The 60,948-nt window shown below is 39.0% G+C and overlaps 1 protein-coding gene and 1 non-coding gene across 2 annotated transcripts; one reads left to right on the forward strand and one right to left on the reverse strand.

Moving 5' to 3' along the window:
• Positions 1-10,257: 10,257 nt before the first annotated feature.
• SNX3 (sorting nexin 3) lies at positions 10,258-60,457 on the reverse strand. The gene is made up of 4 exons (XM_045499205.1): positions 59,335-60,457; positions 21,832-21,927; positions 12,422-12,546; positions 10,258-11,022 (listed from the first exon to the last, which is right to left on the reverse strand). Exons 1-4 carry the CDS (start codon positions 59,494-59,496, stop codon positions 10,917-10,919), a joined length of 489 nt encoding a protein of 162 aa, XP_045355161.1. The 5' UTR covers positions 59,497-60,457; the 3' UTR covers positions 10,258-10,916.
• On the forward strand, positions 54,455-54,561 carry LOC123610110. Its single transcript, XR_006718114.1, has one exon. It is a non-coding gene; the product is annotated as a U6 spliceosomal RNA (small nuclear RNA).
• Positions 60,458-60,948: the final 491 nt, after the last annotated feature.

Consider the following 60,948-nt stretch of genomic DNA (forward strand, 5'->3'; position numbering starts at 1 on the left):
AGGGCTCTGGACAAGTCCCTCTCTGTGTCTGAAAAATAAGAGGCTTGGGTTGGATTGCTTCTGAGATTCCTTACAGCTCTAACATCCTAGACTCTATAAGTCTATTTATTTTATTTATTTATTTTTTATGTTTGTTTATGTCTGAGAGAGGGAGAGAGAATATGAGCAGGGGAGGGGCAGAGAGAGAGGGGGCTAGAGGATCCGAAGGGCTCTGTGCTGAGAGTGGAGAGCCCGATGTGGTGCTCAAATTCATGAACTGGGAAATCATGACCCGAGTCAAAGCCAGACGCTCAACCGACTGAGCCACCCAGATGCCCCCCAGTGCTGGTTTCTTAGTGTTGCGAAATATACCCTGGTCATATGAGATGTCAACTGGGTGAGGGGGTACTTGGGAACTCTTTTTTTTTTTTTTTTTAATGTTTATTTATTTTGAGACAGAGAGAGAGCATGAACGGGGGAGGGGCAGAGATAGAGGGAGACACAGAACCGGAAGCAGGCTCCAGGCTCTGAGCCATCAGCCCAGAGCCCGACGCGGGGCTCGAACTCATGGAATGTGAGATCGTGACCTGAGCTGAAGTCGGACGCTTAACCGACTGAGCCACCCAGGCGCCCCACATGGGAACTCTTTGTATTATCTTTATAGCTTTTCTGTAGAATTAATTAATTAATTAATTAATTAACTTAAGAGAGGGATGTAGGGAGGGAGAGAGGGAGTGCATGAACTGGGGAAGAGGGGCAGAGGGACAGAGAGAATCTTAAGCAGGCTCCATGCTCAGCGCGGAGCCCCACGAGGGGCTCAGTCCCACAACCCTGAGATCATGACCTGAGCTGAATCGAGAGTTGGATGCTCAACTGAGCCACCCAGGCGCCTCTCAATTATTTCAAAATAAAAAGTGTTTTGTTTTGGAGCACACAGTGACATGTTGTCCTCTCGCCTCTGTCCTTGGGCCACCCAGTCTGTTCCTCCCCAGCCAGGGGACCAGTGTTACCTGTTTCTTACATAATCTTTCAGAGATACTCAACTAATAATCAGAGAAGTATCCATATTGTATAAATATCCTTTCTCAAAACCAAAAGTGTGTCTGTGAGATACAGTCCTCAAAGCGAATTGCGGGGCTTCTAGTTTTGTTATTGCCAAATTGCCTTCCCTGGAAGTTGTGCCAACAGTTCCTCCTCCCAGCGGGCAAGATATATGTATGAGCACCTGCCGTTTCACCCTCACAGACTTGTCTGCGAGACCAGTTCACCTCAGTCTTATCCGACTGCCAGCTCCCGAAGTGCTCATGAGCAAACGTCTGCAGAATGCTGTCACAGAACGGTGGGTCCATTCTGAAGCACACAGCCCAGGCAAGTGGGGGGTGGCCGCAGTGGCCGGCCGGGCGCAGCCAGACTGTGACGAGGGGCAGCCCAATGATTAACATTCCTGACGTCAATTACCACTGTCCTCAGGAGAAGACGTTCACAGAAGGGCATTGTCTTGGCTCCCCAGCACACAAAGGGTCAAGCCTCACAAATTTGCTCATAGCGGGGGGAAGAAAAACCCCACAGGTCAAAATGTTCAGATTACAGGTTCAGGAAAATCCCTTTACAGAAAGAAGACAGCAAATCCCCAGTTCACTTGAAAGGACAAAACTTTCTTCACCTCAGAGATTCTCCAATGAATAAACCGGTTAAACATGGTTTGGATTTACTGAACATGAAAACAACTGGATTAAAGTATAATCTAGCTAGAAAGGAAAGGAAATGTACCCAGAACGCTAAGTAAGGACAAAGCTGCAGTGTTTATATGTACGAAGCATGGACGGACATTCCAGTTTTATAACCAAGTTTTCCTAAATGTTTAACTTTCCTTTAGATCCAGATAACGAGTCTCTTGTTTGCATAGGCCTCTCTGATAACAACACGAGTATCAAGGCAACTGTATGAGCGCTAGGAGCATCGATGCCCAGGAGGCCACAGGCCCTGGCACACCAGAGTCTGGAGGCACCGGCTATCATGGCAGGTGTTCAGCGTGGGCCTGGCCTGCCAGCAGCCCATACAGTGCACACTGGGGTCAGCATCGCACAGGCACAGTTTCCGTAATTAGAAAGACCCGGGTTTGTATCCCAGTTTCACTTTTTACTGACTGTGTGACCTTAGGTAAACAACTTATACTGTCTCAGTTCTTCTCTTAGTAAAATGAGAATACCCACTCAATAGGCTGTTTTGAGAATTAAATGAGATAATACATGGGAAAAGCCCAGGCTGAAACTGAAGAACCCAACAGATAGGAGGCTGGTTGTCTTCCAATCTTGGGCCACGTTCAGATCTTACTCTGTGACAGGAGGCTTCAGAATCTGTTATATCATGGGCTCCTAACCCTTTTTGTACCAAAGATCCTGACTCAGATGTTTATAAAAGTATAAGATGAAACACACATGACTCCAAAGAAAGCCAGTTTGTTGAATACACGTAAAGTGTTTTTTAAAACTTGTGTTAAAATAATACACAGGCCTTTCTTTAACACGTTAAATAAGAGTCCACGGTAGGTCTAATAATGACAATCATTTTAAAGTAGTGATCAGTGGGGCGCCTGGGTGGCTCAGCCAGTTGAGCGTCCGACTTTGGCTCAGGTCACGATCTCGTGGCTTGTGAGTTTGAGCCCCATGTCGGGTTCTGTGCTGACAGCTCAGAGCCTGGAGCCTGCTTTGGATTCTGTGTCTCCCTTTCCCTCTGCCCCTCCCCCACTCATGCTCTGTCTCTCTCTCTCTCAAAAATAAACATTAAAAAAATAATAAAGTAGTGATCAGTGTATTTCAAGATCTGCAACAACAAATATGACATTCATACTTGCATCTTTTTAAAGTTTATTTATTTTGAGAGAGAAAGCACAAGCAGGTGAGGGGCAGAGAGAAGGAAAGACAGAATCCCAAGCAGGCTCCACACCATGAACACAGAGCCCAATGTGGGGTTGTTGAATCCATGAACTGCGAAATCATGACCTGAGCAGAGATCAAGAGTCAGATGCTTAACCAACTGAGCCACCCAGGCGCCCCCATACTTGCATTTTAAAATTGGTGACAATCACAAGTTCTGCTTATACCACTACTATGGTTTGCTCTTAACTTTCATAATGGAAGAAATCCTAAATTCCAGTGAGAGAATATGAAGTATAAAGATGCAACTTTTTTCCCCATCCAGATTCAGACTCTAGATTAAACAATATCACCACCTCTGGCCTCAAGATTACTGATAAAAAGCATTTAAAAACTGTCAAGTCAGGGGCTCCTTGCTGGTTCAGTCAGAAGAGCCTGAGATTCTTGATCCCTTTACTCTTTCACTCTGGCTTCTCTCAAGATATTCTGTTGGTCTTTCATTTTCTGCAGTTAGAAAATGATATGCCTACATGTTGTTTTGTTTTGAATTTGTCCCACATGATATCTATCCTCTCAGCTTCCTGGACCTGTGGTTCAGTGTCTCTAATTTTTGGAAGATTCTCAGCCATGATTATTTCGGCATTTCTTTGCTCCGTTCTCTTTCCCTTCTGGCATTCCACTTACACCTTATGAAAGTATCCCACGGTTTTTGCAAGTTCTGCTGGTGGTTTTTTAGTTTTTTCTTTGCATTTGTTTGAGAGGTTTCTTTTCTTTTTAATTTTAGAGAGAGTGCACACAAGCAGGGGAGAGGGAGAGGGCGAGAGAGAGAATCTCAAGCAGGCTCCACACTCAGCATGGAGCCCAATGAGGGGCTCAATCCCCCAACTGTGAGATCATGACCTTAGTCAAAAGAGTTGGATGCTCAACTGACTGAGCTACCCAGATGCCCCAATTTGAGAACTTTCTATTGTCAGATTCGCGGATTCCTCCTAAACTGGTAAACCTACTAAGGAGCTCATGGAAGGTGTTCTTCATTTCTATTACAGTGACTTCGATTTCTAGCACTTCCTTTTGATTCTTAATTTCCATTTCTCTGATTATATTACCCTTGTGTTCTTACATGTTGTCTTTTCCTATTAAAACCTTTAACATTAATCACGGTTATTTTAAATTCCTTGCTTGATAACTCCAAAATCTGTGTCCTTCCTGACTCTGGTTGTGATGACTGCTTTCTCTCTTCAGACTTCTTCTTGCCTTTTGGCATGCCTTGTAATTTTTTGTTGAAAGCCAGACCATTTTGTATTGGGTAACAGAAAGTGAGGTAAATAGGCGTCTATGAAGATTTATGGTAATCTGGCTAGGGAGTGAATGTGTTCAGTGTTTGCTGTAGTTACAGTGCCACAGGATTCAAATTCCTCTAGTGTCTGCTTTTGTCTCTTAACTTTGGATTCCCCTCATTACTCCTCTGCAGTCTGTCTCGAATCTCTTTTTAAAAATGTTTTTGAAGTTTACTTAGAGAGGGAGAAAGAGAAGGGGAGGGGCAGAGAGAGAGGAAGAGAGAGAGAATCCCAAGCAGGATCTGTGCTGTCTGCCCAGAGCCTGACATAGGGCTCAAACTCATGAACCGTGAGATCATGACCTAGGCCGAAACCAAGAGTCAGACGCTTAACCGCCTGAGCCACCCAGGTGCCCCTGTCTTGCATCTTTCAGCTGGAATCCACTGTGACTCTACTGGGGCCCTGCGGGTATGGGGGTAAAGAAGCGGGTTTGTGTGCATTCTATTATGTCCAGATCAAATCTCTGTGTTTTGGTGGGCCTGTGACCTCTACAAGTATTTCTGCAGTGGTATAGCCTTGTCCCTCTGCCCCTTCCTCCCTTCTCTGGCTACAGCATTCCCAGTCTGTTTCCTTGAGGTCTTGACCCTTGTTGACTGTATATATTTTCCCTCTTAGGTGAGATAGCAAGGCTGGAGGGGCTGGTGTGAGAAGAATGCCCTTCCCCCAACTGGGATAGGGCTCTGGCAAAGTCTTTTACCCTGGAGAGTGGGCCTTTGTAATAAAGAAGGTTCTGGATGTATTTCACAATGATTACTCATCTCTCCCTGCCAGAGCCATATGGGGATCTCCCTTGATCTTCACTGTGGGTATCTGGGGGTAAAAAGCCCAAGAACATACGCACTTCCTCTAACACTGCAGTCTCCAGGAATTTCTTACTCTCAGGCTAGACCACACTCAACCTCTGGCAATGCATTATTACTGTGTAAGCGTTCCTACCAGTTTATGGCTCCAGCACTTTCTGTTGCAGGAAAAGATTTTGACTATCAATTCTCGATGAGCCCCTCTCTCCAGACTTTGGGGTGATGGTTTGTTTGCCCTGCAATCTCAATTCTCTGATGGGTAGGTCCAGGAAAAGACACGGATTTTCAGCTTGTCCAGCTTTTATTTGTTGTAAGGACAAGAGTGCCAACTTTTAAGCTCTGTACATGTCAGAGCCAAAACTGGAAGTCCCCTTTATTCTGAACAGCCATTCCCTTCCCTCCATCTGAACTCCCGTGTCCCTTCTTGCCTTCACATTTGCTGTACCTTTCTCTGGCTATGCTAGCTGAGTCTTTTCATGATGATGTCAAAACAAGACTGAGTTTCTTGAGAGAAGAGGCCATGGTTAACCTCTTGCCTATGTTCATATTTTGTACATGTGAAACGTCTAGTGCTGCTGTTTGACTTTATTGGATCCCTTCCATTTATGGCCTTTATTCTAACATTCTAACAGTACAAATCATCTGGTGAGATGTTACCCAGTGTCCTCTAAACTTCCTTTTGTGCTTTTAATTTTTATTTATTTTTGAGAGAGAGACAGCGTGTGAGCAGGGGAGGAGCAGAGGGAGAGGGAGACACAGAATCTGAAGCAGGCTCCAGGCCCCCAGCTGTTAGCACAGAGCCCTCGAACTCATGAACTGTGGGATCATGACCCGAGCCGAAGTTGGATGCTCAACCGACTGAGCGACCCAGGCGCCCCCCCTTTTGTGCTTTTAAATGAATCATTGTCATCTCTGAATCAAGGTCTTCTTTTCTTAGCAAGGTTGGAATAATGCAAATTTCACTTATTGTAAATCGAGATTTGCAAAAGTAACTTCTCAAGATCTGAGAAGTCCTTACTCTTTTTTCCTTTTCATTTTTTTTGTTTTTATTTAAATTCCAGTTAGTTAGGGGCTCCTGGCAGGCTTAGTCAGTAGAGCTTGTGACTCTTAATTTCAGGGTTGTGAATTCAAGCCCCAGGTTGGGTGTGGAGCCCCACATTAAAAAATAAAGAGGGGCCACCTGGGTGGCTCAGTCGGTTAAGTGTAGGACTTTGGCTCAGGTCATGGATCCCACTGCTTACAAGTTTGAGCCGCCTTCGGGTTCTGTCCTGACATCTCAGAGACTGGAGCCTGCTTCAGATTCTGTGTCTCCCTCTCTCTCTGCCCCTCCCCCCACCACTGTTTCTTTCTGAAATATAAACATTAAAATTAAAAAAAAAAAAAAAAAAAAAAACAGATAAATTCCGGTTAGCTAACATACAGTGTAACACTAGTTTTAGGTATACAATACAGTCATCCCACAGTTCCAAAAAACACCCACTGCTCATCACAAATTCCCTCCTTAATCCCCATCACCTATTTAACCCATTCCCCCACCCAGCTCCCCTCTGGTAACTATCAGTTTGTTCTCTACAGTTAAGAGTCTGTTTCTTGGTTTGCCTTTCTTTTTCCCCCTTTGCTTGTTTTGCTTTTTACACTCCACATGAGTGAAATCATAGATTTGTCTTTCTCTTGATTTCCTGACTCCGTTTTGTAATGACTTAAGTAGCTAGGTTAAGATCAAATCTGACCAAATCCTAGGAAAAGGGCCTTCTGGCTAAATGTCCAAACCTAGCTGTTGCAGAATTATCTAGGAAGCTTTAAAAAAAATTCTTGGACTCAGTCTTAGGGAGTAATTGTGGTATACAGCTAAGTGTAGAAAAATAAGATACCTCTGATCAGCGAGCTATTCATGTCCAAAAGTGCTTTTTTTACCCACACTTAATCTAACTAAAAAAACAAACAAAACTGATCCATTCATTCATTCATGTTCGGCCTAGAGGACACAGGAAATGTTATAAAAAATTCACTCTTAATTCGCTAAATTTATTGCGCACCAGGTAAGGGCTGGTTACCAAGTCACAGGCCCTGTCCAAAAGAAGGAACTGTGCTCATGCATGGCTTTGAGAGTCAGACATCCATACAACCTACATCCAGAGCCATCACATCCTGGGTAACTGTGAGCATGTCACTTAAGCTTGCAGGGCCTCAGTCTTCTCATCTATAAGGGAGAATATCACTTACTTCATAGGGTTCTGTGACAGAGATCACAAAGTGTTGAGGAAGACTTACACTCCATCCTCCTAAAGCAGTTTCTAGCTCATTTCCAGTCCAAACACTTGCACACTGAAATAATCACAGCTAGTACTCACTGAGCAGTTAACCTGTATGCCAGGCAGTGTTATGCTATCAGTCCAGCCACATGTCAAATTTTAACTGTGAAGGCCTGGAGGACAGCAGCCTCCTCCTTGATTGGCTGTACTTATCCTCACTCCACTAACCAAAATAGACAAAGCAAGCTGAAACAACAGGACGAGGACTTTTTTTTTTTTTTTTTAAAGATTTTAAGTAACCTCTACCCCCAACATGGGGCTCAAACTCCTAACCCTGATATCTAGAGTCACATGCTCTACCGACTGAGTCAGCCAGGTGCCCCAGGACAAGGACTTTTAATCTAGAGGTGACCATAACAAGAGGGCTGAGCTTGAAAGCCACAGGATGTAATAAAAAGATGTGCCCCTCACCACCCCCACCCCACATCCTCCCTTCAGAGGTCATCATCACAACCAAGGGTCATGATGGCAGAACCTCCAAGAAGGAAGCCAAATACCAGACAAACCTATCTACGAACTGCCATGGATTTAATGGTGCCATTTGCTGCTACTACTAATGTATTGATCACTATCACTGCCATCAAATAATTAAGTCTTTATATGTCCCAGATACTGTTGTTCTGTGGAGTTTACACTTAGTCCTCAAAAACTCTAAGTTACTAAAGGTACCACTGATGCTCACCTTTTACAACTAACAGCCAAGATAAGGCAATTACTTACTGAGAGGACACAGCCTGAGACTCTTGTAACAGAACTTACTGCCAAATTAACTTCTACTTTTAGGAGACCCTTATGGGCTTCCAGAACCTCCTCCTATATGGTTAGAGTTAATTGCAACTACATTTTACTTCACAGGATTAAAGGTGTCCTTTTAAAATGGACCATGGTTTTAATTCTCTAAGGGACAACAGTGAGAAGTGCCTGCCCACATTAGGCAAAAACATATCACCTGAAATAAGCAACATTTCACCTAACTTGAAACTTTCAACTTTTTTTTTTTTTTTTTTTTTTTTTTGAGGGAGAGTGGGAGAGGGGCAGAGAGAAAGGGGATCAGAGGATCTGAAGCAGGCCATGTGCTGACAACAGCAAGTCCGAAGTGGGGCTCAAATTCACAAACTGTGAAAACATGTCCTGAGCCAAAGTTGGATGCTTAGCCGATTGAGCCACCCAGGTGCCCCAAAACCTTCAACTTTCTTTAAAAAACAAAAACAAAAAACTTTAATTAATGTTTATTTTTGAGAAAGAGAGAGTGAGTGTGAGTGGGGGAGGGGCAGATAGAGAGGGAGACAGAATTCTAAGCAGGCTCCAGGCTCCAAGCTGTCAGCACAGAGCCCGACATGGAGCTTGAATTCATGAACCTTGAGATCATAACCTGAGCCAAAGTCAGACGCTTAACTGATTGAGCTATAGAGCGCCCCCAAATCTTCAAATTTCTAAGGATTATACCTACCCTAATGCAATTGTAGAGGTTAAAAGTAAGCAGGCCAGGGGCACCTGGGTGGCTCAGTCGGTTAAGCATCCAATTTCGGCTCAAGTCAGGATCTCACCATTTGTGAGTTCAAGTCCCCTATCAGGCTCTGTGCCGACAGCTTGGAGCCTGGAGCCTGCTCTGGATTCTGTGTCTCCCCCTCTCTATGCCCCTCCCCCACTTGCACTCTCTCTCTCAAAAACAAATAAACATTAAAAAAAAAAAAGTAAGCAGGCCAGTACAACCCATCCTAAGCCACATTATTCCTTTGTCTATAAATGATCAAAATCAAAAGAATTCCAGTAAGCAGAAACGTCCACACTACTGAGGTTTTTCTGTTGTAGGAGGCAGTCCTGTGCGCTGTGGGAGGTTTAACAGCATGTCTAACTTCTGCCCACTAGATTCCAATAGCATTCCCCAGTTCTGACAACCAAAAATGTCTCGAGATATTGCCAAATTGCCCTGGGGGCAAACTCATCTCTGTTTGAGAAACACTGCTTGAGAGGAACTGATTCAGAGCTACCATGACTCTGTTCTGCATACCAAAAACCGACAGCCTTTTGAGTTTACTTCTCTAGCTCCCTGAAATAAAGTTCACATGTTGTTTAGCTTTGTACCTTCTTAATTTATAGTAACAGAAATGTCCAGTTTATGGAATTGTGAAATATTATTTAAGCAACAAAAGGTCTTACAGGGCTGCTCTAATTCCTAGGATTTCAGTCTGCTGGGTGGACATCCTAGTCTGGCTAAGACCAAAGCTGGTCCTCTCAAATGAACTGACCTGTCTCTAGAGGAGACACCACTGGAGTGGGAAGGCGAACCTTCCTTACCTCGTGGTTTAACTCTAGGTCACAATGGGACCCTCCCAAACCACCAGATGTTGTTCAAATTCAAATCAGAGACCACACTCTGGCTGCAAAGGTCTGGCTACAACACAAGTTAGACAGCAAGGAGTCATGCATTTTCTGGTTTCTTATCACTTATACAAGTCGGGCTAGAGCGCTGTGCCCTTCTCCCTTGGTTAAAGAGGATAAAGTGTGCCACCATCCCAAGCCAAATTAAAGAGAAAGTGTGAATCTGCTGATCAAGAAAAGCGTTATTATACCCTTGCTAAGTTTGTTTAAACAAGTCACTTAGATGAACTAGGAAAAAAATTCCTCTGAAAAACAGGAGGCACAGTGTTGACTTATCTTAAAAGGCCTTTTAAGAATGACTTGAGATTACAAAGCATTTTTCAAATACACAAAGTGCTTCATAACAACTCAGTAAGCTTTAAGGAATGCTTCTTTTAGTACATCACTTTTTTTGTTGTATAAAAGAAAATACCCCAATTCAAAGGGTGGTAGCATATTTGATATCACCCCTGTTTAAGAGGAATGGAGTTACAGGAATGAGAAGTATATAATTAGTAAATAATCCCTCTCAACAAGTGAGTTAAGTAGGACAGCCATAAAGGGGGAAAAAAAGAAGCTGGAGGCAACACAATCAGTGCATATCAGAAATGCATTTTTATTTTTATTTGAAAACAACTTAAATTTTTAGACAAATGATTTTAGTATATAAATTGGATTTTGTTTTTATACAGAATATAAAGATTTCCCTCATTGATCTTCCATGTGAAGGGTATTACAAGCCTGAAGGGAGATACTTTCTGCACACAAGTGTGTATCTCACACGTAGGGGGACTGGAAACCAATGGTGTAGTGCTTCTACACATAAATTAGGACAAGTGACATCACATATTAAAAAGGGGTAAGAGAAATATTCTAGTTAATCAGATTCAAGAAGCAAACAGGACACAAAAACTGTGCAGATAAGACCAAGTCAGTAACTTTAGTTAGGACACTGCAGATCATACTGGAGTAACAGGTTTGTGGGGTTATAGCGTGTACCACATTAAAACAGCAAGGAAGAGCGAGAAAGGCTGGAACAAGGGATTTTCACTAAAGCAAATTAACTTCTTGTCAACTGCCAAAACAAAACAAAACAAAACTGAGCATATGAATGTTAGTATACTGAAGGCATGTTATACCAGTTTCTGTGCAGCATGCTAAAAGTTAGATAGAACTTCTTCACTGGTGCATACGAATCATTAATAGTCACAGGAGGGTTTTTTTTTTTTTTTTGCCCCTTCTCACCAAATTTCAGGCATGTCTTATTTTAGATGGAGTATAGCTTTTATCTATAATTTCGTCCTGTAAAAACATGTGAAGACAACGTTCATTCTGTGCCAGAGGATGACCAGCGACCCTAGGAATAAAAATTACAAATTTAGTCCCAACACTTTATAAAAGTGGGGTCAGGAGTCACACACACATATTCTACAGTTAAAAAGCATGTATGATTTAGCAATAATAAGTGTTATTCTGGACTGCCCATTAGGCTATGCTCTATCAACTAATGGGAAATTTCCTTTGGTTCACAAGGGTCATTTAGAAAACATTTAATCACTGTATTTGCACTACTTCTGGCACATGTACCCAATAAACTTCTTTATATAGCAGTTTGTACATTCACAAAAAACCTAAATGAATTTTAATGTTAAAAGTGAAACATGTCATTAATTCTAAGAACCCATTTTAAAGAAGGAAAAGATATAGGATCAAAATTAGAAATATACTGAATTTGAAAAAAAAAAAAATACACTGAAGTTCAATAAAAGCCCAAAACACTAAGAAAGAGGCACAAGTGTGTCCAGGTTTTTCTTCTTTTTCCTTTTTTTGGCCTGCTTTAAAGGTTCCCATTGCAGACTAAACACAAGATCAAAATGGGTAACCAGACTTCTATTTCTGAATTCAAAAGTACCTCAGCTAACACTACCTTCTCCAAAAGGAAAGCGTGTTCATAAAAGACAATGAAGGCTATGTGCTAAACTAAAAGTTAAAGGCTTTGTACAACTTTCCCTCCTGTTTACCACTCACAGATCTTCAAATTACTAAAAATTGAAGTTGTTGGTTAGTATGTAACCTCGTACAACTATATTCTTCAGCATTTGACTTCATTTGGTCAAATTTAAGGCCAATGCACAATTTATAGCAAGCCCCTTCCTGACATTAGCTCTATTACTTTGGCTTTTAAAAATGGCTATATTTCAAATTAAGAATAAAATTAAAAGCTAGAAATTTTGGTTTAAGAGTTCCTAAAGTAAAAGATAAACAATTGAAAGTCTTCTTACATTTTGGAAAGAAACATTTTGCTGTGAAAATTTTGAATGTGCACCTTTACACAAGACATGCTGATAATACCTCCATTTGCAATCAAACAAAATGATTGCAAGTGTACCGCAAGTTTTATTGTTCATGCTAGAACATACCTTAAATGAGAAAGAATCATAAGTAAAACTATTTTTTAAATGCTGCAATTTTAAATGTAATTTGCATAAATTAACCAAGAAAAACAAATACAAAACTTAGGTCAACACAAAGATACTCATTTTAATCACTCAAGTGTGTTAATATTTATCACATGATATTCAACTTGTTATATACTTTTACTTTATTTAAATGATACAAAATGTTAGTTAGGAAATGGCCAAAAAAGAAAAGCAATACTATAAGTTTAGCTTAATATCTAAATTTTGAGTATTTGCTTAAAGTTGTCTCAGAACACTATTCGCTCTTATACCTCTTGAGGTACAGAAAGTACTTACTTGTTTATAAACTGCTCCAGCCCTTGCTTCCTTTCTTCAATAAAATTATCATCAAATATTCCATCATCTCCTCTGAAAGGAAGCTGACGCAAAAATGCTTTTCCAGGGAGCGGGGGAACTACAACCTAAAAAAACATAGGAAAGTTCTTGAAGATGCTGACTGGGTTGTGAAAATTTATAGAGCACAACATGAAGACAAAGTATATGTTCACTGTGACAGCTATTCCACTGTTCAACTAGTTTAAATAAAAAAATCAGTAAAGAACACATTGAAAAAAAACACACTAAAAAACAGTCAATGTTTTGGAGGCAAGATAACCAAAGGTAGACAGAATAAATAGCCCATTAGATCAATGCTCCTTAATGGCATGGCCCATAGCTTAAGGCTTTCCTGAACTTATTGAAGCATAAGTATACAAAAAGAGCATTCAAGCAATGCTGAAATGAAGCCTACGATGCCTCCAGTTTTGATGCCACTCAGGGAAGACCATGCTTTATTACAACGAAAAACTACAGAGATCAAAATCAACTTTCAATTAATGAAGAAATAAAATATTAACAACATTCTCTCCAGCATGGGCAGATTAAGAATTCTGTGGTCTATTTCCTCCACCTCATACCATCTTCATACAGTCTTTCCTACTTGTGTTTGAGGTGATGATAAAAAAGTCAACAATTCTGTCACCATGCTTCCATTTTTTTTTTTTTTTAATGTTTACTTGAGAGAGAGAGACCGCACACATGCAAGTAGGGGGAGGGACAGAGAGAAAGATAGGAGAGAGAGAGAGAATCCCAAGCAGGCTCCACACTGTCAGCAAAGAGCCTGACGCAGGGCTCCATCTCCTGAAGCATGAGATCATTACCTGAGCTGAAATCAAGAGTTGGATGCTTAACCGACTAAGCTGCTCAGGTGACCACACTTCCTTTTTCTATGTTAAGAAACATGTCAACATTCTCCCAAATCTACTACTCCATCTTTCCCCAAAGACCTGTCATTTCTTTCTTCCTACATAGCAATATCCTATTTTTCCCCTTCAAAGTCTAACTATCCTCTAGGGTCAACTTATACTGATCTCTTCTAGGAATTATCTAGAGCTCAAATATTTGAGTTAAATAGCACCTAGCTATTTACTTCACAGGTTAGTTAGGGTTTCTTGCCCATGGCACTATTAACATTTTGAGTCACATTATTCTTTGTAGAGGGGGGAGAGTAGGGGAAGGAGTTTCTTGGTGCACTGCAGAATGTTTAACAGCATCCCAGGCCTCTACCCACTAGACTGGGTAGCACCCAGTAGTGACAATAAAAACAGTCTCCAGACCCTGTCAAATGTCTCCTGGGGGATAAAACAGGCACTGGTGGAAAACCAACTTATCCTACTAATGCCTTCAAATCAAGGATCCTGTCTCAGGCTTCCTATGGTTATTTAAAGAAAAGTTGGGACACAACACAACAGACACTCAAATATCTGTTAAATGACTAAGCACTTAGCGGGATCCATATCTTACAACAAAACAGAGAGAAGGTGTAAGTGACAAATCAAACAAGAAGAAATATAAATAGTAAACAGAAGTAATTGTACATACCCTAAAAGAGGAAAAATTTTAAACCCCTGATGCAGTTTCTATCCTAAAACAATAACCCAGCTGGGTAAAAAAAGGGAAAGAGCAACACAACTTTATAAAGAATAGCAAAGAACAAAATGACAGCAAAAAAGAAACACAAAACCAAATACCCAACATAAAATTCATGATTCCTTCCTAAATGTAGTCTTCTCTCCAGGACCAATGATTAACACATCTAGAGATTTGTCTCTGTAACTCTGCCTCAGTATTCTTGAATCTCTCTCCCTACATTGATATTTGTGAAGTAGAGTGTTAAAACCTGCAGAGACCTTACAACTGAGAAACACATCATGACCATTAACTGAGCTCCAGCAGAATGGCTTTTCTGAAGGACAGGGGAAAACATCTGTATCTATGAAACTACTATTAAAAAAAGAATCTAGAACCAATGCACTAAACAAATGACTACAATTAATTCAGGACATAATTCAGCATGAAACTTACGATCAGTATGTATTATCTGCAGAGATATATTCTTCCTAACATAATATTCAAAACAGTCACTGAAATGGATGGTGAGGTTGTAGGTAACAGGATTTAATGATCTACAAAAATCTTGAGTGGCTTGCCCAGCTAAGAGTCCAAAAATCCTCTTCAACATCAAATTAGTTTTGCTGAACAAGTCTGGAAAGATCTAGTTAGAATTTTTTTATTTTTTAATTTTTCATTAATAATTTATTTACTTTTTAAAATTATGTCCAAGTCAGCATATGGTGCAACAATAATTTCAGGAGTAGATTCCTTAATGCCCCTTACCATTTAGCCCACCCCCCCCATCCCCTCCAGCAATGCTGTTTGTTCTCCATATTTAAGAGTCTCTTATGTTTTGTCCCCCTCCCTGTTTTTTATTATTTTTGTTTCCCTTCCCTTATGTTCTTAAAGTCCTCATATGAGTAAAGTCATATGATATTTGTCTTTCTCTAATTTCGCTTAGCACAATACCCTCTAGTTCCATCCATGTAGTTGCAAATGGCAAGATTTCATTCTTTTTGATTGCCGAGTAATACTCCATTGTATATATACCACTTCTTCTTTATCCATTCATCCATTGATGGACATTTGGGCTCTTCCCATACCTTGTCTATTGTCGGTAGTGCTGCTATAAACATTGGGGTGCATGTCCCCCTTCAAAACAGCATACCTGTATCCCTTGGATAAATACCTAGTAGTGCAATTGCTGGGTCATAGGGTAGTTCTATTTTTAATTTTTTGAGGAACCTCCATCCTGTTTTCCAGAGTGGCTGCACCAGTTTGCATTCCCACCAGCAGTGCAAAAGAGATCCTTTTTCTCCACATCCTGGCCAACATCTGTTGTTGCCTGAGCTGTTAATGTTAGCCATTCTGACAGGTGTGAGGTGGTATCTCATTGTGGTTTTGATTTGTATTTCCCTGATGATGAGTGATGTTGAGCTTTTTTTCATGTGTCGGCCATCTGGATGTCTTCTTGGGAGAGGTGTCTATTCATGTCTTTTGCCCATTTCTTCACTAGATTATCTGTTTTTTGGGTGTTGAGTTTGATACGTTCTCTACAGATTTTGGATACTAACCCTTTATCTGATACTTCTCCCATTCCATCAGTTGCCTTTTAGTTTTGCTGATTATTTCCTTTGCTGTGCAGAAGCTTTTTATTTTGATGAGGTCCTAATAGTTCATTTTGCTTTGGTCTCCCTTGCCTTCAGAGACGTGTTGAGTAAGAAGCTGTTGCTGCCAAGGTCAAAAAAGTTTTTGCCTGCTTTCTCCTTGAGGATTTTGATGGCTTCCTGTCTTACATTTAGGTCTTTCAACCATTTTGAGTTTATTTTTATGTATGGTGTAAGAAAGTGGTCCGGGTTCATTTTTCTGCATGTCACAGTCCAGTTTTCCCAAAACCATTTGCTGAAGAGGCTGTCTTTATTCCATTGGATATTCTTTCCTGCTCTGTCAAAGATTAGTTGGCCATATATTTGTGGGTTCATTTCTGGGTTCTCTATTCTGTCCCATTGATTTGAGTGTCTGTTTTTGTGCCAGTACCATATTGTCTTAATGATTACAGATTTGTAATACAGCTTGAAGTCTGATAGAATTCTTATACCAACCTAATCATCATTAATCCAAAGATACGTGTGTACACGTGGGGTTAGAAGTAGACAGGAAAATACTTGGCCAGCATAATATAGTGAAAGCATACTAAAGTAAAAGCTAAAAAGATATCACTATAATGACCAGTAAACACAATAAATATCATCTACTTCCTAGCCTCATATAACAGATCTTATTTAATTAAAAATACTTATAAAAGGGGGCTCCTGGGTGGCTCACTCAGTTAAGCATCTGACTTCGGCTTGGGCCATGGTCTCACAGTTCGTAAGTTTAAGCCCCGTGTTGGGCTCTGTGCTGACAGCTCAGAGCCTGGAGACTGCTTTGGATTCTGTGTCTCCATCTCTCTCTGCTCCTCCCCCACTCACACTCTGTCTCCCTCTCTCAAAAATAAAAACAAAAAAAATTTAAAAATTAAAAAAAGGTACTTAAAATAACTTGATTAATTGTTCTTAGCAATACTATAATAAAAATACAACTTTCACATAGGTTAAATCCCTCAGAGATTTAACTGGTCTATTGTTAAAACTGAAGTATTGTGCTTCAAAGGACAGTAATAAGTGGAAACAATTCACAGATAAAGAGATTTCGGCAAATCAACTATCTTGTAAGAGACTTTTAAGAGTTTTTTGTATATTCTAGGTACAACTCAATAATAAAGACAAAACACTTGATTAAATGGGCAAAGGATCTGAAAAAAAATATATATATAACTGATAATATATAAATATAAATAAATAAATATATATATCTGATAAATACATGGAAAGATGATCAACATCATCAGCCATTGGGAAAATGAAAATTCAAACCATAATGATATTCCAACTTCACACATACTAGGACAGCTATAATAAAGAAGACATAATAGTTATGTGTTGGTGAGGATGTGGAGTACACGGGAACTCTCGCACATTGTTGGTGGGAATGTAAAATGGTGCAGCTGCTTTGGTAAACAGTCTGGGAGTTCCTCAAAATTAAAGAAAGTTGTCACAGGACCCAGTAAATCCACTTCTAGGTATATACTCAAGATAAATGAAAATATATGTCCAAACAAAAACCTGTAAACAAATGTTCACAGCAGCATTATCTATAATAGTCAAAAAGTAGAAACAACCGAATGTCTGCAAACTGATTAATAAATGTGTTATATCCACACAACAGAATATTATTATTGGGCAATGAAAAGAAATGAGTTAAGAAAAAAAGAACTAGTGGGGCCCCTGGGCGGCTCAGTCGGTTGAGCGTCTGACTTCGGCTCAGGTCATGATCTCACAGTCTGTGAGTTCGAGCCCCGCATTGGGCTCTGTGCTAATGGCTCAGAGCCTGGAGCCTGCTTCGGACTCTGTGTCTCCCTCTCTCTCTGCCCCTCCCCTGCTCATGCTCTGTCTCTGTCTCAAAAATAAATAAAAACATTAAGAAAAAAATTAAAAAAAAAAAAAAGAAAAAAAGAAGTAGTGTTTAATGTTGAAAACACACTCAGTGAAAGAAGCCAGACACAGAAGGCTAAATATTCTATGCTATTTATATGAAATGTCCAGAACAAACAAATCCATAGAGAAAGTAGATTAATGGCTGTATAGGGTTGGGTGAGGAGGGGCTGGGGGAGAAATTGGTAACAACTACTAATAGGTATGGGATTTCTTTTATGCAGTAATTAAGATGTTCTAAAACTGACTAGTGATTGTTGCACAACTTTATGAATATATGAAGAACCACTGAATTTTACTCTTCAAAGTTTATTTTTATTTATTTATTTTGAGAGAGAGAACGTGTGTGTGAGCAGGGGGAGGCACAGAGAGAGAGGAGAGAGGAAATCCCAAGCAGGCTCCGTGCTGTCAGCACAGAGCCCGACTTAGGGCTCGATCTCACAAACAATGAGATCAAGACCTAAGCTGAAATCAAGAGTCAGATTCTTAACCAACTGAGCCACCCAGGGGCCCCTGAATTTTACACTTTAAATGGGTGAATTGTATGGCATGTGAATTATATGTCAATAAAGCTGTTATTTTTTCAAAAAGTGCTATATACATTCACCAAATGTTTATTAAACACTCCAACATGCCATGTGCTATTTAAGCAAAGCCCAAAGCCCATCAAGACACTTCTTCCCGTAAGTCAGAGAAAGACAAATACTGTATGATCTCACTTATAGGTGGAATCTAAAATAAATCAAACTCATAGCAACAGAGAGTAGCAGAGACTAGTGGTTGCCAGGGATTGGCAGGTGGGAGAAATGGTAACATGCTGGTCAAAAGGTACAAACTTCCAGTTATAGGATGAGTAAGTTCTGGGGATCTAAAGTAGAGCATGGGGAGTATAGTTAACAATAAGGTATCACATATTTAAAAATTGCCAAGAGAAGCATATCTGAAATGTTCTTACCACCACCACCACGAAAAAAAAAGTAACTATGTGAGGTGATGGTATAGTAACTAAGCTTATTGAGCTCATCATTTCACAATATATACGTATAACAAATCATTATACTGTATGCCTTAAACTTACATAATGTTATCTGTCAATTATATCCTAATTTTATTATTTAAAAAAAATTTTTTTTTAGTGTTTACTTTTGAGAAAGAGAGAGAGAGAGAGAGAGAGGGTGCGAGCAGGGGAGGGGCAGAGAGAGAGAGAGACACAGAATCCAAACCAGGCTCCAAGCTCCGAGCTGTCAGCACAGAGCCCAGCGTGGGGCTTGAATTCATGAACTGTGATGCGAGACCATGACCTGAGCTCAAGTCAGATGCTTAACCGACTGAGCCACCAGGCACCTCAATTATATCTCAATTTTAAAGCTGGGGAAAAAGGACACTTCTTCCCTATGGTCATAAAACATTCCTTCTTTGTTACCCATAACTTTTCTAACTTGGTTTGTACATTTAGAGCTTAAAACCATGTAATTTATACACAGTTATAAATTTTTATTCCTAGACAGCCAAATGTTTCAACTCCATTTACTGAATATAAATTCTTTTCCCTACTGAATGACAATGTTATTTTTGTTCTGAACTAAATTTCTAATAAACACGCAAGTCAGCTGCTAAGATCTATACATTCATTCTAAGTTCTACTACATTCAACTAATCTATTTGCCTATTCCTAAAGCAATAGCAAACTATTTTAATTACTATAGCTTAAGATAAACTCTGATGTCTGCATATGCTTATTAGTACATGCTGAAAATAATTTCTGACTCTTCTTCAGCTTTCTTGGATTGTAAAGCTCAGATATAAATCTACAAGTTCATTAAAAAAAATTAAGATTTCTGTTAGAATTTTATGAATTCATAAGTAAGTTAGGAGGTAATGCTTTACTTTGATCAGGTTTACTGCTAAAATGTCACCTCTAAGTGAGGGCTTCCTTTGACTACTCTATAAAAGAGTACTCTCCTGGAATTCCTTGCTTCCTATAGTTTTTGGTTTTTTTAGAACATATTCCTATCAGACATACTATATATCTTACTTTTTTTTCTGCTTTTCCTTCACCACAACCCCAACTTTCCCAATTGAATGTAAACATCATAGAAGTGGGAACTTAATTTATTCACAGCTCTATCTATAACTCATAGAACATAAAGAATTAGCTCTCAAATGTTTACAGAGTAAATGTTTACAGAGTAAAAATAAAACAAGTTTAAAAAAAGTGAATATTCCATGGAAATGCAAGCTGGTGCAGCCACTCTGGAAAATAGGATGGAGGTTCCTCAAGAAACTAAAAATAGAACTACCCTACGACCCAGCAATTGCACTACTAGGCATTTATCCAAGGGATTCAGGTGTGCTGTTTCGAAGGGACACATGCACCCCCATGTTTATAGCAGCACTATCAACAATAGACAAAGTATGGAAAGAGCCCAAATGTCCATCGATGGATGAATGGATAAAGAAGATGTGGTATATATACAATGGAGTAGTACTCGGCAATCAAAAAGAATGAAATCTTGCCATTTGCAACTTACGTGGATGGAACGGGAGGGTATTATGCTAAGTGAAATTAGTCAGAGAAAGACAAAAACCATGACTTCACTCATATGAGGACTTTAAGATAAAAAACAGATGAACATAAGGAAAGGGAAACAAAAATAATATAAAAACAGGGAGGGGGACAAAACAGAAGAGACTCATAAATATGGAGAACAAACTGAGGGTTACAGGAGGGGGGATGGGCTAAATGGGTAAGGGGCACTAAGGAATCTACTCCTGAAATCATTGTTGCACTATATGCTAATTTGGATGTAAAGTTAAAAAAATAAAAAATAAAACAAGTTAAAAAAAAAAAGTGAATATTCCAAAACAAGAATGTAGTATTTCTAAGTTTTGAAATTTTCTTTACATGGTCTTACATTTCTTTTTTACTCATAAACATTTTATACTTTGATAGTCTTTTTTTAAAAAAAATTTATTTATTTATTTTGAAAGAGAGAAAGAATGAGCAGGGGAGGTGGAGAGAGAGAATTCCAAGCAGGCTCTGCACTGTCAACGCAGAGCCCCCATGCAGGGCTCAAAGCAATGAATTGTGAGATCATGACCTGAGCCAAAATTAAGAGTCAGACAACCGACCGAGCCACCCAGGTGCCCCTATACTTTGATAGTCTGTTGAGTAAAGTTGTTTTTCCTTTAAATTTTGATGGAATGCTATGATTTGTGTATATTGTTCTCTATCCAGCCACAGGTCTGGCTAAGGAAGTTTTCCTTCCGCTTCAACTTATCACACTTGAGAAATGAGTAGAAGCGACCCTACTTCAGGGCTCCTACCGTATCAACTTGTTTCCTATTACACTCTAGTCACAAAGTAACTTTTCATCATTCTGAGCACACCATGCCCTTCCAGAACTCTATGTTGTTGATGTTCTTCTGACATAGGGCTGAAATAAGGGACTAGTAGGAGACCTTGCCTTGCTGATTTTTTTGCAGCCAAAGTCACCAAATTTTCTTTTAAGAGGAGATGATTCTTACCAAGGTGTATAACAGTTTTAAAATTGCATGTAGTTGGGCGCCTGAGTGGCTCAGTCAGATAAGCGTCTGACTCTTGATTTCAGTTCAGGTCATGATTTGACAGTTCATAAGTTTGAGCCCTGCATCGGTGACAGTGCAGAGCCTGTTTAGGATTCTCTCTCTCTCCCTCTCTTTCTGTCCCTCCCCTGCTCTCTCTCAAAATAAATAAATAAACTTGAAAAAAACCGCATGTAGCAACCTATGAGACCATGACCGTCATTTAAAAAGCTAAGCTGAAGAATATCAGGACATATCACAGAGTAAGGTAAGTACTGGTTTTTGAAAATTTTTGTTATATATACATGTGTGATGATGAAATAAAATATTTATTATGAGTCAGTAAAAAAACCCTGGAAATCCACTGATACATGAGATATATTAAGGAAGACAAACTTGGCAAGGAGTGTGTGGGAGGGCAAGACTGAAAAGGAAGATGAGGGAAAGGAAGGAAGTAATAGCAAAAAAGTTCTAAGAAGTAAGTGTTACTCAAGTATGACTTAGTAAAGACCTCAACTGGGCCTTTAAGTAAACAAGAAAGAGTTCTGAGCAAAAATTAGACTTCCTCTATCTCCCGTAAGATAAAATCGAACTCCTTGAAATGAAGAAATCATATATGCTTTTACCTCCTTCATTCTCGGTAAGTTTTCTGAAAGGTTCTTAAACATTAAAAGTCAGAGTGTTTTGCTTTAAAGTCCTATTACAAATAATTCTTACCTTGCTCTCTCTTTCTAATTCACTTCGCAGCCACTCAAAGTCACTGTATCTTCTTCTAACAGTAGATTCCTTCAGCTTGAAAATAGGCAGATTTGTCTGAAATTAAAAAAAAAAAAAATCATTCCTAAGTTGAAGCATGGGACGGGGACTTCAAAATAAGGAGGCTGGGGGATCTGTTTGTCAAATTGATAATATGGCAAGCCTGGTTATCTTAAGATAAGAAAATCATGAAGTTATCAAGATGACATTTTTACCTCTAACAAAATAAAACTTCACTAAATGTTAAAAAAGTGTATCATTTACACTACAGTACAATTTATTTATTTTTAATTTTTAGAGAGATGGAAAGAGAATCTCAAGCAAGTTCCAAGCACTCAGCACGGAGCCCGATATGGGGCTTGATCCCACGACCCTGGAATCATGACTTGAGCTGAAATCAAGAGTGGGACACTCAAACCAACTAAGCCACCCTGGCACCCCTAGAGTACAACCTTTAAAATGCATGTCTGTACATATGCTTTAGGATATCATTCTGCCTGAGGTCAGCTACATAAATATAGTCCTTTTTTTTTTTTCTATTTCAGTGAGCTGTACAAATGTCAACTGAACAGGAGTGAGAATAAAGCTAGCTCCGACTGCTGTGAGCTGGTTTAGATAGTACCTTACTATACAATGGTCACAGGGGAAAGAGACCTTAACTACTTTGAAATGGAATAAAAAATATTTTGTTATGACTAGATTAGATGCTTCACAATAAAAGAAATAAAGGATATGAATTTACATATATATACATAAATACATATATATATACAGACATACATATATATACATATATATATATACAAATTTACATCCCAGTTAGCATATAGTGCAATAATGATTTCAGGAGTAGAATCCAGTGATTCATCCCCTACATGTAACACCCAGTTATCATCCCAACAAGTATCCTGCTTAATACTCCTTGCCCATTTAGCCCATCCCTCCACCCATAATCCCTCCAGCAACCTTCTGTTTGTTCTCTATATTTAAGTGTCTCTCATGTTTTATCCCCCTCCCTGTTTTTATATTATTTTTGCTTCCCTTCCCTTATGTTCATCTGTTTTGTGTCTTAAATTCTACATGAGTGAAGTCATATATTTGTCCTTCTCTAATTTCACTTAACATAATACACTCTAGTTCCATCCATGTTATTGCAAATGGCAAGACTAATTTTTTTTTAATGTTTATTTCTGATAAAGAAAGAGAAAGAATCTGAAGCAGGCTCCAGGTTCCAAGTTGTCAGTGCAGAGCCCAATGTGGGGCCCAAACCCATGAACCGTGAGATCCTGACGTGAACTGAGGTTGGATGCTTAGCCAACTGAGCTACCAGGTGCCTCAAGACATCATTCTTTTTGATGACCAAGTAATACTCCATTGTGTTTATATATACCACATCTTCTTTATCTATTCATCTGTTGATGGATATTTGGGCTCTTTCCATACATTGGCCATTATCGATAGCACTGATATAAACATTGGGGTGCATGTGCCCCTTGAAAACAACATACCTGTATCCTTTGGATAAATACCTAGTAGCGCAATTGCTGGGTCATAGGGTAGTTCTAATTTTTTGAGGAACCTCCATACTGTTTTCCAGAGTGACTGCACCAGTTTGCATTCCCACCAACAGTGCAAAAATGTTCCTCTTTTTCCACATCTTCGCCAATATCTGTTGTTGCCTGAGTTGTTAATGTTAGCCATTCTCTCAGGTGTGAAGTGGTCTCTCATTGTGGTTTTCATTTGTATTTCCCTGATGACGAATGATGTTGACCATTTTTTTCATGTGTCTGTTAGCCATCTGGATGTCTTCTTTGGGAAAGTGTCTATTCATGTCTTCTGCCCATTTTTCACTGGATTGGATTTTGGGTTTGAGTTTGATAAGTTTTTTTTTTTTTTTTTTTTTTTTACAGATTTTGGATACTAACCCTTAATGTGATATGTCATTTGCAAATATTTTCTCCCATTCTGTAGGTTGCCTTTTAGTTTTGCTGATTGTTTCCTTTGCCATGCAGAAGTTTGTATCTTGACGAGGTCCTAACAGTTCATTTTTGCTTTGTTTTTTTTCCCTTGCCTCTGGAGACATGTTGAGTAAGAAGTTGCTGTGGCTGAGGTCAGAGGTATTTGCCTGCTTTCTCCTCCAGGATTTTGATGACTTCCTGTCTTACGTTTAAGTCTTTCATCCATTTTGAATTTATTTTTGTGTAGGCTGTAAGAAAGTGGTCCAGATTCATTCTTCTGCATGTCGCTGTTCACTTTCCCCAACACCATTTGCTAAAGAGACTCTTTATTCCATTGGATATTCTTTCCTGCTTTGTCAAAAATTCATTGGCCATACGTTTGCAGGTCCATTTCTGGGTTCTCTATTCTGTCCCACTGATCTAAGGGTCTGTTTTTGTGCAAGTACCATAATGTCTTGAGGATCGCAGTTTTGTAATACAGCTTCAAGTCCAGAATTATGAAGCCTCCAGCTTTGGTTTTCTTTCTCGGTATTGCTTTGATTATTTGAGGTCTTTTCTGGTTCCATACAAATTTTAGGATTGTTTGTTCTAGCTCTGTGAAGAATGCTGGTGTTATTTTGATAGGGATCGTACTGAATATGTAGATTGCTTTGGGTAGCACTGACACTTGAACAGTATTTGTTCCTCCAGTCCACGAACATGGAATATTTTTCCATTTTTTTATGTCTTCAATTTTTTCATAAGCTTTCTGTAGTTTCCAGTGTATAGATTTTTCACCTCTTTGATTAGGTTTATTCCTAGGTATTTTATGATTTTTGGTGCAACTGTAAATGGGATCGATTCCTTGATTTCTCTTTCTGCTGCTTCATTATTGGCATATAGAAATGCAACTGATTTCTGTGCGCTGATTTTATATCCTGTGACTTTGCTAAATTCATGGATCAGTTCTAGCAGTTTTTGGTGAAATTTTTTGGGTTTTCCATATAGAGTATCATGTCATCAAACAAAGAGTGAAAGTTTGACACCCTCCTTGCCGATATGGATGACTTGTATTTGTGTTATCTGATTGCTGAGGCTGGACTTCCAGTACTATGTTGATTAACAGTGGTGAAGAGTGGACATCTCTGCCCCGTTCCTGATCTTAGGGGGAAAGCTCTCAGTTTTTCCCCATTGAGGATGACATTAACAGTGGGTCTTTTGTATATGGCTTTTATGGTCTTGAGGTATGATCCTTCTATCCCTACTTTCTTTAGGGCTTTTATCAAGAAAGGATTCTGTATTTTCTCAAATGCTTTCTCTACATCTATTGAGAGGATCATGTGGTTCTTGTCCTTTGTTTTGTTAATTTTTTTAATGTTTTTTTTTATTTTTGAGAGACAGAGACAGAGCGCAAGCAGGGGAGGGGCAGAGAGAGAGAGAGAGAGAGAGAGAGAGAGAGAGAGAGAGAGGCAGACACAGAATCCAAACCAGGCTCCAGGTTCTGAGCTGTCAGCACAGTGCCCAATGCAGGGCTCAAAATCGTGAGCAGTGAGATCATGCATGACCTGAGCTGAAGTCGGACACTTAACTGACTAAGCAACCAGACACCCCACTGTCTTTTCTTTTATTAATGTGATGTATCACATTGATTGATTTGTCGATATTGAACCAGCCCTGCATCCCAGGCATAAATCCCACTTGATCATGGTAAATAATTCTTTTAATGTATTGTTGGATCTGGTTGGCTAGTATCTTGTGAATTTTTGCATCCATGTTCATCAGGGAAGTTGGTCTATAGTTCTCCTTTTCAGTGGGGTCTTTGGTTTTGGAATCAAGGTAATGCTGGCCCCATAGAATGAGACTGGAAGTTTTCCTTCCATTTCTATTTTTTGGAACAGCTTCAATAGAATAGGTGTCAACTCTTCTTTAAATGTTTGGTAGAATTCCCCTGGAAAGCTATCTGGCCCTGGACTCTTGTGTTTTGGGAGATTTTTGATTACTAATTTGATTTCTTTACTGGTTATAGGTCTGTTCAAGTTTTCTATTTCTTCCTGTTTCAGTGTGGGTAGTTTATATGTTTCTAGGAATTTGTCCATTTCTTCCAGATTGCCCAATTTATTGTCTTATAACTGCTCATAATATTCCCTTATTATTGTTTGTATTTCTGCAGTGTTAGTTGTGATCTCTAATAAAAGATTATTCTTAATGGGCTTCAAAAAGAATGCCAGAAACTAGTAGGGAAAGAGTGCAATGTCTGCACTCTTACTACTAGTGTGAAATTATGAGTTACATACATTAGATCAGGTTCATAGATCCACAGCTTTACAGGCTGACAGCAAGTTTAAGAATTGAAAATATAATACCCAGTACTTTGCGGTTATATTGGAATGGAGACTGTTCTTTACAAGATAGCAAGGACCACTTATAACAAGCTCTAAATTTAAAGTAACAAGAAAGATTTCTATTATCTTATACTGATCCTATAAAGAGAGAAAATATACTACCAAACCCAATTTAGAATGGCTTATGATTAAGGACTATTAGCAGAAGCAGTATGTCACCATGACTTTATTATCAAGAATTGAACTTAAAATGCATATAATATCACAACGTTTATAAGGGACAAAAATGATCTAAAACAATTAATGCCATACCATACTGAATATGCTATTTAAGACTATACACTCTTAGGGGGCACCTGGTTGACTCAGTTGGTTAAGCATCTGACTTTGGTTCAGGTCATGAACTCACAGTTTGTGGGTTCAAGCCCCGCTCCAGGATCCCTGCTGGCAGTGTGGAGCCTGTTTGGGATTCTCTCTGCCCCTCCCCCACTTGTGCTTTCTGTGCTTTCTCTGTCTCAAAATAAATTAAAAAAAAACCCTATATACTCTTAGATTACATTTTGTCTTTAACTCAGTCTCTGCACTTATAGAACAGCAAAATGTTTTACAGTTGAAAAGAATAAAGTGTCACCAGAAGAAATACATTGTATATAGGGACATCATCCATTATGTAAAACTCACTCTTAAAAGAAAATTTCAATCATCTGTTAAGCTTAATGCCACTGATAAGTTATTGTCATTCAGCAAAAGAAAAGCTTTTTATTCAGGACCTTAAACCCATTTTGTAGTATTCTCAATTTTTTCCAAAGTGTATTAGCTTCTCTATGTTGTATACCTTATAGCTTGGAATCCTCTACAGATGCTATTGGGCAGAACACTGGATAGGTTTCAAGCATGAAACCAAATCTCACAGGAGGTTTAAAAGCACTTGAATTTTCTTTCCCAGGTAACCACAACATTTGTTCATTGTATTAATGACTAAGAGCAAAATTGCACCTAACAAGACTCTTATTATACTAAAAGTCAAGCTTATATTTAGAGATGCTGGCTTGCTATACAGAAGGGTATTCTCATTCCCCACAGGGAATAAAATTAGGTCCCCTGGGGAGCAGGATGATAATTCCCAGAAAGAAAGCACTGGATTATTTCTCTCTAATTTCACCCATTGGCTTTTTAACCAAGCTCACCCTTCCGCATTAAAATATTAAGTCTTTGTAAGTGTCTAAAGATAGAAAGGCTTTTATAGAATTGAGTGTTTTCTGCAGGTGAGATTTTACATTTTGAATTCCCTCCTCTCAAATTACTTTACAAAAGGGATTAGCTGCTCTCTTTATTCAATATGTTAAGATCAAGCTTGTGAAAGAGTTCCCTAAGAATTTTCATACTTCTGGGTACGGAAGTCCATAAAGTTAATCTCTGAAACAACATATCAAGCTTACAGGTACAATGTTGAGGGAAGAGTGCCAATTCAGCTCATTTTACCTTCCATTTTCCCTTTTGAACTTTTGACACAATCATGACTATATCTGATTCACTTTAATAGAAGAGTGGGAGAATGGAGAAAAAGTCCATTCTTTTCTATGATTAGCTAATAGTTTGATAGATTATATATTTTAAAATTCTTTTATTTAGTTTCCTCATCTGGGTAGGATTTCTCTTTATATGAGAACTGCTTTAGAGTTTTGATCAAGTCACATTATGCAATTTGGTTTTTTTAAAGGGAATTTTAATTTTAAATTTAATTTTTTATTTTGAGAGAGTGAGAGCGCACACAGTGGGCAGGGAAGAGGGGCTGAGGGAGAAAGAGAATTTTAAGCAGTCTCCACGCTAGGTGTGGAGCCCAACGTGGGGCTCGATCCCATGACTCTGGAATCATGAGCCAAACTGAAATCAAGAGCCGGACACCCAACTGAGCCACCCAGGCTCCCTGCATCATGTAATTCTTAATATTTACACATTACATTTGGAGTGGCAAGTTTGCTTGTTAACTTCCTCTTGATCAACACTGTTTTTCAACTCAATTTGATCAAAATAAAAATGAAAAAGTGAGGTGTTTTCTTTAAGCCAGTGTTAATTACAAACACTTCATTGGTCACTTTCAACTTATTTAACACTCATAAAATGTTCCAGTTTGGTGTTTTAAACAGGGAAGGGTTAGGATGATTATTTTTCCTACAGGTTTAGGAAGATTCAAGCTATAATTACAGTTTGGGAACATCTATAATAGGGCTAGTGCTAGGTAAGGTGGGGAATATAAAGATGACTGGGATGGAGCCCCAGCCCTTATGAAGCTTACACTATAATAGGGAGGTTAAAAAGTTTAAATCTACGTGGTTAAAAATAACATACACCATAAACAAAAACAAAGCGGAAAGACCAAGAACAAACTGTAAGAAATATTTGCAACATAAAACAAAAGGATAGCTTTATTAAAATGTAAAGAACTTAGAGACAGTGAAGGATAAAGATGAATAAAACCGGCAGAACACAGAAAGACTCATGGCAATAATGTTCAACTTCACTCACACAAGAAATGCTAGTTAAAACAGTAAGATCCCATTTTCACTCATCAGACAGCCAGGTATTACATTTTAATACCTAGTGGAGGTATGAGGAGAGACAGAGACACTTGAAAAATCTGCTGATGGTAGTAAAAACTGTACAACCTTTAAGAAAGGCATTTTGGTGACATCTATCACTCTTTTAAATGCATATATGTTTTAAGACAACAATCCCACTAGGAATTAATCCTACAAATATTTCCACATATACAAAAAGATATTGGCATATAGAAATTCACTTAAGCATGTTCATGTAACAGTAAAACAAACAAAACCTAGTAAAACTGTTACAAACATAAAATGAAATATTATACAGCTTTTACAAACTACAATTTAGACAGACTGATTGGAAAGCCTGCCTGAGACATATTAAGTATAAGTTTCAGAACAGGGGAGACTGGCTGGCTCGGTCAGTAGAGTATACGACTCTTTTTTTTTTTTTTTTTTTGAGCATGCGACTCTGGATCTCAGTGTCGGGAGTTCAACCCCCATGTTGGGGGCAGAGATTACATAAAAAAATAAAATCTTATAAAAGAACTTTCAGAACAGTATATACAGTATGATACCATTTTTATTATAATGGTATTTTTATATATAATATATGTTATATATATTAAATATGTAAAGTATATATATACACTATATAATAATAATATAACAATATTCCTATAATAATAAAGGAATTGACAATTGATTTGGCCAGTTTTCTTTTAACATACGGAGTAAGCCATACTACAGGAAGACCATGGAGAATGGTGAAAACAGTGTGAACTACATGCAGAGTAGTCTAAAGTGCACAGATCATGGGAAAACTGAAAAGGTTAAACTGTATCCTGAGTATCTGGCGGAAGTATATACCTGTTAGAACCAGGAGTTAATAAACATCTCCCAACAGGAAAATAACTTTGACACAGAAAAATAGGACAGAGAAGTTACCACAAAAGTTGAAGCCACAGAACTGGACAGATTAGCTACATGTTGTGCATGAGGCAGCATGAAGAAAAGCTGGTTCTCTCATCACAAGAAAATTTTTATCTATGTATGGTGAGAGATGATAACTAGGCTTCCTATGATCACTTCACAGTACATAAATATGGAATCATTATGCTGTACACCTGAAACTAATATAATACATCAACTGTACCTTAAAAATAAAAAAGAGTTGGTTCTAGCTATTTCTAGGGTTTATCTGCTTGTAGAATATGGACAAAAGCCAAACTATGGAGGCAAATTATAGCAAAAGTTCCTCATAAGTTTTACTTTGGATTTCATTTAAAATGCTTTAGACTTACCCCGAGAGAAATAAAATGAATTCTGAAATTAAATGTAAATTAGACTTAAATATGGTTAACTTACTTAAGATGACTAAAACTTCTGAATCTTTTAAAAGGCAACATTTAGTATTCTGTAACCCTGACATTCATATTTTCTCCCTAATTTTAGAAGGTGATCTAAACTCACACTGAGCATAAACTAGAAGCCACTATTTACTGCCTAGCTGTTACTTTACCTAATAAGTAAAAGTGTCAAACTCAGCCATTTGTATAAAATAACAGTATTTTATTAGTAGGAACAGTGACCAGAGACAGGCAAGATTGAGACAAGTAAAACTTAAGTCCACTATCAGGCAAGAACAATAAACTAAGACATAGTCTTCATCTATTTGGGAAGTATGTATCATTAGTAAGAACTGAAGGCAAGTTTGAATAGGCCTGGTCTTCTCAATTACATTCATGGAATTATGAAAGCTGAACAAATCAGGTGTCACTATACATCTGAAGGAAAGACACAGACTCCTACGAACATTTCTATCAACTATTCCCATAGGATCTTTATAAGAAACACAATGTCAACAATCACTTAAAGCTATGTCAGGGCTATGGCCCAAACTAACATTTAAAAGGCAAAGAATTACATTTATTTGCCTCTCGAAAATAAGTAGGTTGGTGCCTGGAATTCACAAAGTCTATAAAAACTATTTTGTTCACCATTCCAAAATATGCCTTTTTAATCATTATAACCCAAATACTAGTAAATTTGTCACCACTACTTAATAACATTTCTTTGGAAAACTATAAAATAAATTACCTATATTATCAAGGGAGGCAAAAGCTGAGACTACAAGAAATGTTCACATCTGGCACTGAAAGGAACTTTAAAATATACATCTAAAAATGGGACACAATGTTAAAAAGAGAAAAAAAATCCAAAATTTCTACTCTATATCCTACCACTACTACCAAAATCAAAGACATTAGTGATTCTTCAACCCAGTTATGCTTCAGAACTACGTAGGCAGCTTAAAACAATTTCTTTAAAAAAAAAATTTTTTTTAAACGTTTATTCATTTTTGAGAGAAAGAGAGACACAGACCATGAGCAGGAGAGGAGCAGAGAGAGGGGGAGACGCAGAATCTGAAGCAGGCTCCAGGCACTAAGCTGTCAGCACAGAGCCTGACACGGGGCTCAAACTCATGAACCGTGAGATCATGACCTGAGCTGAAGTCAGATGCTTAACCGACTGAGCCACCCAGGTGCCCAGCTTAAAACAATTTCTTAAATGGAAATATAACACAAGTAGAGAAAAGTGAACAAATAACATTGAGGTATACGTATAGCTCAATACGTTCTCAAATGGTAGTAATCTGGGTAGTCTCTAAAAACCAAACCAAACCAAACAACCAGTCTTGAGGACTACCTCAGAGCCATTATATCAGTTTCTAGCGGAAAGAGGCCTTCCCCCTCTTCAGTTTCTAGCAGAAAGAGGCCTTTAAAAAAGTTCCCCAGATGATTAATACACAAGCTTAGAAACTATTACTATAACACGTCTGACTGGTTCAAAAGATCATACAACAAGCAGCTACACAGTGCTGAGATGGAATTTACAGCTGTAAATGTCCACATTAAAAAAGACAAGGGGGGCCTGGGTGGCTCAGTTGATTGGGTGACCAACTTTGGCTCAGGGCATGATCTCGCAGTTTGAGTTCGAGCCCCACGTCGGCTCTATGCTGACAGCCTGGAGCCTACTTCAGATTCTGTGTCTCCCTCTCTCTGACCCTCCCCCGTTCATGCTCTGTCTCTGTCTCAAAAATAAACCTTAAAAAATAAAATAAAATAAAAAATAAAAAAGATGAAATATCTCAAATGAATAAACTTCCACCTTAGGTAACTAGAAGAACAAACCAAATAAAAAACAAGGAAGGAAATAATAAAGATCAGAGTGGAAACAAATGAAATACAGAACAGAAAAAGGGAAAATATAAAAGAAAAGCATTCAATGCTTCAAATAAATGACATTTTAGTGAAATTTAAGATTATTTTTAATACCTTGTTTTATAAAACTTTTGACAGGCAGTCATACTATTCCTTCTATAGTCAAAGAAAATTAAAGTCAGTAACCCTACTCTTTGTTATTCTTACCTTCAAATCTCAGAGAATAATTCATTCAATATGAAAGCATATACTTTATAATATTCTACATTACAACAGTGGTTAAGAGCTCAGGCTCTGTCTAGGTTCAAATTCCAGCACTATCATTTAGCTGTATGACTTGGGCAAGTTAACCTGTTTTTCAATTTGCTCACCTATATAAACTGGGGGTAATAATGTGAAAGTATATCAAAATAGATGGTTTAGAAATTAAACTAGCCCAGATAATTTCTTTTTTACTACTTGGGAAACCATACAAAGAATAAATATTTTAGGGGGAAAAAAAAAGAATCAAGTTCTATCTTGTTATCTCTTTAGTCTTTCAACTTACAACAGCCTTCCTGACTTTTTTGTCACCCAAGACATTGACAATTTTACACAGTGCAGGCCAGATATTTGAGATACTTTATACATTTGAGTTTGTTTCCTCATGACCAGTTTCATGTCCTGCATTTCTGGCAGCAATGTTCCTAACGGCAGGAATGTCGATGCTTTCTCAGTGCATCATCACATCAGAAGGGACATGATGTCAGTTTGTCCTATTATTGGCTCACTTGATTAAGGTTAAGTCAGCCAGATTTCTCCAATGTAAAATTACCTTTTTTCCTTTTTATACTAAGTTTTTTCTTATTTTTGCACTTGGCCCTCATAATAAAATTTAGTGCCATTTGGAATTTATCCACCTAAACTTAAACTTACAGAACCGTCAGAGCACAAAATGCATTCTGCTTCTTGGAGAAATTTACACTTTCAGGTGAAGTTATCTGCCTGACTTTAACGATGAGGAGGCTGGCTTACTGCATGAAAGTCCTACTCTCTGCCAAATATAGTGTCAACATACAGATCTGTAAGTATATTATGTTCACAATTTGATTTAGTAAATAGATTAAGAAGAGGGTTTATAGTCTAAACGAAGCCATGGATATCTGTACTTGTTTTAGGAGAAATTCAGGGCAATTCTCAAGCTTCTGTATATCTTGCCTTTTCATTTGCAAGAGAATATATTTTGCAGAGCACGTGAAAAGATGATGGGCTAATTATATCAGATACCTGGGATATTTAGAAAACTTGAAAAGTGGGGCGCCTGGGTGGCGCAGTCGGTTAAGCGTCCGACTTCAGCCAGGTCACGATCTCGCGGTCCGTGAGTTCGAGCCCCGCGTCGGGCTCTGGGCTGATGGCTCAGAGCCTGGAGCCTGTTTCCGATTCTGTGTCTCCCTCTCTCTCTGCCCCTCCCCCGTTCATGCTCTGTCTCTCTCTGTCCCAAAAATAAATAAACGTTGAAAAAAAAAATTTAAAAAAAAAAAAAAAAAGAAAACTTGAAAAGAATGAGAGTAAAGGCTTAAAGAAAACTATTCAGTATTATTTAGTTGGTTTTTATTTGTTCTAATAATATACTAGAAACAAAACTCCAAAAGGATGAAACGTCATGAGATGTCTGTATGCCTGGACTCTAAAACTGCTATTTAGTGGTGAGCATAGGACAACCTGTAGACATTTTAAATCACTGGGCTGTACACCCAAAACTAATATAACACTGTGTCAACTACACACAAATATAGACAGTTAAAAACCCTGCCATTTGTATAAAAGAGAAACCAGCCATTTCCCAGAAGATATTACTAATCACACAGAGTAAAATCATCAGGAATCCAAACAGACATTATATACTGAAGAACAGATTTTTGAAACCACAGTATAGAGCTCTAAAATAAGTGCTCCCTTCACATGTAAGCAGAGGAAACAGTCACACTGGTCTCCGAAAAGCTGGGTCTTACACATTTACATACGCTGACCTATTAAAGTCAGCAGCTCATAGATATCCTATATGTAACCTGATTATCACTGGTAGCCAAACAGAAAACCAAGCCTCAAAATGTGATCACCTGAATATAGCTTAACAATAGATATTAGAAAAATGTTTACTAGGTGTTTCTAGTATTTCTTCAGATAGTGTCACGTGTACATTTGAAAAAAAGAGACTGGCAACAACATCAAAAGTATACTCAATAGACCATACTCTATTTAACCAATCCTAAGAGATGTAAATGGATGCCTCACTTGAGTTCTCATTAAACGGCTGCATTTCTCCAAATATCTACATCTAGAGATAAAGGATAAGCTGAGAAGTGCTTAAGCTATTACCTCGCCCTTCAGTACTTTTGATACTTGTTTTACCCAATCTGGAACAGCATGAATAACTGGAGATATGGTTTATAACCTAGATGAACTCTAAATATGGCTGGGGAGAAGTCATTTAAGTGAAGAATAAGCTTTTAGTCCAGAGAACCTTTGAAATGTAGATTGTCACTAAGCCAAGGTATTTAGTTTAGTTTCTTTCTTTAAAAAAAAAAAAAAAAAATAAGGACATGGCCTTCTAGTGATACAATTTCCCATTATTTTAAAAGCAGTATCCTTTTTTAAAAAAACTGAAGTATAGTTGACATACAATATGATATTAGTTGCAGGTGCACAACACGAAAGAAGTATCCTTTACGGCATAATTTCCAAAACAGTAGAGAAGAAATTATCTAGACTGTTTTAATGCTTAAATCAAGTAATTCCATATACTTTTCCTACTTCGTCCATAGTCTTCATTTGTGAATCGGCAACAAGACTCATTTTATGAGCTCATGCAAGGTTTCCAATGAGCAACCTCTAAGGAAACCGAGCAGTAATAATTCTACTGTAAAGAAAAATTTGTTTGTAATAGTTTATGAACATTTACATAAGCTTATATAGGCTTCTCCTGAAAGAAAACTGCCTATTAATAGCTTACGAGCTTTTTTGAACAATTTTAAAAGTGCAAAATTATTTTCTGTATCTTCCCAACATGCTTCATGGTTAGAACTGTCTCAGGAGTTTTAAACACCCACCCACTCCCACACAACCCACACACACACATCCCCAGTGCTACCACCTACAGAATTTCATTCAAATTAGTTTGAGGTGGAACCTAAACATCAGTATTTTTAGGTAATTCTAAGGTGCAGCCAGGGTCAAGAATCACTGCTCTAGAACCACTGTCTATACCTACTAACTGTGAAACAGGGTAGGGGAGCTAAGGAATCTGTAAGACCACCAAGTGAGTTTAGCCAGGACAATTATGGACAACAATATTTTACCTCCTCAAGGACAGTGATTTGGAACTAATCCTTAGGAGGATAAGTGGAAATGGGATGCAAAGTCACTGTTAAGAAAACTTTAATGTGGAAACCAATGAAAGAATATTAGTTAAGAAACTATTCATTAAGTGTATTCTAAACTTCTATTTATGTACTATCAGGCACATATGGACTACAGGGATCTAAAAAAGATCTCAAGAGGGGTGCCTGGGTGGCTCAGTCGGTTAAGTGTCCAACTTCGGCTCAGGTCATGATCTCACAGTCCGTGAGTTTGAGCCCCACGTCGGGCTCTGTGCTGACAGCTCAGAGCCTGGAGCCTGCTTCGGATTCTGTGTCTCCCTCTCTCTGACCCTCCCCCATTCATGCTCTGTCTCTCTCTGTCTCAAAAATAAATAAACATTAATAAAAAAAAAATTAAAAAAAAAAAAAACCTTTAAAAAAAAAAGATCTCAAGTGATACAGCATGAAATCAGAGGGTGGGGAGGGTTTAAAGAGGTAGAGTAGAAATAAAATAAAGAGGTGCCTGCCTGGCTCAGTCAGTGCAGCATACAACTCTTGATCTTGGGGTTGTGAGTTTGAGTCCCAAATTGGGTGTAGAGATTAAAAATAAAAAATTTTGGGGCGCCTGGGTGGCTCAATTGGTTAAGCATCTGACTTCAGCTCAGGTCACAATCTCATAGTTGGTGGGTTTGAGCCCCACATTGGGCCATGCACTGACAGTGCAGAGCCTGCTTGGGATTCTCTCTCCCTCTCTCTCTGCCCCTCCCCCACTTGCACTTTCTTTCTCAAAATAAATAAACTTAAAAAATAAAATAAAGGGTGCCTGGGTGGCTCAGTCAGTTAAATGTCCCACTCTTGGTTTTGGCTCAGGACATGATCTCATGGTTCATGGGTTTGAGCTCTGTATCAGGCTCATGATGACAGTGTAGAGCCTGCTTGGAATTCACTCTCCCCTCTCTCTCAAAATAAACAAACACACATTAAAAAAGTAATGAAATAAAATAAATAAAAATTTTTTAATCTTAAAAAAAAAAACCCACCACATACATATGAAGAACACATTAAGTTTGCATAGCAGGCTCATAAAAAGTATCCTTAAAATTAGGGGCACCTTAGTGGTTCAGTCAATTAAGCTCAGGTTGATTCTGACTCAGGTCACAATCTCATAGTTCCTAAGATTGAGCCCTGTATGCAGGCTGTCTCTCCTTCTCGCTCTGCCCCTCCCCTGCATGCACATGCTCTTTCTTTCTCTCTCTCAAAATAAACAAACAAAAAGTGTCCAATACAATTAAAAAATTAGAACAGTAATACACATTCCTTTGTAGAGATTTCATTTTGATATATATCCTTTCAGACTTTTATGTGTACAACTTCTATTTTTATTAACTATGTTATGAGCTTCTCAACTGGTATCACTAACATGATTATATACACATTACTTATACGAGAGGTGGTATAATACAATAATTAAGTATGCAGCTCTGGAACCCAATCTGGTTTTAATCCCAACTCCTGCATCAACCAGCTATCTCACCCTTGGCAAAATGCTATGGATGAGAGCTAGATGAAGCCTTGATACAGATCCAGGGAGTTTATATACTTTCCTTAGGACAAAGTCCTAAAAGTGAAATTACTGAGCCAAAGGCTGTAAATGTTAAGGCTTCAAAATATCCTCCAGAGAGGTTATACTATACTGTAGATTGAGGAGGTACATAACTGTAGTAGGCTATTACTTTCGTTGCCTGCAAAAAATCATGCCTCCCAGTAGCTTCCTGTATCGTCTCCTATATTGACTTGGCCATGTGAACGCCTTTGATGAATGGTATATTAGCAACTATTTGTGAATGGGGCTTGTCGTCTTGGAACATCTGTTCATAAAGACATTCTCTCTTGGAACCCAGACACCACTATTCTGTTAGAAGTCTAGTTATCCAGGGGTGTCTGGGTAGCTCAGTCGGTTAAGTGTCTAACTTTGGATCAGGTCATGATCTCGTGGTTCATGGGTTCGAGTTCTGCATCAGGCTCTGTGCTGACAGCTCAGAGCTGGGGCCTGCTTTGGATTCTGTGTCTCCCTCTCTCTCTGCCCCTCCCCCACTCATACTCTGTTTCTCTCTCAAAAATAAAGAAACATAAAAAAAAAAAAAAAAAGTCTAGTCATCCACATGGAGGAAACTCAGGACCTGATCAATAGCCCCAGCTGAACTCCCAGTCGGTAGGCAGCACCAACTTGCCAGCTAGCCATATGACTGAATCATCTTGGAAATAAATCCTCCAGCCCCAGTCAAGCTGCTCCAGCAGATATCAAGGAAAACAGAGATAAGATGTTCCTTCTAAGACCGAACCAAACTGCAGAAATGTGATAAAGTGTATGTTAGTTGTTTTAAGCCACCAACTTTTGGGGTTGTCTGTTACACAGTAACAGATAACTGAATCAGTAATCTGACTTTGGCAGAATTATGCTAAATAAGAAGCATATTGAGAGGGCAGTATTTCACTTATAAAAATACGGTACCTAATTAACTCCTTGCTGCTAACTTTTTTGCTTCCTTATTAGCTCTTAACTATGTTCTGAGCAGCTGAGGTTCCCAGAAAAGCTAAAATAGTTAATTGATTATGGAATATTCGGTTAAGGAAGTGTTCCTCTGTAACTTAAGAAGTTGATGGAACTGAAGATTTCCTACTCTAAACAAAAGCAAGGTCCCAAAACAAAAGTTGTAATTTAAGACTAAATTGCTTTCTCTGCACTAACCTGATAAACTTCTAAGAATAGATAGTATGAAATAATTTGCCACCTACATTATAAAAGAAAGAAGCTGAGGTGTTTCTTCAAAGAATGAAATATTACCTGTGACATGAAAACATGAAAAAGCATATTTAATGAGTCTTAATTCTCTAAGACATGAGTGATACCTATATTAATAGACTCCTTTCTCTTCTTGGGAGAGTGATTAGCTATAATAAGAGCAACTAGACAATGATATTAAATACTATATACATGGCATGCTTTAAATGTAGAGACTGACAGCAGTGTCATTACAATACTTTATTCCTTTCATAAAGCCCCACAAAGAGTGATTATTGTTCTAATAACCCGAAGGTACTCAAATCACTAACACAAAACCCTTTTATTAGAAACAGTACATAACTCTCTCAAGAACCCTCATAATAAACTACTGGAAAGAGCACAGGTCACAAGAGGAGTTGTAACTTGTCATCAAAGATTTCAATACATTATTAAGTCCGTATAATTCAAAAAATTTTCTTGCCAGCATACTCTCTTTAACTGTTAGGTACACTCAGTGTTGGCAGTGGGGTGGGGGGCTGGAGAGCAGAGTATTCCGGTTCTGTCCCTCATAATTTAAGTTCATTTCTGAGTACCTGGTCTAGCCTCTTTTAAAAAAAATTTTTTTTTTAATGCTTATTTATTTTTGAGAGAGAGAGAGAGAGACAGAGCATGGCAGGGGAAGGGCAGAGTGAGAGGGAGACAGAATCTGAAGCAGGCTCCAGGCTCCGAGCTATCAGCACAGAGCCTGACGTGGGGCTCGAATTCACAGACTGCGAGATCATGACCTGACCCAAAGTTGGATGTATAACCGACTGAGCCACCCAGGCAGCCCAGTCTAGCTTCTTTTCTCCTCATACTTTCCTTTCCCTGCCGTCTCCTCTGAATTGTGAAGTTTGTAAGAAAAGGAAATCATTCCAGATCCTTCACTTCTAGCTCCCAAACCCTACTTGGAAGTATGGCAAATGATATATTTTAAGTCATAACATCTATAAGTATTAATTATGAAGTCTCATAAGCCACTAATGTTACCTGGAGTGCTAAAAACAATACAGAATAAAAGGCATTAATTGAGAATCTACCATGAACACTAAGTACATGGACATGGTCCCTGATTTAGCAGACTTTATACAGACAAGGATAGGTAAGGGTAAGGACAGAGAAATTAAGAATAGTAGGATACCATGGGGCAAGCTTCTGTAAGACAGTACACAGTTTGGGGAGTACATTATTATGAAAAAGACATGTATACACAACCTTTCAAAGCTAATAAAAATATTTTCTAGGTATACTTTTATGTATACATCATTATGTATGAAAAAACTTCAAGTTTAGATGTTCAATTCTGTAGATGAAGACTTTAAAGTCCCTGCTTTTTCCACTCACCAGGATATTCAAGCTTCTAGTGAGTACGGTTGTATCTTAGGTTTCAACTATTGTTATTCCACTTTCAGTGGAAGTTTCTGACATGCTACATTATGGGGGGGGGGGGGAGGAGGGAATGCAAGCAAATATATGTGAGTGTATATATTCATTCAATGTTTCCTTTGTACATTTCTAAACTTAGCATAGTAGGAGCTAATCATAAATTTGTGATACCATTTCTGATTTCTGGAAGCAGTAAGAAACAGATAAATTACTCAAACAGACCTGGGCTCAAGTTCTCCTCTGGAACTCATAAACAGTATGACCATGTCAAGTTACTTTCCTTCTCTAAATCTGAGTTGCATCATCTTTAAAATGAAGATACTGCCGTTTACCTCAATAATTAAAGAGGAACTACTATTACTTCACACATTATCGCTTATTGGCTACCTAGTGTAGGGCAAATGTCATGCCATATGTCACATTTAATCCTCTTAAGTCTCATTTTATGGCTGAAGAAACTCAAAATGTGGAGTGAGGTAATTTGCTTAGGGTCACATGCATACAAATAGGCAGAGAGAGAGGGAATTCATGTTCAAGTTCAAAGTTCATGCTCTTAAGGCACACTTATAGTACCTAACCCAAACCAGATGTTAAATAAATAAAACTTTAAAAACTCCACTAAGCATCTAATAAGTACCTAAGGGGCGCCTGGGTGGCGCAGTCGGTTGAGTGTCCGACTTCAGCCAGGTCACGATCTCGCGGTCCGTGAGTTCGAGCCCCGCGTCGGGCTCTGGGCTGATGGCTCAGAGCCTGGAGCCTGTTTCCGATTCTGTGTCTCCCTCTCTCTCTGCCCCTCCCCCGTTCATGCTCTGTCTCTCTCTGTCCTAATAAGTACCTAAACAACTACTATGTGCAAGAAACTAAGTAATACTTGATCAAGAAGCCTTTAAAAACACTTGAACATTGCACAAAAAGTGCTTCTGAGCACACATAAGTTAACATTAAAAGCATAATAATATCAGTAAGATCTCTTAAAAATATGAAATCTCAAAGAAAAGTATAATGTAAAAAGGTAAGGGTGGGGGTGCCTGGATGGCTCAGTTGGTTAAGCATCCGACTTCAGCTCAGGTCATGATTTCATGGTTTGTGCTGACAACATGGAGCCTGCTTTGAATTCTGTGTCTCCTTCTCTCTCTGCCCCTCCCCAACTCATGCTCCATGTCTCTCTCTCTCTCTCTCTCTCTCTCAAAAATAAAAAAAAAAAGTAAACATTAAAAAAATTTTTTTAATAAAAAATTTTAAAAAGGTAAGGGTAAGGTCACCTGGGTGGTTCAGTCAGTTAAGCGCCAACTTCGGCTCAGGTCATGACCTCATGGTTCATGAGTTTGAGCCCCACATTGGGCTCTGTGCTGACAGCTCAGAGCCTGGAGCTTGCTTTGGATTCTGTCTGTCTGTCTGTCTGTCTGTCTCTCTCTCTTCTCCTACCCCACTCATACTCTCTCCTTCTGCCTCTCAAAAATAAATAAATGTTAAAAAAAAAAAATTAAAAAAAAAAAGGTAAGGGTAGAGCTGCTGGAATGGTGGAGTAAAAAGCTAATAAGCAAAGCCTCCCCCTCCACAAAAAATCAGTGATAAAAACTAGATGAACGTGTTGGGGTGCCTGGCTGGCTCAGTCAGTTGAGCATCTGTCCGACTCTTGATTTAGGCTCAGGTCATGATCTCATGGTCTGTGAGATCAAGCCCCACGTTGGCTCTGCAATGACAGTGTGCAGCCTGCTTGGGATTCTCCTTCTGTCCCTCCCTCCCCCTCTCTCTAAATAAACAAATAAACATTAGATACAAAACAAAAAACAAAAAAACCTAGGGACACTTGGGTGACTCAGTCGGTTAAGCACCTGACTCTTGGGTTTCAGCTCAGGTCATGATCTCACGGTTTGTGAGTTTGAGCCCTGTGTAAGGCTCTGTGCTACAGCACAGATCCTGCTTGGGATTCTCTCTCTCTGCCCTCTCCCCCCTGCTCTCTCTCAAAAGAAAAAACAAAAACAAAAAACAAAAAACCTAGACAAACATGTCAAAGACAACCCTATCAGGATTCTGAAAACTGACTAAAGACCTATAACAAATTGAAAAACATTTATTCAAGAAAAAATAGTGAACCTCAGGTAAGAACAGTGAAGTCTGTGCTGTTTTAACAGCTCCATCTGTGGTAGTTTTACCAGTGGGGTTAAACCAGCACCATCACTGCCAGAGGGGAGTGACTTGATTAAAATAAGAATGCAGAAAAGTTCCAGATGCAGGACGTATTGTTGAGAACAATAGGGATCTTGGTAGCAAACAAGGGGAAGGCCAATATTGCAGCAGCCAAAGATTGACTTTGGACAATTCCAAGGTTGACTAGGACAAGAAACAAATCAGCAGACTTGATGGAAGCTTAGCAGAGATGTCCTAAGAATGGCACAACCATGATGGGCCTTAATTAAGTTCCCCCTTATCCCTGGTGGTCTGAAAGGCTGTGTCCTTGCACAAAGCTGCATGCAGACTCAGAAAAGATGGCAAGGACCCTACTTATCTACAGATCTCTGGCTGTGAGGTCTTTCACAGATACAGAAGAGCCATGGACATGAGAAGACTTGGCACAAACTAAAAGTTAGAACTTATAAACGGCCTATGCTTTGAATTCATTCCTCAACCTACATACGAATTCATTCCCCAACCTACATACAAATTCACTGTCAAAGGGCAGAAGCTTTCATGGCTCTAGGTGTTTATGCACAACCTCTGACCAAGTCACTGGCTAACCATTAAGTTATACTGATCCAAGGGTGACCTCTAGGAAACCAGGCTTAAAAAACAAACAAGAATTGTGGGGAAAAAAAATCAGAGATATTAGCAACAGCATACTCCAGACTTCATGCAGGCAGGTCCTTAAAAAAATAAAGATATAGTAACAGACCCTCTCCCAACTGGAGAGGGGCGAGAGGTGACATAACTCATGAGTCTCTATTATCTAAAATGATCAGCTTAACAAAAAAATATTATGAAACATGCAAAGAAACAGGAAAGTGTATTCCATATACAGGGAAAAAACAGAATTGTTTTCAACAGAAACTATCTTGGGACACCTGTGTGGCTCAGTCGGTTGAGCATCTGACTCTTGATTTGGGCTCAGGTCATGATCTCACGGTTCATGGGACTGAGCCTTGCATTGGGCTCTGTGCTGACAGTGTGGAGCCTGTTTGGGATTCCCTCTCTCCCTCTCTGCCCCTACCCTGCTCATGGGTGCACTCTCTCAAAAAAAATAAACATTAAAAAAAAAAAACCCTCTCTGAAGAGGTTCAGATGTTGGACTTAGCTGACAAGGATTTCAAAACAGCTAACACAATAAATATGTCCAAACAACTAAAAGAAACTATGCTTATAGAATTCGAGGAAATAATGATGACACTGATTCAATGAATAGAGCATCTCAACAAAGAGATTATAAGGAAGACTCACATTGGAATTGATGGAGTTGAAAAGTGTAGTAACTAAAATTAAAAATTCACTGGATGAGCTCAACAGATTTGAGCTGGCAGATCAATAAAAATTGTTCATTCTAAAAAACAGGAAGAAAACAGAACAAACAGCCTCAAAGACCTGTGAGATGCCATCATAGGAACCAACACACATGTAATGGGAGTCTCACAGTAAGAGAAAAAACAATAAAGAATGGCCAAAGACTTCCCAAATGTGACTAAAATCTTTAATCTACACATCCGTGCAGTTCCATGAATTCCAAGTAGGAGAAACATAAAGAGATCCACACGTACCCATCATGGTCAAACTGTTAAAAGCCAAAAACCAGAAAATCTTGAAAATGGCAAAGAAAAACAACTCATCATATATAGGGAGACACACAGTAAGATTAACAGATGACTTCTCCCCTTAAACAATGGAAACCAAAAAGCAGTGGAATATTCCATTCAGAAAGCTAAAAGAAAAACAACAAAGAAATCTATATTCAGTGTTAGACAGAAATGTGATATGGGAAACCCTGCTGTATACACCTCCCATATGTGTGTAGGTGAGGCCTATGAATATGATGGAGGTCACTTCCATGATTAGGTTACATTTTGTGGCAAAGGTGAAGGGCTTTTGTAGATGAAATTAAAGTCTCTAATCAGTTTGACTCTGAGTTCATCAAAAAATGTTTGGGTGCACCTGACTTAATCAGGTGAGCCCCTTAAAAGAGGGTTTCAGTTCCCCTGAAATCAAGAAAAGTTTTCCCATTGGCCTTGAAGAGGAAGGCCACTATAAGTTCTACAGCTACAAGAAAATGAATTCTCCCAACAACCATGTGAGCCTAGAAGGAATCCCAGGCCTTACAGGAGACCACAATCCTGAACAACACTCTGACTGTAGGCCTTGTTAAGATCTGAGCAAAGGGCCCAGCTAAGCCATGCCCAGATTTCTGACTTACGGAAACAGGCAAGGTAATATTTTGAGGTGCTACATTTATGATAATTTTTAATGCAGTAATAGAAAACTAATACATCCAACAAAACTATCCTCCAAAAATAAAGATGAAATAAGACATTCCCAGATGAACAAGGATTGAAAGTTAAGTAGATCTGCCTTACAAGAAATACTAAAGAAAGCCCTTTAGGCTCAAAAGAAATGATAACAGATGTTACTGGGGTCCACATGAAGAAATAAAGAGCAGCAGTAAAGGTAATTACACAGGTAAATGTATAAATGTGCTTTTCTCTTTTCTTCTCTTAGATGATTAAAAAGAAAACTGCATGAAACAATTATGAACCTGTATTGTTGCCCCCATAACATATAAAGATATAATACACATGACATAATAGAACAAAGGAAGGGGGAGGAACTAGAGGTATATTGGAACAAAGTTACTATATTTTACTGGAATTAAGTTAGCATTAATCTGAATTACACTGTGAAAAGCTAAGTCACTGTAATTCCTAGATCAAACACCAATAATTTTAAAAAGAATTTTAAAGGGTCTTAGGAATTAAAACCTAGAAAATATATATCTATTTAACGAAAAAAGCAATAAAGGAGGAATAGAAAAACAAAAATGCGACATAGAAAATAAGTATTAAGGAGTGCACTTGTGATGAGCACCAGGTGATATATGGGATTGCTGAATCACAGTACTGCATACCTGAAACTAATATAAACGTTGTATGTTAACTAACTGGAATTAAACTAAAAACCTGGAAAAAAGAAGAAAGAAAGTATCAAATGTCAGAAATAAACCCATCACACCAGTAATTTCACTAAACATAAAATGATTAAACACTTCAATCAAAAAACATATTTTCAGCCTGGATTAAAAACTAAGATCCCGGGGCGCCTGGGTGGCTCAGTTGGTTAAGCGTCCAACTTCGGCTCAGGTCACGATCTCACGGTTTGTGAGTTCGAGCCCCGCGTTGGGCTCTGTGCTGACAGCTCAGAGCCTGGAGCCTGCTTCAGATTCTGTGTCTCCCTCTCTCTCTGCCCCTCTCCCTCTCATGCTCTGTTTCTCTCTGTCTCAGAAATAAACATTAAAAAAAAAAAGTTTTAAAAACTAAGATCCCATTATAAACTGTCTACAAGAGACACATTTAACATTCAAAAACAGAAATGGGTTAAAAGTGAAAGGTGGGAAAATAATATTGCCTACAAAAATCGTAAGAAAGCTGGAGTGACTGTATTAATAACAGGTAAAATTGACTTTAAGACAAGATAAATGAATAAGGACCAAGATTCTTGTTAAAGGGTCATGAAGAACTGCTTTCCTCCCCTGCTTTGGTAATCTGAAAGAAAAGACTACCATATAAACTTAAACAACTATCCCTCCTCCATTATTTCTGTTTCCATGTTTTTTTTTATAATGATAAAACACACATTTTATGTTACAGAATATACATTTTTAAGTATACAGAATTCTTTTTTTTTTTTTTAACGTTTATTTATTTTTGAGACAGAGAGAGACAGAGCATGAACGGGGGAGGGTCAGAGGGAGACATAGAATCCGAAGCAGGCTCCAGGCTCTGAGCTGTCAGTACAGAGCCCAACACGGGGCTCGGGGCTCGAACCCACGAACCGCAAGATCATGACCTGAGCCAAAGTCAGATGCTTAACCGACTGAGTCACCCAGGTGCCCCTATCCACTGCCATGTTTAAAATAATATACTCTATAATAATATAAGAGATTCTGAAGAGTTTTGGGAGAAAATGCAGATTTGGTACTGTATGTCAGAAAACCATTTACTGAAATCGGTACTTTTTTTTTTTTTTTTAAGTAAACTCTGCCCTAACCTGGGGGTCAAACTAACAACCCCCGATATCACGAGTCACATGCTCTATTGACTGAGCCAGCCAGACACCCCCTTCTCTTTTCTGATAGTGCAATAGAAAGCTAGAGCCAACTCAATAATAATAGTAATAATAATAGTCATAATAATAATAACAGTTAATATTAAATAAGACAGTATTTATTTTTATTTATTTTTTATCTGAGAGAGAGAGAGAAAGAGAAAGTGCACAAGTTGGGGAAAGAGGTGGGGGGTGGGGATGGGGAGATGGAGGGGATAGAGAATCTTAAGCAGGCTTCACACCCAGCTCAAAGCCTGACCTGGGATCTTACCTGAGCCAAAATCAAGAGTTGGATGCTCAACCTACCCAGCCACCTAGGCACCCTAATGAGACAGTATTTAAAGTCCATAACACACATCATTTAATTCTCATGTAACTCTAAGGAACATACTAACACTGTCATCTTTAGGATGGAAAACAGGTTCAGAGGGGTTAATTGCCCAAGGGCACTCAACAGGCTGGGCAAACTGGGATATGAATTCACATTCATAATTTAAGTGTTCTTAGATAAACACTATCCCCCAAAGAACAAAAACAGTGGAAATTCTAAAAAAATGGAAGTCTATGCTATAGGGGTGCCTGACTGGCTCAGTTGGAGATGCACACAACTCTTGATCTCAGGATCATGAGTTCAAGACCCACACTGGGCACTAGGATTACTTGGAAAAAAAAAAAAAATCTTACGAAAAAAAAAAAAAGGTTGGGGCATCTGGGCAGCTCAGTCAGTTAAGCATCCAGCTCCTGGTTTCAGCTGAAGTCATGATCTCACTGTTCATGGGTTTGAGCCCCGCATCAGGCTCTGCGTTGACAGGGTGGATTCTGCTTGGATTCTGTCTCCCTCTCTCTCTGCCCCTCCCTTTCCCTCTCAAAATAACTAAAAATAAACTTTACAAAATAATTTTTTTAAAAAAGGAAGTCCATGCCATGCAGGTATGCAACAGTTTTGCTCTTCTGCTACAACCTCCCCTGCCCGACCTCCTCCCCACACATATAATACTCAAGTCTGTTTCCAGTTCTTTTCTACCATCACTGGGTAGGGAAAGATAGCCTCAGATGCTTAGACCAATTGGGAGAGAAGTCTAGCTTCCCTGAGAATGAAATCAGTCAAAACCCAACAAGAAATGAGGACTGTTAGTGAGGTAGGGGTATGGAGCCCTACAGAGGGACTGATGGAGAATGAGAACAACAAAATGTAGTATCAGGGCAAGTGTAGGAATTAATAGTAATAACAGCATATATAAATTAAGAGAATAAAATTTCTCAGCACATTCTGACACAGAATATAGAATTTCTGACAATACTGATAGTAAAAAACTGCCAAGATGTCTCTGAAACCACATGATACTGATAAACTGTGCTCTCTCAATAAAGTCAGGTGAATACAGAACAAATGCTAATGAGAACCACAAGCCATCAAAAATTGCCAAAGAGTGGCACAAAAACAGACATCCAGATCAATGGAACAGAATAGAGAACCCAGAAATGAACCCACAAACATATGGCCAATGAATCTTTGACAAAGCAGGAAAGAATATCCAATGGGATAAAGACAGTCTTTCAGCAAGTGGTGCTGGGAAAACTGGACAGCGACATGCACAAAAATGAACCTGGACCACCTTCTTATACCATAAACAAAAATAAACTCAAAATGGGTGAAAGACCTAAATGTAAGACAGGAAGCCATCAAAATACTCGAGGAGAAAGCAGGCAAAAATCTCTTTGATCTTCACTGCAGCAACTTCTTACTCAACACGTCTCTGGACGCAAGGGAAACCAAAGCAAAAATGAACTATTCGAACCTCATCAAAATAAAAAGCTTCTGCACAGTGAAGGAAACAATCAGCAAAACTAAAAGGCAACAGACAGAACAGGAGAAGATATTTTCAAATGACGTATCAGATAAAGGGTTAGTATCCAAAATCTATAGAGAACTTATCAAACTCCACACCCAAAAAACAGATAATCCAGTGAAGAAATGGGCAAAGAAGATATCCAGATGGCCAAACGACACATGAAAAAATGCTCAACATCATTCATCATCCAGGAAATACAAATCAAAACCACAACAAGATACCACCTCACACCTGTCAGAATGGCTAACATTAACAACTCAGGCAACAACAGATGCTAGCAAGGATGCGGAGAAAGAGGAACTCTTTTGCACTGCTGGTGGGAATGCAAGCTGGTGCAGCCACTCTGGAAAACAGTGTGAACGTTCCTCAAAAAACTAAAATTAGAACTACCCTACGACCCAGCAATTGCACTACTAGGTATTTATTCAAGGGATATAGGTATGCTGTTTGAAAGGCGCACATGCACCCCTATGTTTATAGCAGCACTATCAACAACAGCCAAAGTATGGAAAGAGCCCAAATGTCCATCGATGGATGAATGGATAAAGAAGATGTGGTATATATATACAATGGAGTATTACTCGGCAATCAAAAAGAACGAAATCTTGCCATTTGCAACTATGCGGATAGAACTAGAGGGTATTATGTTAAGCGAAATTAGTCAGAGAAAGACAAATATCATATGACTTCATTCATATGAGGACTTTAAGATACAAAACAGATGAACATAAGAGAAGGGAAGCAAAAATAATATAAAAACAGGGAGGGGGACAAAACATAAGAGACTCTTAAATATGGAGAACAAACAGAGGGTTACTGGAGGGGTTGTGGGGGTGGGTGGGCTAAATGGGTAAGGGGCATTAAGGAATCTACTCCTGAAATCACTGTTGCACTATATGCTAACTAACTTGGATGTAAATTTTTTAAAAAATTGCGAAAGAGGGGTCCCTGGGTATCTCAGTCAGTTGAGCATCCAACTTCGGCTCAGGTCATGATCTCGCAGTCTGTGAGTTCAGGCCCCACATTGGGCTCTGTGCTGACAGCTCAGAGCCTGCAACCTGCTTCGGATCTGTGTCTCCCTCTCTCTCTCTCTGCCTCTCCCCTGTTCATGCTCTGTCTCTCAAAAATAAACGTTAAAAAAACATTTTTTTTTAATTTTTTTTAACGTTTATTTATTTTTGAGACAGAGAGAGACAGAGCATGAATGGGGGTGGGGCAGAGAGAGAGGGAGACACAGAATCGGAAGCAGGCTCCAGGCTCCGAGCCATCAGCCCAGAGCCCGATGCGGGGCTCGAACCCACGGACCGCGAGATCGTGACCTGAGCTGAAGTTGGACGCTTAACTGACTGAGCCACCCAGGCGCCCCCAAAAATTTTTTTTTTAATTTAAAAGAAAGTGTTGCAACAATTCAAACAATCTTTATAACAACAACCAAGAATTTAAGTTAGGAAGTTATAAAAATGGAAGTTCTCTAGGACATTTCAATGAATCTACATCTGAAGCTGTTTTTGCTTCACAGCTTGTTCAATCCTTTGCAGCCAACGCGGACTCCTCACCAACTTCAGGTATTTAAGAAAAGAAGGTATTAAAGTGTATAGTGCGGAACAACACTGATTTATGAAAGTGCTTTAAAATCCGGACGTAATATCCACTGGTGAGTTGCTTTTAGTTTGCCTACATAAGAATTTAGTCATAAAGACTTCAAAATGTTTTAATCTAACAGACTTTTTCTGAGGCCCTCATAAAAAACCCTTGAGGAAGTGGGGCAGGAAGGGATTTTGGGAAGCATTTCCTCTTCACTGGCCACAGCAAGGCCTGTAAGAGACCCAACTTCATTGCAGAATAGGAAATTACTTCAGGGGCCCTAATGTAAATATCCTGGGAAGGCCTTGGGGCTCTCTACAGACCTGAAAGCAAATACAACTGAAATCTGTCTGAACCACGCAGATTTTACATCTACCTGTACAGGACTGAAGAAAAGGGAAATTCTATGCATTCTGAATGGCACCATTTACTCTCATCCCAGTTCTTTCAGTTAAGCTATATTAAGCTATAGTCTAACTACAATTTATAGATGTGTGCTCAATTTCCTAATATAAAACCATTACCCTACAAAGAAAAGTCTGTAACCTTTGGCTGGATTAAGAAATTTTCTCTTTTGGGGCACCTGTGTGGCTCAGTCAGTTAGCATCTCATGAACCGTGAGATCATGACCTGAGCTGAAGTCAGACACTTAACTAAGCCACCCAGGTGCCCTCCTCCTTTTTTTCTTAAAGCATTAGAGATTTTTTTCATACATCTTTAAAAAATTTGTTTGTTTTGAGAGAGAGAAAACGTCATGCACACGTGAGCGAGAAGGGGAGGGGCAGAGAGATAGGGAAAGAGACAGAATCCCAGGCAGGCTCTGCACTGTTAGCATGGAGCCAAATGCAAGGCTTGATCCCATGACCCTGGGACATCACCTGAGCCAAAACCACGAGACAGATGAGCCCCCAATTTTGTCTATCTTAATCAGCAGAGAACAGGGTGTGTTTGAAATCAGTGCATGCTTGGAGTTTGGCACAGGGGAACAGTGAACAGACTATGGAGGGACCAATGACTACAAACACAGTGAAAAGGGGCAGAAAGGTTAAAGAAATTCAGAAGAAGCCCTATATATATACTGGTTCCTTCATATATGAACCATCCTGTATATTCAAGGCCAATTATCACTTATAATGAACTAACAACAAGTCAACTTTCATTCCAGGGAAACTGGACAAATAGATGTCTGGAAGTTTGAAAGCCTTTCTCACTTTTACGAATGTTTTACCAGATTTTATATAATTAGAATTCTTCTACAATGGTTCCTTAGCTTTGACATTCTTGAACTTTCTTCATATAGCAGCTCTGGGTGTCTTACATATTTGATACATGTATTTTTTTACTTCATAGCCTTTTATTTATTTAAAAAAAAATTTTTTTTAAGTAATATCTATACCCAGCGTGGTACTCGAACTCACAACACTGAGATCAAGAGGTGCATGCTTTACTGACTGAGCCAGCCAGCTGCCCTTACTTCATAGTCTTCTAAGTTGGATTTTTAAAATCTATCCTGTCACAAATGGATCTGGATTTTTTAAAAGAACAAATTATTCCTGCTCATTATAAATAAATGCCTGAAGTTAACATGCAGGTTTCTTTTCAAAATAGAAACCAAGAAACAAACAAACAAAAAAATGTAACATCAGAAGAAACTGTGTAGTTATACATTTATCGCCCAAAATACTTAAATATATTTTAGACTTTGAGACTTGGAATCACAAGTTGCTAAAGTCAAAGTATTTTTCTCCTAATGTGTGCAGTAAATGGAAGATATTATTGCTTCCAAGACCTTGCTTGGAATTATGGAGGGTCAGAGGCCTAACAATAAGCATGACACCTTTTCTGAGTTAAATTGTAACCAAAAGCCAATAACCTACAGTATTCACCATATAGTACTCATAATTTTACATTTGTCTAGTTTTAGAAGTTGGTGCCTTCATATGAGAAGGCATAAGATCACAAGGATAAACCACTGTATCAAAGACTATGTGGTTCCTTTGTCTTATACTCAGTTTAAAAGAAAAAAAACAAAACTGCACTGGTCGTTTAGTGGTATTAATCTTGACCTATATCTGAACAGCTAAAGTGACTTCGTCTTTTGGTAATTTTCTATTCAGTTTGGAAAAATAATTCTCTACAGCCTATTTAAGTAAGGTACCCAACTTTTTTTTTTTTTTTAAGTAGACCCTAAGCCCAACATAAGGCTCAAACTCACGACCCTGAGATCAAGAGTTGCATACTCTACCAACTGAGCTAGCCAGGTGCCCCTCTTTAGTTAAACTATGAAATATTTTTGACTTTATAATGAGTTTACATATCTTAAGTCATTGCATTTGTAAATTTAAGTAGACTACACTTGTCAAAATATTGGGTTTTTAAAAATGTTTATTTATTTTTGAGAGAAAGAGAGACAGAGCATAAGCAGGGGTAGGGCAGAGAGAGAGAGGGAGACACAAAATCCGAAGCAGGCTCCAGGCTCTGAATTGTCAGCATAGAGCCCAATGCGGGGCTTGAACTTGTGAACCATGAGACCATGACCTGAGCGAAAGTAGGACACTTAACTGACTAAGCCACCCTGGTGCCCCAAAATGTTGTTTCTTACTATGGAATAGACAAACATCCCACAAGGCAGGAATGGGGAAAAACAGCAAGCAATCTATAGGTGGCAGGTGTGGGAATAAATTAAGGAAAGCCAAGCAAACGTAGATGCTTTTATCAGTGATAAAATCAAAGTCTAAAGAGCAAAGAATTAGAAAGTGCCCATTCTGATATTATGAGACACAAAGTAATTTTATAAAAATTATTTTAAGTCTTCCTATGATTCTCTGATAAGAGATACTGATCTCATTTATATTCATGGCTCAAATTATATACTCATTCAATACCGTCAGTTAAAATACTAGTCCTAACTGCATACATAGTTTTATACAGCCATTAAAGAAAAGAAAAAAAAGGTTAATCATCTATTTTCAGTATCTCTAATCCAACCCTAATCCCGTGGTACACCCCTGTATCAGATATGCCAGATCTTCATGTTTGTCTCCTTTCTCAACTCATCAAAATTAATTCTCAGGAAGAGATCAGAACTCATTCACATTGAAGACTGTCAAAACTAATGAGAAATCAATTTTATTTCTTACAAATCAAATGAACTCTCTCTAAACTCTGAAGTATCAGGCACAGACAAAAAAAAAAAAAAAAAAAGGAAAGAATGAAGAAAGATGATCAGAATGTTGCTAAAGCCACACCCTACAGGAACTAATCCCAATCACTTATTTGCTACTGTGGCAAAGCAAAGTACAGTGTTCTCCCTATCTTCACAAGGCTGCCCAGATAGACTAAATTTCCCAGCTTCCTTTGTGGGAAAGGGCATTGGGCAGGAATATGCCTTCCCTTGGCTAGAAGATGGATGTGATGCTGGAAGCAGTCCAGTGATGTACCAGCCCAGGACTGCCCTTGAGACCTCTCATGTAAAAAAATAAACTACTGTTGAAGTCTCCATGAGAACGGCCCAAACTGTATCCTAACTGATACAACCTTTCTTGCAAAAGCTACATCAAATGTCCCACTTTACCATCATGTCAAAATTCCTAGGCTCTAAATTAAGTATTTCCTTAAGGAAGTAAAACTTTGGTTGAAAGCCTCAAGTCATCTAACTAATAAATCAGTAAACAGCTGTACCAAGATTATAGTATTGCTTTTCTTGGACTTTCTCATCTGATATTCAAAAAATTGCTGGGTCTGCTTATATAAAAGCAACACAATATGGTACAACATCAAAGTATCTAAAAACAACAGTTCAGCATTTTTCTTTTTTTTTTTTTTTTTTTTTTTTTTTGGTAAGCATGATTATGATGGTGAAGAGAGGGAAAATCTCTAGGAACAAAGAATCACCAAGATAGCTAAAGGTTAAGTGCTTTTAGATTGTTCCACTTTAAAGACAGAACGGCAATACTAATAAAATATAGTAATTTCTTATATGGATATATATTTTGCATTTTCTGAACTCCCAGCTTACCTCCATGATTATTACACAGTGATATAGACAAGGATGGTGCAAGGGGGAAGAGATCTGTCTTGGCCGAATACAGTAAAATCCTCCCCTTCTTCCCAAAAAGCTAAGCTGTACAAGTTGCTATGCTTTCAGCTACTATCTAAATTGCCTCCCCTCCAAAAACAGTTTTCTATCTTTGGCAAATGTCATTGGTTTTCCTCTCTGCTCTCGGAACTCTGTCAGGATGCACTGTTTTGTTTTGGTTAGTTGTTGATTTGTTTATTTCTATTTATTTAGAATTTGCCTTTTTAAATCCCATCATGGCTACCAATCACTGTGGTTCCATATATTTTTCTCATACTTCTCAGAGACAGCATGGTGCAACCAGGAACAAGCCTTGCTGTGTACCAGTTAAGTGCTCTTGCTGGGGTGCTTTTTAAACTCCCACTTTCCATATCCCACCCCTACCTAATGAAATGAGAATCTCAACAGTGTCCAAAGCTCCAGGTGAATGTTCACTACAGGCTCTGAAGGTCAGAAGAATCTAGATTCAAATCCAAGTTCTGCCATTTAATACCCATGACTTTGGGCAAGTTACTTAACCTTCCTAAATTTCACTTATTCATAATGTCACTATGCACCAAGCGCAGTGCCAGGTGTTGAGTAAGGGTGATAATGACAGTCCCTGTCCTCTAGGAGCTTATACTGGAAGATACAGGAACTAAAGGAAATCACAGACCAGCAAACAACGTAATCCCAATAGGGCTACAAGTGCACACAAGAAGGAAATCCAGTCTAAATTCTAAGGATGAACAAAATCTCTAAAAAGGTGACAGTAAGGCTAAGCCCTACAGGACAAGTAATAGTAGCCAAATGAGGCCACTAAAGAAAAGACTGTTTTGTTTTGTTTTTTTAAGATTTTATTTTTTTAAGTAATCTCCACACCGAACGTGGTGCTCAAACCTATAACCCCAAGGTCAAGAGTCACATGCTTCATCAACCAAGCCAGTTGGACACCCCAGAAAGACTGTTTTTAACAGCAGAAGAAGTGTACAGATACAAGAGGCCTAGATAAAAGAGAATTCAGCTTCTTCAGGAGATACAAGTAGTTCAGTAGGACTGGAACAAAAAGTAAGAATAAGGGAGGGACAAGAAAGGATCAACAGGGACCCCAGCTTTTACATCTGCAAAACAGGATTATTATCTGTTCTCTTTAGTTACCTCAAAGATCACATTATATAGATTTAACAGTGCTCGCTTCAGCAGCACACATACTAAAATTGGAATGATACAGAGAAGATTAGCACAGCCCCTGCACAAGGATGACATGCAAATTCGTGAAGCATTCCATATTTATATATATATGTATATATATATATACACACATACATACACACACATATATATATATATGGCACATATATATATATATGGCACAATGCCTTGAACAGAATAAGTACTCAAGTTATAAATCTCTTCTTCAGCTTCAACACGCACAGGGAAAAAAAATCTCTTTTATAACATCATTAGCCAGTCAACAACACTTTCTCTTCAGGTCATCTCATCAGAGCACAAAATTTAATAGCAAGCTCTTTGCAGTTGTTCTCTCCTGCGTGCACCCGACCTACTGTGGATTACTGCATAGTGCCAACTATGGGATTTCCTTCAAAAGGTTCAGACACCTGAGGATGCTCCAACAGTAGGCTGTTGATAACAAAGGTTTTAATGTACTGTTTTGAATTAAATGAACTGTGGCTGTGAAGCAGTTCTGAACCAGGACCAGAATACTTCAAATCTAACCCTGGCTCTAATACTAGTTAGATAATTTACTTTGGGTAAGAGATAACCTTCTGTGCCTTGGGTCCCTGATGTACTAAAATGAACAATACAGATAGAACAGTCCCTAATAACCCAATATAGCAAGGCCACTCCCTTTTCCCAACTTAAGGGATGGACTAAGTAAGAACAGAATCTTCAAAGCTAGTTATATACCCTTCCTTTTTTTTTATTTTTATTTTTTAATGTTTATTTTTGAAAGGGGGGATGGGGCAGAGAAGGAGACACAGAATCCGAAGCAGGCTCCAGGCTCTGAGCTGGCAACACAGAGCCCAATGCAGGGCTTGAACTCACAGACTGTGAGATTATGACCTGAGCTGAAGTTGGACGCTCAACCGACTGAGCCACCCAGGTGCCCCCACATGCCCTTCCTTAACGGAGATACTGGATGTCAACCTTAGCCAGCAGCAAAGATGTGTATCAGACATCTCATGGCCAACTGAGAAAGCTGCATAGATACTGCAGATGTCCTTTGGCACTAAAATACCTTGATTCTTTAAAATATTACTTTGGCCCTTTAATGATACATTCTTATAAATCCTAAAAACAAGTCTAAGAATTAATTTATTTCTCAGCTTCCAACCTGGATATTAATAACTCCCAATTTAAAATGAGAGGACTCGGGGTGCCTGGGTGGCTCAGTCAGTTAGGCCTCTGACTTCGGCTCAGGTCATGATCTCACAGTTTGTGAGTTTGAGCCCCACGTCGGGCTCTGTGCTGACAGCTCAGAGCTTGGAGTCTGCTTCAGATTCTATGTCTCCCTCTCTCTCTCTGCCCCTCCCTGGTTTGTTCTCTCTCTCTCTCAAAAAACAAATAAAAATCAATAAAGAATCTTAAAAAAAAAAAAAAGAAAAAAAAGAGTGGACTCACCTAGAGAAAAATCACCAATACAGGTTTAGAATGGCAAACACTATCAAGATGATACTTTTACTGACCATCTTTCTTGTCAAAATGTTTATCAAACTTTACTATTCAGCTTTATATTTTAAAAAGCCTCAATTTTAAAAGGCTACTTCTGTAACTATATGAACTACATGAGGAGTTAAATGTTAGCTAAACTTACTGCGGTAATCATTTCATAATATATACATATAGCAAATCATTCTGTTGAACACCTTAAACATGAACATTACATAGCAATTATACCTCAATAAAACTGGAAAAAATACTAGTACCATCATAGGAAATGTGGTACCTTAAAATATGAAATACTCTACTCAATATTTTTGGGCTTAATATGCAATTTACCACCTTCCAAATGGCATCACAACTTTCTACATGGAATCACACAAAAAATAAAAATTTAAAACAAACAAGCTACTTGGTTAAGTACTAAACAAGACGGCTTCTTCTATGCCACGCTTGCCTCAATGAAAGTATACTTCCATGCCAAGAAAATCTAACAATTTTAGTTAATTCAACTGCACAGTAATACAGAAAATGTAGTTAATTGATAACTGCCTTTTAAATTAGAAGATACCCACATTTAGAAAAAGGTAACTTTTGAACACTTAGTATTACCAGTCAATGCTCAAGAGACTTATGTGCGTTGTCTCATTTAGTCTTACAATGTAGGTGCTATTGTTAGCATACCTATTTTACAGAGGGGAAGTGGAACTTAGATTGTGTACCTTATTCTGCTAATAAATGATAAATCTATTCTTTGAACTCAGGGCTCAAGAAAGATCCTTAACTTCATTCCTGTTTGAGACAACTGTGTCTAGTTACAACAGAAGATCTTAACTAATTCAAAATCCCCAGAAAATTAAGGTTACATTATAGTACAAACTTCATAAACAGTGACTGAATTTCCCCTTTAGACTTCTCTTTAATATGACAAAATAATTCTAGACCCTGAGCTTTCCTAAACCTTTCATCATTTATGGTGCTCTCTGCTGTACCTACCCATTAGAACAATTTTTAAAAACATTAACAATGTACCAATTATTTTCAAAAGCCCAGAGATACTAATCAAGTGATCCTAATAGTCTTAAACACTACCCTTAAACCAAAAGATAAATGGAGATTGGGAAACTTGCATTCTAAAGTGCCACCATCTAGATAAAATTACTCTGTAAATTAGAGTAATTTCAATCAGAGCCTATAAAATTGAACATTTTTCTCAAGACCAGAATTAGAGAGTAACTAGAAGATAGTTTAAGGGCCCAAACTCCACATGGCAATTCAACAGCAAAATGCAGGCAGTAGGGGCTAGGGACAGCAGCAACATTTTAGAAAGGCAGTAATAAATAAAATTACAAAATGATTTACCTATTCATCTCGCTGGCCATTCTCCCTTAACACAAGATTGTAATTACTCTCAAAAATCACATGCTCCTTAAAACCTACTGTCTTTACTATATGGTATCCTAAGTTTCAAGCTAACACATTATATATTAAGAAAAACTCCAGTGGCATTTCATAAGCATTAGAAACCCACAGTTTTTTAGAGGATACTTGCATTTATGACTATAAACATCATTCCCCCCCAAAAAACCGATGTGGGTGTATACTTTATTAATTCCATAACTCATTAGCCAATATTAAAAAAAATTAGTCTCAAAAATACAAATGACCACTATATTGTAAGTGCCACATCAGCTATTCAGTAAAGTATCAGATGTATTTTTTTTTAAATAATTAAGCTATACTAGAGTGTATTTAATACCCTGCACTCAGCAACATAAACACAAAGTTATTAAATGGAGGAAGTGTAGGCAGGAGATTTTGCTTCAGTTGCATGACAGGAAGTACAAGCTATGGAAGTTTAGAAACAGGAATACCAAGTTCTGTTTTAGCACAAGAAAGGAAAACATGGTGGTAAATAAGGGTATAAGAGGAAGTTCTTCTTAGTGAACAATCTGTCATGTATCCAAAATCATACCAAAAGTTAAAAAAAAAAAAAAAAAAAAGAAAGGAAGGAAGGCCTTTTTCACTAGGCTTATGTGGTAAAGTACTTCGCTAAGTATACTGGAGCCTGGAGTTTGCAATTTCACTATAATAAGACTGCTTAGGGTCCACATTTTACACATCCAAAGGGACACAAGGGTGGCTTATAACATTAAACTGTTAGTTTCATATCTTAAAGTTTGATCATTAGCATTTTCATAGCAATACATGATAAATCATTTTTATGTACATAAGTGTCACAATATGAATATACTTAACGCTACTGAACTGTATACTTTAAAAAGCGTTAAGATGGCAGATTACAGGTTTTGGTTTTGTTTTTTTTTTAACCACACACGCCGAAAGTGCACAAGTCAATGAGAAATTACTCAATTTATTTATAGTAACTTGTTATGTAAATTTCGATTACTCTGAAGTGAAATTCTTATTATACTTAATTTTTAGTAAAACAGTTTGTTGTCGTTTTTAACAGCTAGATTCGTTTTATGTAATTAATTTTTAAAGATACTTCCATACACGAGCAAGTTCTTTAATTGTGAACTACAGTGAAAGTGAAGCACTATTCTCAATTAGCATCTTTCAAATCATCTGAATTACTTATTGCCATCAAATACTAGCTATGAAATTATAAGTGTGTTTCTACTTCAGCTGATTCCTTCATTCAGTGAAGTGCAAATCTCGAAATTAAGAGAGCAAGATCCCTAAATGAATAGGCTTTCTTTCTTAAGGCAGTTGTAATTTTGGATTGGGAAGTAGACAACACTTGCCACACCTCAGCCTTTAGCACGACTGTGGCCCAGAATGCTAAGGTCAATTCTCCGTTCTCGCCAGGCTCAGCCCTACCAAATTCGTCAGGCTTTTGTGAGCTGCCACTAGATTCTGTTCAGAAAAGTGTACAACCTAGATTACTTTGGTAGTTCAGGAAGGGCCTGGAACAACCAGCTTGGCCACCTCTGGAAAAAGTCTCCGGGAAAAGAAAACTGGGAAAACTTCAACTTTGCGCAAACCCCCTTTCAAACACATGTAGCTCCCCTCCCGATGGAGTACAGCGTTCTCGAAAGATCTACACCTTTCCAACTCAAATGTCATTCCCAGATCAGCTGCTTGAGGGGCAAGCGGCGCTCAACCCACGCCCTCTTCTTCGAGCACCTTCTCCCAGGGCCAGTGCTGGGCTCAGCTCACTCCGCAGCCCCCTTCCAAACCCTACATGAAAAAGGGCCCTGGCCCAAGACCCCGCCCGTGGACAAGGCTGCCCGACCGAGTCAGCCCGGGGCTCCTGGCCGGGGCGGCTGTAGCCACCAGAGGGGATTCGCTAGTGGGTTGGCTGGGGACGACCACTGAGGGCGGGAGGGGGTCTCCCTGGAAGGGGAAAAGACGGCCTCACCTTGACCCTGATTTCGTAGGTGGTGAAGCGGCCCCGGCCGACCCCCACCGTCTGCGGGTTGCTCACATCGATCTCGAGGAAGTTGCTGGGCGGCCCGTAGGCATCATTAAGGTTCTGGGGCTTGGTGATCAGCCGCCGGGTGTCCGCCACGGTCTCCGCCATTTCGCTGCTGCAGCCGCCGCCGCCGCGGACTCCCTCCGCCCCCTCCGAGTTCCACCGACGCCGCCGCTGCTGCCCGCCGCGGGGACACCGGGCTCGCGCACAGCGGTCGCGAAGCGAACGAGCACGTAGGACGGGCGTTCACCCAGCGCGCGAAGCCCCTCCCTGCGTCCTTTCGGCTTCCGCCTCTTATGCCCAGGGGAAAAACAGCTGATTCTCCGGGACGCCGCGACCTGGGCTCGGAAAGCCCAGCTGAGGCCGCGGAGGGGGACTGCAGGCTAGACGGCGGAGGAGCGGCGGCAGTCACGGGACTTCTGGTCGCAAGCAGGTTCCGGCCAGACTACAGCGCCCATAATGCACCGGGAGGGCGCGTCGCCGCCTGGCTGCGGCCGAGGTGCTGCGGGACCTAGGGGCTCGGGGGTGGGCGCTTCCTGTCTTTCTGCAAGCAGCTTGGGCTTGGAGGGTTGGGAGGAACAACGGAAATGGTCTTCGCGGCCTTGCTGCGGGGACAAAAGTTAAACGGCGAGTTTTGGGGGGTGTGCCCGCATTCGAAACAAAACTCTGTCGCAGCCTACCAAACGTCTCACCGTGAACCACTGAAAATGCCTTTCTAGGCAACCATTAACAAGTGCCTCACGTCATGATTTTGATGTCAACTTGACAGTTTGACCATACACGTGTATGGATTGATAAACGGAGGGAGATAAAGTAGTAGAGTGGAATATAGACAAAAGACCGTGGCAGATCACAGCACTAAGGTCACACCATTTGGGGACTGGTCGGCTCTCTAAAACAAAATAACGTAGTAAGTAGGCTGAAATCTGCCTTTCATGACCTATTTTGGGTGACCTGCAACTTTCTTCCCTCATTTCCCTAAAGTTCCAGTAAGTTCAAGACAAAACAAAAACGTATTTTTACAATATTTGAAATGAAACTCAGATAAGCCTTTATAAGAAATGAAAAAAAAAAGCTAAAACAAGTAGATGGTAGTTCATCTCTAGCAAATGCAGATTTGGAACATTGAGGTAGAAGGATAAAAATCTACCTAGAGAGTTGTCTCTGTTTATGTCATAGCTCTGCAATTGCATCTACATTTAAAAAAATTTTTTTTTAATGTTTTATTCATTTTTGAGACAGAGAGAGACAGAGCATGAACGGGGGAGGGGCAGAGAGAGAGGGAGACCCAGAATTGGAAGCAGGCTCCAGGCTCTGAGCCATCAGCCCAGAGCCCGACGCGGGGCTCGAACTCACGGACCGCGAGATCGTGACCTGGCTGAAGTCGGGCGCTTAACCGACTGTGCCACCCAGGCACCCCATCATCTACATTTTTAAAGGTATGTTGAGTTTCAGAAACCTCATTCACTTTAAATAATTGGATCTGTCCCTTAAGTTGAAAAATTGCCCAGATCATTGGCAACCTAATGACACTAGGAGCAGTTGGAATAAAAAATTACT

The sequence above is a fragment of the Leopardus geoffroyi genome, chromosome B2, assembly GCF_018350155.1.
Source record: "Leopardus geoffroyi isolate Oge1 chromosome B2, O.geoffroyi_Oge1_pat1.0, whole genome shotgun sequence".
NCBI lineage: Eukaryota > Metazoa > Chordata > Mammalia > Carnivora > Felidae > Leopardus > Leopardus geoffroyi.

Coding starts and splice junctions, on each gene's coding strand:
- SNX3 (XM_045499205.1), bottom strand. CDS start 59,496: ATGGCGGAGACCGTGGCGGACACCCGGCGGCTGATCACCAAGCCCCAG. Junction 21,928..59,334: donor CCTACGAAATCAGGGTCAAG/GTGAGGCCGTCT, acceptor TTTTAATTTCAG/ACAAATCTGCCTATTTTCAA. Junction 11,023..12,421: donor CTGGAGCAGTTTATAAACAA/GTAAGTACTTTC, acceptor TTTTATTCCTAG/GGTCGCTGGTCATCCTCTGG.